Source organism: Panthera leo, chromosome C1 (assembly GCF_018350215.1).
Source record: "Panthera leo isolate Ple1 chromosome C1, P.leo_Ple1_pat1.1, whole genome shotgun sequence".
NCBI classification, from domain to species: domain Eukaryota; kingdom Metazoa; phylum Chordata; class Mammalia; order Carnivora; family Felidae; genus Panthera; species Panthera leo.
Window position 1 is genome coordinate 188,427,692 of NC_056686.1, and position 72,089 is coordinate 188,499,780.

Here is a 72,089-nt window from a genome sequence, read left to right on the forward strand (position 1 = left end):
CTGTCCATTCCCTGCCCCACCCTTTACCTCCTTTCTTTCTGCCTTTGCACAGAAGTTGATGGTGTTCTGTAAGGACAGCCTGGGGAATTGATGGGCCCCTCAAAAGGAGGGCTGCTTTGATCTCTGCTCAACCCTGATCTCTTGGGTCATGTCTCTCTCTCTTTTTTTTGGTCAGGGGAAAGGCCGTGTCTCTTTTTGTGGATTCCCAGTTCATGGTGTGCCTGGATAAGGAAGAAAGGCTGTCCCTGTACTTTCGACTATGCAGTGCTTGGCTGCATGTCCCAGTTCAGATTCCAACACACCCTATATTGAAGAGGAAGCTTTCAAGTCTGGACTTTGGGCAACAGAGAATGAAAGCATTTTCCTTCTGAACTGTCTGTGCTTTACAAACACCTCAAGGGAAATACTTCTAATACTGGGGCCCTAATAAAGAACATAAGAAAAAAAAATTATTTTACCTTTCTGACCCTTTGTCCTTCTCCTGCACTCACCCAACAAATCCTAAACCCTAGATCAATCCAATATCTGACTAGACATTGTTATCATTTTGCTTTAAACATGTGCTACTATGTCTAGGTGTGTTCCTTATAAGATACCCGTGGCTGCATTTTGTTTTGTTTTTAATCCAATCTGAGAATACCTGTTAAAAATTTTTAAAAAATGTTTTATTTATTTTTGAGAGATAGAGAGACAGAGTACGTGTGGGGGAGGGGCAAAGAGAGGAGACACAGAATCCGAAGCAGGCTCCAGGCTCCAAGCTGTCAGTGCAGAGCCCAACTCAGGGCTTGAACTCATGAACCACGGGATCATGACCTGAGGCAGTCTGATGCTTAACACACTGAGCCATACAGGTGCCCTGAGAATACCTATTTAAAAAAAATTTTTTTTTAATGTTTATTATTGAGAGACAGAGAGAGACAGAGCATGAACGTGGGAGGCGCAGAGAGAGGGGGAGACACAGAATCCAAAGCAGGCCCCAGGCTCTGAGCTGTCAACACAGAGCCCGGATGTGGGGCTTGAACTCACAGAGTGCGAGATCATGACCTGAGCTGAAGTCGGACACATAACCGACTGAGCCACCCAGGCACCCCAAGAATACCTATTTTTAAATTGGGGAGTGTAACTTGTTTATGTTTACTGTGATTACTGACCTATTTGAGCATATTTATATCACCTTTTGGGGAGATTTTATAATACTTTTTCCCCCCACTTTTTTAGCATCAATTAATTTTTCTTTAGAAGAATCTATACATATCTATTTTCTTTAGAAGAAACATATATTTCGCATTTTTTAATGGTTACTTTTACATTTTTAACACATCTACGTTAACTCAATGAGGCCTAACATTAATAAACATTTCTATTTTCCCTCAGAACAATATAATATAGCATGTTTAAAATCTGACAACCCATCCCTTATTTCATGTATTGGTTTCTAGGATTTTAGTTCAACTTTGTTTTTATTTCCCACGAAACGATAACTTTACAACTTGATACATTTTCACAAAGGGAATTAACTCATGTCACAACCCCCCAGATCAAGAAAGAGAATATTACTAGAAATCTAGTAGCCTGCTTGTGCCTCTTCTTAGTCACTACCCCTCTGAAAAGTAATTGTTATCCTAATTTCTATCATCATTAGTTAGTTTCATTTGTTTTAAATTTTATACGGACTCTTGGCTTCTTTCTTTGAATATTATTTTTATGAGATTCATCCATGTTATTGGGTGTGGTAGTAGTTTGTTACCATTGCTGTAAAATATTCCATCGTATGAATACACATATCTTATTTGTCTAGTCTTCTATTGGTGGACATTTAGGTTGTCTTTAGTTTGTCTAGTCCACTATGGGGGTGACTGGGTGGCTCGGTTGGTTAGGGGCCCAGCTCTTGAATTCTGCTCAGGTCGTGATCTCACGGTTGGCGAGATCAAACCCTGCGCTGGGCTCCATGCTGACAGCGCGGAGCCTGCTTGGGATTTTCTCTCCCTCTCTCTCTGCCCTTCCCCCCTTCTCAAAATAAATTAAAAAAACTTAAAAAACACACAAATAGTTCACTATGAACATCTTGTATATTTCTTTTACATCTGTTTCTGGCTACATGCTCTGAGTATATGTTCATAGGTGCCCATTTCTGCTGCACACGTGGAGAGATGTCATCAAATATGCAATTCATACTTTCACCAATAATATGTGAGACTTCTAGTTGCTTCACTTTCTCACCAATACTTGGTACTGTTAGTCTTCTAAATTTTAGCCATTCTGGAGTCCGTGCAATTTATTTTCATTTATTAGTTATTTCTTGATGATTAATGAGGTTGATCACCTTTTCTTCCGTTTATTGGTCATTTGGATATATGTTAAAATTCTTTCTAAGGTTTGTACTTGATTATGAGCTCATTTCTAGGTCAGATTTACTTTTTCACTGCGGAGCCCTATGTGATTTAGGTCGTGAATGTGCACTCTAGAGTGTCTTGTGGATGTGTGTTACTGAGATGTTCTGTACTTCATTCCGGTGGGACTCTGTTCGACTTTTGGCTTGGGATTCTAGCACGTGTGGGTAGTACGAATTTGAACCTCTCACCCGGAAGGGGAATATGCTTGGTGTATCAATTTCTTATAAGGAGAGTTTTTCTGTTTGCATCCCAAGATTGAGATAAACAGCACGTTTTATTGCTCCTTCTTCGGAATGCTAGCCAGAGATTTTCTAGATTAGCACTGTCTAAAAGAACATCCAGTGATGATGGAAGTGTTCTATATTCCATGCCTTCCAACATGTTAGCCACTGGCCATAGGCAGTTATTAAGTACTTGAAATGTGTGACCTAGGAATTAAATTTTGAATATTTATTTATTTATTTATTTATTTTTAAATGTTTATTTATTTTTTAGAGAAAGAGGCACAAAGAGAGGGAGATGGAGAATCTGAAGCAGGCTCTGCCCTGTCAGTGCACAGCCTGACTCAGGGCTTGAACCCATGAACTGTGAGATCATGACCTGAACTGAAGTCAGACACTTAACCAACTGAGCCCCCCAGGCACCCCAAGTTTTATTTAATTTAAATTTAATAGTCGCATTCAGTTAATAGCTACCATACCCGATAGTGTGATTCTAGACCAATTTTCATAGACTGAGCCACCCATTAAGGATCTTGGATATATGCATTGTCTCTGTCAACTCCCCTCCGTGTGTGGGCTTTAGACCATGTCTCCTGTTCTCACTCTGCCGAACCTGGTCCCAGCATTTAAGCTCTGAACGCTTGGACTGTAGTGGCATCAGTTGGAGTTGTCTTTACTTTCCTTCTCTGATTAAGCACAACTATGTACAGTATTATGTATTTTTGCAACATTGTATTTGAGTGTTCATAATGGAGAAGGGATAAATGTTAACTCAGACCGAAGCTCTGGTTCTCATGTAACTTCTCAAGCTATTTATCTTCTGTTGCCATCACCCTATGGAAACTTTCACTGCTAATAGCACTCCATAGCATTATATTTAATGGTTTAATCCTATGCTACATGCCCTGAGGAAAGCTTTGGCTTTGTTAACCACTGATTTCTTAAAGCAATCTCTTCTCTGGCTTCTCCCAAAGCACCACAGTTTTCTTTATACCTGTATTGGTTCTCCTTTTCAGGCTCCTAGGATTTCTCTTCTTCTACTTTCTAAATTGAAATATAATTAACATACAGTGTTGTCTTAGTTTCAGGTGTATAAGATAATGATTCAACAATTTTATACATTACTCAGTGTAGGACTTCTCTTCTTATGCTTACCTCCTTCCTATTACCTAGAGGAATCAGTCCCCAGTCTTCTTTTCTTGTCTTTTCTTCTTTCTTTCTTTCTTTCTTTCTTTCTTTCTTTCTTTCTTTCTTTCTTTCTTTCTTTCTTTCCTATATACATCTTCCCATGACGACTTCTTTCAAATTTATGGCTTCAATAATATTTTATAAGCTTATGACTCCCAAATTTGTTGCCATTTTTGAAATATTAGCTGCTGTATCTCAGTTTTTCCTTTTCCCCATTGATTTACCACTCATCCTTGCAAAAACAAAAGCAAATCCAAAATGTAGTAGATTTTTCTAGGCTCACAAGGCCCAAGAGGGAGTGACAAGACTCCAGTGAAGAAATAGCTGCACAGTGTATATAGGCAGACATGACTGGGACCTTTGACTCAGTGCTCCCCTGATTTGTCACCAATATAATTGTAAGGGCTTATAGAATTATGGGAGCCTGGCATTACGAGGAATCATAGAGATCTTCTTTGGTTTATTTTTCAGGTGAGTAGTAAGTGGCACCCAGGTCATCCAGAGATGCTCTACCTGAAGTTATCTTAGGACCAATGAAGTGCGACTCCTTCCCTCAGTTTGAGTAAGTTTAACTTAAGGAAACTAGGAGAAATCCCTGTTTCTAGATGGCGTAATAACCGGTAGGAAGTTCAGCAGATTCTAGTTATATCAGTTGTTACAAATGGTATTGTATAACAATCTTATGTTACAGATAAAATGGCAGAAAACATACTTAAAAATATACACTTATATACTTAAAAATCCTCAATATTTTCTTTTAGTAATCATTTAAGTGTGTGTGTGTGTGTGTGTGTGTGTGTGTGTGTGTGCATGCGTGTGTGTGTGTGTGTGAAAGTTACTACAAAGAGAAACTTTGAAATTTCTTTTCTCTAATCACATGTCTACTTCAGCCAATGTTTACGGCGGCAACATTATTCCTCATTATTCCTCCTCTTTTCCTGTTTCCTCCAAGGGTCATGTGAAAAACTGTATATAATTCAAAAGAGATATTTCTATAGTGAGAAAAAAACCCTCATATTTAAATCAATTCAAGCCTCTTCCTGACATCTAGGCTGTATCTAGGACACATCTGGACATTGAAAACATCCAAATTTGACTGAGTTTTCCAATTTTCAGCAGAACATTTGGTAAATAAAAGAATAAGAAACTTATAATAACATTTAAAAAAAGGCAACAGCATTTCAGTGGGGCTTATTCCCCTATAGTACAGCCTTTATCTCTTGTCCTTTGTCAGACTTGCCCCACATTGGTGGAGAAGGCTCACATTCACAGGGTGTGGTTTTTGAGGTTGCCACATGGCCTTGCCATGACTTAAAATATCTCTCTCTGGTTGCCACATGGCCTAGGGAAGCACCAAACACAAGACTCATTGACCTCAGAACTTGGTGCCTTATGACTGAAGGCTTTTCCAGGATACTCCCTAAGTTTCTATTTCTAAATATCTGGAGCACTTCAAGCCTTAAACCATCATCTTGATCGTCTCTTCCTCCCTTTAGTAAAGCTGAGGGTAAAAATTAATTTGGGGCACAGAAGGTGAATGCTGATGTTCCTTGTTTCCCTGAGAACACTAATCCTTACTCTCCAGAAGAAAGTATCCCTTCTTCAGCCTAATCCTTTGGAAATTATTTGAATAAGAGGTAGGAGAAACCCATGGGGAAGCTATTCTGGGGAAGCTATTCTACATATAGTCCCAGTCCTTGGGGTATCTGCAGTGTACAATTCAGGCCCAATTCTCTACTGTGTGGATGCATAGAGGGCAATTTACTTCAAGTTATTAAATGATATGTATTTAAAATTTTGGAAAAACAATCATCTTGAAGGAAAAGGCAAAGAACATTCTTAAGGGAAAGGAATTGTTTTTTCTCTATATGGAAAGGAAAAATGAGATAAATTGGTTTAAAAAGAGAAAAATAAATATATTGCAAGGGAAACTTTTTTCATCAAACATTTTTGAGCGCCTATTTTGTGCCAGAGATGGTTCTAGGCTCTAGAGATATAGTAGTCAGTGGACTATACAGACATCTACTTTGGCCTCACGGACTTTCTGCTGCAATGGAAGTGTGTGGCAGGAGATGTATCCTAGTGTGTGTGTGTGAAGAGGGGTCAGAGGAGATTTCTCTCAAGACCTGAAGCCAAGACCTGAAAGGAGTTAGATGGACAAAGTCTCCAATTTAGTTTGGTTTCATTTTCAACAATCCTGTTACAAAACAAAACAAAACAAAACAAAACAAAACTTCAGTTCAAATTTATTTTTTTCTACCCTTCATGGTTGCCTGATGGAGATACAATTTTGATTTCAATAGGAGAAATTGGATTGCTACCTCTCTCTCTTCCCCTTTCAGGGATATATATTATTTCTTACATCTCACTGTACTGTATCATTAACTGTTTTACATGTTGGTCTCCCCTTCTGAATTGTGAGTCTCTTAGGGTCAGGGACTATGTCTTAACAGTCTCTGTTTAGGCACAAAAAAGTTCTATGATGAGCAAATAAAGAAATTAAGGGGCACCTGGTTGGCTCCATCGGTTAAGCAGCTGATTTCTTGATTTCGGCTCGGGGCATGATCTCACGGTTTGTGAGTTCAAGCCCTGTGTCCGGCTCTACGCTGACAGCATGAAGCCTGCTTGGGCTTCACTCCCTTTCTCCCTCTCTCTCTGCCTTCCCCCCCACTCAGGCTCACTCTTTCTCAAAAATAAATAAATAAATAAACACTAAAAAAAGCAATCAAGATGGATGAATTAAAAAAACACTAAAAAAAGCAATCAAGATGGATGCTGCTGTGGTTGCAGCATCATTTTGCATGGAAAAAAAATATATCAAAATGTCCTTTGTCCTATCCAATTTGTTCAACCCTCAACAAATTTACTGAACATCTCTATGTGCAGGCCCTATGTTTGTCATAGGAACGTGAGCAAAACAGACGTGGTGTTGGTTCTTGTGGGGTGTACGGTCTGATGGAGGAAAACAGGCTTCATATACATTCTCACTCAAGTATCTAATTCCTAACTCTACCAAAGGGGACAAAGTAGGTAGAAATACTGAAGTAAAAGATTTTAGCACAAAATAGCAGGAAAATTTAAAGTGTTGTTAGAGTTTTGGATATCTGTAAGAAATGTAACTCCTATTTTCTTCCTCTCTCCCCTTCTATATTCCTGTAATAATGAAGTTTGTAAACTCAAGATGCATAATTTCTATATAGGGAAAAGGGCATACATTAATACTTATTCTAGATATTTCAGCTGCTTGGCTTGGTTCCGTTGCCAATGGCAAAAACCAACTTTTGGTAAACACCAGTCTGATTTTCCCCGAAGTTGTTTCCCAATGGTCTTGATATTTAGTGAGTCAGAACCTTGTTTTGCATGGAAGTTTTGGAGCTCAAAAAAGTACCAACCTCTAAATCAGGGTGTACATTCTTCCATATTGAGCTTATGAAAGGATAAATAGTTACAGAGATAGACAAGAAGAGCAGTAGTCATTTGTACTGCTCTCCAAATGTCAGGAAGACTACTCTTAGAAGCTTAAGAAATAATTATACATGACACAGCATATTTTTATTTCTGGCTTCAGATCTAAGAAAATAACTTAAAATAACTTCAGTATTAGAAGGTGAACATTGGAGGAGCAGAGTGACCTCTTTAATATAGTAGGACAACACGCTACTATTAAGTTGATGTTTCATAAATTGTGGATATGAATTAGGGGAAAAAATCAGCACTCTTTTCTTTTCTGTTTTTTTCTCATTTGCCTTTTTTTCTTCCCTTTTCTCCCCCTGAATGCTATCATGTAGACCTCCGAGTTGTGTTGCTAATGTTAATAATGCTTGCACATATGCTTTTGCCAGTAAATAGATATGGAGCTGAAAAGGCACATGTAGTGGTATGATAATACTGGAGAATACTTTTCACAGGTATTTTATTTCTCCCGTAAAGGAAACTGATAATAATTTGAAAAGGAAAGGCTTATTTGATACTGTTGCTTAATATTGTACTATTCTTTTTTAAATGTTTATCTATTTTTGGGAGAGAGAGAGAAAGAGAGTGAGCGAGCAGGGGAAGAGCAGAGAAAGAGGGGGACTGAGGATCTGAAGCAGGCTCTGCATTGACAGCAGCGAGCACAATGTATGGCTCGAACTCACGAACTGCGAGATCATGACCTGAGCCAAAGTTGGATGCCCAACTGATTGGACACTCAACCAGGTGCCCCAATATTATACTACTCTTGATGAAAATACGAACTTTAGTTTAGCCTGGTATCGAATTACTTAGCATTTTAATAAAAATATGAGAGTTGAATTGGTAGAATAAGGATAGCCAATTCAGAAAGATGGAATAAAAGAAAAACATAAAAGCGTGAAACACCACTGACAGCACCACAGCTAAAGCAGTCCACTTCCCCAAACCCATAAGCCCTGTGTTCACCTTGTCAGCCACAGAGAACAGACAATCAAGGATTGTGTAACAGAAGCAGAGAGTAGAATGGGGGTTACCAGGGTGGGGAGGTAGGGGAAGTGGGGAGATGTTGGTCAAAGGATACAAAGTTGCAGTTATGTGGGATGACTAAGTCTAGAGATGCAATGTATAACATTACTACTATAGTTAATAATACTGTATTGGATACTGAAATTTTGCTATGAGAATAGATTACAGGTGCTCTGGAAACACACAAAGAAGGTGGATGATATGTTAATTAGCTTGACAGAAGTGATAATTTCACTATGTGTATGTATGTCAAATCATTATGCTGTACACCTTAAATGTATACAATTTTTATTTAAAAATGTATATATATAGGATGCACTTCATATGTCCTAAATCATGCAGTTTCAACAGTGTGATAACTTTCCCAAGGAGGTGACAACTGGTTCGTGTGTGTGTGTGTGTGTGTGTGTAGAATAGTAGTCTTTAGAGGATAAGCATATGCACAGTATATAAAAAGACATAAAGTATATCTATGATACTAATTCTCATAGGGTAGGGAGTAAATAGAAAAAATGTCTAAAAATGTTCCGTAGGGGGAGGATGATAATGAGAATAAATGGTTGAGAAATTGCCCTTAATGTTATCTTCATGATGTGTAGAGGAGATAATTTACTTCTATGTGAAACTACTTAAAGAATTTGATATTTATGTTAGTGCATTAACTAGGAAATGGCCACGATGGGATGAAGCCCGAATGGTAGCATGTTTAATAAATGATGGAAGAGCCTGAGGCAAACTGATAGGCTTCTCAATAGCCTTATTATAAATCTAACAAACCTGGGCTCAAATATACTCTGTTTTGGAAATAATGAAGTGGTAGGAAGTAAATCCCTTTTTGCTTATTTATAGAATCTTATGGACAGAATCTATAGTTTCCACATGTACTTGTACAGTAGACATTGTCTTATCTGACCTCCACTAAATTTACTTGCCAGATTAACAGAGGTTCTCCATACTCTCTGTAATAATCTCTGGCTAAGGTCCATGGCCCAGGATAAAAGGCTACTCACTATTATATCCCACACTTCTGTTCTCCCCAGATGATTATATGCTCATTAAGAGTCAGCTTGGTTCATTCCCAAACCTGCTAATACCACTTGCGTTTATTACTATATTTAGTTTTTATTTAATGAAATAGCAGGTAAGCCTATGAAAGCAAAAAGAAAGAGGATTATTGTTTGCACAAACACCAAGTTGAATTCTTTAGAAAGAGCCAATAAAGGGAGTCTCAAATTTAAATTGAGCACAGTCAAAATGGTTGTGTGCTTGATCCCAGCCATGTTCAAGTACAAGTACAGAAAATGTAGAGCTTTGGATTGAATTAGACTTGGGGTTTTTCCAGAGGAATATAAAGGAGGGAGAGAAGGCAGGTCTAGGGAGTTAGTGAGTTAGTGAGTATAGTAATGGATCTTGTCTTTAAGATGGATAAGGAGGAAAATGAGAACACAGAAGGGAGGAGAAAAAGGATGGCAGTCCTGGTCGACTGGAGGGGTTTGAGATAATGGAATCATCTGAAATATTGGAGATTGTAATTGATTGGAGAGTATAATGCTTGAAGTTGAGATCACGAGGGATGCAGTCAATGGTAATGACAAGATAGCCTTGTCATTGGTGGATTGGTGGATGAAGTGTTGTAGAGGGCAACTCAATAGGAGTGAATAAAAAGCTTATGAGATATCACATTATATTGGAAGGATGTTGAAATCACCAAGAATGACTTCAGGAATAAGGCTGGGGAGAGACAGTGAAATGGCTCAAGCAATAAAGAAGAAACATGCAATTCAGTAAGCGGCAAGTCAATAAGTGCCAGAGGTGCTCAGAGAACAGAGAACACTGTGGTCTGCTATGCTGGGCAAAGTGTTGTGGAGCAATGGGGTTAACCTGGGTGTTGACGGTTGAAAAGTCAGGTTGGGATAGACAGAGAGGACCAGAAGGTCTTTCAGATGTGGGTCATAGAATGAGCAAAGGACAAATGGCAGGAAAGAGCCTGGTGTATTTTTGAGGTCAGTGAGTTTACTGGGTGTGGTGGCTTCGGATTCAGAAAGTTTGGAATGCCGGACTGAGGATTTTTGTTTTTGTGCTTTTTGCTTTTTCTGCAGAAAAGTAATTATTGTTGGCTATTGTCTTCCCTCTGAGTTCTGATCTTGACTGATGCTATCTTGTGAGCCAGAATTCATTCTTGCATTGAAGTTTAAGGTGGTGAGAAATTGCCTACGCTTGTAAACACAGGTGAATAGGCAAACATATTGAAACATAAAAGGGCAAATGGAAATAAGTTAGAGAGTTAGAAAACAAAAATTGAGCCTATGCCCAAGTTTACGTAGACGCTACATTTGCAGAAGCTTATGCCTTGTAAACCTCAGATTCTTTATCTTTGAACCCTGATCTTAGAGTTCTTTATCTTACAATGTCACTTCTTCACTTTTGTGATTTTTTTCCATAGAACTAAAAGTAAACTAAGTTAATTCTACCACCCCCACTTCCCTTTGACTTTCCATTCACTATTTTTATGAAGCACAATAACAATCTACTGATTTGAGAGGAGATATTATACCATACAGAGAATGTGTATGTGGAGACCTGACCAGGGTCTTCTCTTCCTTTAGCTAGAACAACATTTAAGCTAAGTTAAAGAAAGTTTCTAGGTGATATAAAATCAGAATAAGGTAATTTTTTTAGTGACATCAGGTTATGCCATGCCCAATGATTTCTGTTACTCTTCATCACTTATTCCAATCGGGGTCCTGGGGGCAAAGAGATCGTGTACTCAAAGGTTTCGTTGAAGAGACTTTAACGAAGGGATTCTTTACAGGGGTGCAGGCAGCGTAAAGGGTACTAACAAAGATGATGAGGCACCCAGGGAACTAGCAATGTTGGGGTTCTGTTACTGTTCCTAGGCCTGAAGGGACACAGAGAGCAAGTGGTATTAGAGAACCCAGCACAAGTGTAGCCACAGGAAGGGTGGCCAACAAGAGCTGTGGCCACAAGCAGAGGATTGCAGCCCCTGCCCAAACCTCACCATTTGGGGAAAGAGCAGACAGAATAAACACTCTGGTCTCACTTTCTGCACCCTCAGGCTTCTCCAATATCTGTAACCCAACTGGAATCCAGAAGGCAAGGGAGTCCAGATGATGCAGCCAAAGTGGCTAGCCTCTCAAGGTCCAGCAAAGAAGAGAAAAGTCAAGACTAGATCTAGAGAGGAAAAAAGAAGAACAACCAGCACTCTACTCTTTCAACTCTTCAATTCCCCAGGGTTTCATGTGTTTTCAGTTTCTCCCAAGAGCAAAACTTTAAGATTCTGAAAAATTAGGGGCACCTGGGTGGCTTAGTCGGTTGAGCATCAGGCTCTTGACTTCAGCTCAGGTCATGATCTCACAGTTTGTGAATTCGAGCCCTGCATTGGGCTCTGCACTGACAGTGCAGAGCCTGCTTGGGATTCTCTCTCCCTCTCTTTCTGTCCCTTCCCTGCTTTCATACTTTCTGTAAATAAATACACTAAAAAAAAGATTCTGAAAAATTAAAAATATGAAAAAATTATTTTTGTCATTAAACTAGGTTTAGGGTTTTAAAGAAGGATCAGTAAATAGAACATATTAGGAAATAGTCCAAGTGAATGGCAGGTGGAAGCCAAAATACCATGTTTGTGATAGCTTAAGTTATGTTGGAGGGAACAGCTTAGTGTGAGGACCCGTGAATCTACCAACTGAGCCCAAAATTCATTGGTCTTCTCTGGCACCAAACCCTGTGGGGGAAAACCTGTTTCTGGAGGAAAGCAGAGAATGCCAGCTTCCTGTGGGCAATCTGCCTCCCTTTCCCAAAGAAGAGGAGGAAAGAGTAGGTCTACCCACCAGGGCAGCTGGAGGCTTCAAGTCCAGCATGTGCCTCTTGAGGCCAGCTCCTTCTCAAGAGGAAGATGGATGAGACTAGGCTGCACATGCCTACTTATTGTCCCCAAATTTACCAGGCAGAGAATTTTCTCCACTGCCTGCCAGCAGGGTGAGTTAAGAATGTTGGAGGGAACTGTCTTTTGTTGACCACATTTTCTCATTAACCAGTTCATTCAACTTACACACAACTTTCAGGAACTGGGCACCCTAGAGATGCTGAGAATGCAAAGATGAATAGGATGTGATTTATCCCTGGATGGTAATCAGAAGAGCAGCTAGCAGTTATTGAAGATGTACCTTAAGGCGGGATGTATTTTTCATTCATTTGTCGTGAAAGATTCATGGCCATCGTATCAGACTGATACCATTGCTAAATTTATTTTATAGATGAAGAAACGGAGGCATGGCAAGTTTCAGGGACTTGTTCCAAGTCACAGAAATTAGTAGAAGAGCTGGGATTCAAATATAGGCCATTTGGTCCCAGAGCTAGTGTTCTTAACCCCTTTCCATGTCACAGGCCAGTGCTGGAGACAGGCCTGTGCACAACTAGTCACAGTGTCACGAATGAGGTAAGTGCTACTGGAGGGATGTACAATGTGCTAAGAGAGCAGAGGAAGGAGTGACTAAACAGGCCTGAGTGCATGACACCTGTGCAGTTTCCCTTGTCCATTGCCAGAAATTGACATAGTGGAGTCTTTTTAGGGCATGCTTTATTATTACTATCCATGGATTCAGATACAGAGCTCAATTTATGTTGTCCTTCTGCTTCTCCCAAGCACAACAGCACTTAAAATAATTTCTTCCTGACATCTTGGATCCCTTCCAAGGTTCTGTTCCAACTTTTGGACAAGGCAGAAACAGGAAGAGGATGTCCTAATGTTCCCTGACTAGAGATTTGAGTTGGAATTTGGAATAGTTTTGTGATTAAAATCATTGCTAAGACTCTATTGTCCTGCACTATACATATGTGTGTATCAACTATATTATATATAGTTTATAAATCACTAAAATCTTCTGTAAGTGTGAATTTCTATACCTTTGTGTGTATCAACTATATTATATACATTTTATAAATCACTAAAATCTTCTGTAAGTTTTAATTTCTATACCTTTCTACTTTATAAGTCTTATGTTACATGATGATGATTTTTTTTTTTTTTTTATAACGTGGGATTTTGTCACCTCAAAGACTTTTTTTGGCTATGGCTTTATCATAAGTTAGTAGTAACATATCACAAACTCTCCTAACAACACAAAACAAATTCACTTTTCTATATCATCACTCTAGGTAGGAATTATTTCAATTTGGCCCCCTTTAATGAATCATTTCACAGATTATCTTTAAGATATTGAACATCCATATCTTTGGTTTTTTAATCATTTGATACTAGAGTAAATATCATTAAGTTTATATGACCAGACTGCACACTATAAACTGGTGCTGTTGTCTGCCTCTAAGAGACGGTCCATTCATGTCAGGATATTAAGTACATCCTGAATTTTGGTGTAAACACCAGGTGGGATTAGAATCCATTCAGCACAGAGCCCCTCACTCTTTCCTTCTTGATGAATGAAAATCTCTGGGAAGTCCCTGCTCAGGAATTCTCTATACCTTTTGAAGTCCATAATCTCACTCCAAAATGACTCAAGAAGAGGGCTGGGTCAATTCCTCCCAAGCCTCCTTTATTCACAGCCTATTTCTTGGGGCAACCTCAGAAACTCACAGAAAAAAGCCCAGGTTAACATGTATCCCTTCTTGTACTAGGTTACTCTTTCAGGGTTGCAAGGTAGGAGAAATCCTCCCTCCTGTCCAAAGTTAAAATCGCCTGGGAGCTTTGTGCCCCTGACTCATTCCTACCTTATTTTCCTTCTAGGGCCGTCGAGAAGCCATTGTGAGACTAAGTGATCCTCACAACCATGGGATAACCTTTGGGTGAAAGTAGTCTTTGGTTTATAGAATAAATGATGACAATACTCAGAACCGACTAGAGCACAGGAGTTTCCCAGGTCGGGGTACAGCCCTGCTTTCTGATCTGGCCAGACATCACCACACAAAGCGCACAGGTGCTGGGGCTCTACTCTCATGGCCTTTCCTTCCTTACTACTGGTGTACCATGCTGGCATGGGTGGTCTGACAAATGCGCCAGTTCTGGAGGGGGGCACAGTACAGTAGCTTTGCAGAAAAAGAGGCTGTGTCTTCTGATGATTTAACCATCACCAAAGGAGTAATATGAAAATTGACAATTGTAGAAAACCACAGGCTGCCTGTTGGTATTGATTCTTCCCTCCCCCCCCCCCCCCCATAGTAACAGAATCCCTAACACTGGGATTCTGGGAACAGCCTTGAAAGCTCTGCTGCTCATATGACTAAGTTTTGGCCAATGGGATATAAGTGGAAGTGATGTTATTTCTGGGTTATGCCAATTATGGGGAGGGGCAGGCCCTGTCTTTCTTCGACCTACTTTCTGGTTGGCTGGGATGTTGGTGTGAAGGTATCCATCCTGGACCACGTGGGTTCAAGGATGCAGAACTACACAATAGAAGGCATCTGGGCCTCTGAGCTTTGAGCTGCCATACCAGTCCTGGACTGCTTACTCCCAGACCATTAGCTGAGAGAGGAAAAACCATCGATTATGTTTAAACCACTATTATTTTGTGTCTCTGTCAAAGCAGTCAAGACTTGATCCTAAATCAGTGTGACTTTGGATTTCAGTAGAATAGAGTCAGTTTTAGTTGAGAACATTGCTTTGTTATTGCAATTCATCTGTTTCAACAGGTAGCGTGACTCTTCTCAGAGCTCTATAGCTTTCATGCAGGGTGTTGCCTTTTGGGGTGTACATAGAAAAAGAAAGCCCTGTGAAATTGGGCCTCTGCTAAAATAGAGTAGAGATGTGGAATTTTTATTTAGACTCAGAAATCCTGCCCAGAACTGTCACTTACTCCAAACGCTGCCATATTTCTCTGGCACTCCCCATGATTGATGTCTATAAGAGCAGGAGTACTTTCTCAGACACAACTATAGTGTTTAAATTTGTTGCTAGGACATCCATGGAATTTCCATATTCTATCCCAGGAAAGAAATCTAATTTTTCTTTGATGCTACATTCTTCTTTAGCCAGAAATACAAGGCAACCGCTGTTTGCTGTAGCGTTTTGGCAGAACTCTGAAGCGTGGCCTGGATCTGGGAACCCACGATCCAAGAATAAGGCACCATTTACGTACAAAATTATTGAATTTGGGTAGAAACTAGGCTCAGCTATGCTTGTGAAGCCACTGTCTTGCAGGGTCAAAAAGAGCTTATTTTTCAAGTAAGTGTGTTTCACTGTTTACTGGCGACTACCAAAATAATTATTTCCTGTGTGGGTCACTGGGAGTGAGGTAATTCCAAAGAAAATGTTCCATTGTGCTTACTGGGCTGGGCAGTGCTACAACTCCAGACATTCCCTTAAAGCAGCAGTAACCATGTTGAATGATAAAGTCTTGTTCATATACCCCTAGGAGGGAGATTCATTTTCTAATTAATATTTGCAGGACCTTGAAAGAGATGGCAAGTATAAATGTACACACACACACACACACACACACACACAAAGAACATATCTCTGGTGCCCTTATGCTGATTCATTTAAGTAGTTTTATAGATGTTTTACAAAGAGAATGTCTATATGAACCAAGATAATGCTCTCTACTCCTTTCTTTTTTTAAAATTTATTTTTTATTTTTGAGAGAGAGAGAGCATAAGTAGGGGAGGGGAAGAGAGAGAGGGACAGAGGATCGATCCCAAGTAGGCTCCACTGATAGCAGAGAGCCTGACACGGGGCTTGACCCCGTGAACCATGAGATCATGACCTGAGCCGAAGTCAGATGCTCAACTGACAGAGCCACCCATGTGGCCCATCTGCTCCTTTCTATGTAAAAGTTGAAACTTACTTTGTAAAGTAGTTAATGGTTTACCTGTCTTGAGGGCATGCTTCATTTGCCTGTGTCTTCCTAGCCCACATTAACAGGCCCATCACTGAGTGCAATGCTCATTAGTCATCTGTGGATGAACGTATGGCTTGTAAAGGAAGTGAATTTCAGGGAGGGGACTACTATTCCAAAACTGATGTCCCTGGAACTATGACACTGAGATAAGAGAGTTTTTCAGAAGGAGGTCCTGGCCAGCTAGAATTGGCGTATTCCTAAGGCACCAAAATCTATGGTTCCAGAGATTAAACAATTCTGTACTTCCTACTACCATATTCCCTGGGTTGAGAGAAGTAAGGCACGGAATTATCCACACCAGTTGTTATATACTGGCATAGCAGGTACAGTGAACTGTGGCAGCCAGATCAATAGGTGATAGACAATTGAACTAGGCTGGATGGACTACTACTAAATTTTTTGTTGAGTTCCTATTATGTGCTGAGATACAGAGGTGAAGAAGCCAGATGTGGTCCTTGCCCTTAAGAAGTTTAGCTTCTAATGGAAGAGATGGACAATAGTACAAATATATAAAATAACTATAAACTGTGGGCATTTAAAAAAGTAAGCTGGATATTGAGGTAGGGAATAAAAGAAGTATGGCAGCCAGAAATGACTGTCAGGAGGAGAAGCAAGCCTCCAGAAGAGCCAAGGGGAAGAAGATTCCAGGAGAAAGCTCAAGTGAAGTCCTGCTGCCTAGAAGAAACTGGTGTTTCAGAGGATTAAATACAACACTCATGGGTCTGCAGCAGAAGGAGGGAAGGAGGGAGTGTGCTCTAACAGAAATTCTCCAAGAATTTTTTGATTTACTGTCAAGGACAGACTATCAAATGGAGGATGTGGAGTGCTTGCAGTGGTCAGGGGGCTTGATGTTATCATGCAGAGCAGGAGGTCTGAGCCTGAGTGTGGTCCTTTCACTGTATATTGAAAGTCTCGGGGCGCCTGGGTGGCTCAGTCGGTTAAGCCTCCGACTTCAGCTCAGGTCACGATCTCGCGGTCCGTGAGTTCGAGCCCCGCGTGGGGCTCTGGGCTGATGGCTCAGAGCCTGGGGCCTGCTTCCGATTCTGTGTCTCCCTCTCTCTCTGCCCCTCCCCCGTTCATGCTCTGTCTCTCTCTGTCTCAAAAATAAATAAACGTTAAAAAAAAAAAAAAAGAAAGTCTCAGCACTGTATGTCTCACCCTGTTGAGGGACAGTGAGTAGAATGGAATGTTGGAATTCATCTAAAATGCAGGAGAAAAACAAGCACAGGTGGAACGGTCGAGCTTGTGATTCTGGCCCAGTATCAGGCCCACATGAGAAAACCATGGTTGGGAGTGGCCATCTGTGCCTGGTCAGGCATGGAATTGGAGGCTGAAGAGCATACTGATATTGAGGTCTCTAATGTTATTCACACTTTCTGCTCCTTGACCTTTCAGGATATAAGACATCTGGGATGTGTCCTTTATGAATGTCATTAAGATGCTGCCAGATTCCAGCTGAGGCTGAAGAGCATGTGTGTGTGTGTGTGTGTGTGCGCACTTGTGTGCACCCCACAGGTTGGTGGATGGGCTGCTGACGGCAGCCAGATGCACTGGCTTGTTCTGGGATTGTTAACCAGGAGTCTGATGTAATCTCGGGCAGGAGAGAAATTACATCTTCATTTTCACTAACCCCTGAAACTTAGCATTGCAACAATATACTTAGGCCACAAATCACAGTAATTTTAGCAGTACTCATGACTTTGTTATCAGTAGAAATCACATGATTATGAGAGGGGTTTTTAGGCTTTCGGACCACCAATGGGTCCTTGACACAAAAAAGTTAAGAACTGTCAGATGTCATGGACACAGTCTCGACAGTTGGATGTAATAGGAATGTTGGGGACAGAATGTCCACACGTCCTCTTGCATATCAAGCCATGTGAAGTAAGTACTGAGGCAAGACTTACTCATCAACCCCATGTTTGTGCAAATGCATACATATTTTTATTCAGCTTGTGGATCAATTCAGAGACTGAGTTTTTGAGAAATAAAAAGAGAGGGATTGATCAAGGGAGACTTAGAGAGAGAGAAAACGAGAGAGGAGGGAAAGTGCCCACAATCTTGGGTACAAAGACTGCATTTCCATCAACGTTTCTTAAGTAGACGGCTGGAAAAAAGCACACATAATCTTGCAACTCCGACCTCCTGGAGGAAGGCCATTCAGTCAGCCTGAGTCTTCCCCATTTCCTCAGGCTGTAGACCCAGGGTCCTCAGAGGTGACACCGCAACAGTGCACAATGCAGATTGTTAGCCAGTCTGCCACCTTCCCCGGCTTAGCCACCCAACAGGTGCTATTTTTAGGAAGTCTAATTTCTCAGCAGGGACATAACACCAAAAGCCCTGAGAAGTCAGCCTGGTTTCCCAGAAGTCTGAGGTGGCACCCAGAGAGAAGAAATCCTTTCATGCCCCTCTGCTGAAATTAAAATATTTCTTTTTTTTTTTTAAATTTTAATTTCTTTTTCTAACGTTTATTTATTTTTGGGACAGAGAGAGACAGAGCATGAACGGGGGAGGGGCAGAGAGAGAGGGAGACACAGAATCGGAAGCAGGCTCCAGGCTCTGAGCGATCAGCCCAGAGCCCGACGCAGGGCTCGAACTCACGGACCGCGAGATCATGACCTGAGCCGAAGTCGGACGCTTAACCGACTGAGCCACCCAGGCGCCCCAAAATTAAAATATTTCTATTTCTGCACCCTGAGGCGATGGAGACAAAAAGGAAAAGGAGATGTTTGTTCACTTTTTCAGAGACTTCAGAAACCGGATTTAAAGCTTAGGAGGCCATTCACTCGCTCCCAGCCTCCGCCCTCCACCCCACAAACTGAATGATGGTTTCTAAACGTGCCTCTTCTGTTGATTCGTGGTCTAGTGGAAGCTCTTTCTAAAGGGACGGTTTAATGAGATGATGGTTTAATTGTGAAGAGCAAGGAATCAGAGAATTCAACTCTCCCAGGATCAGTCTCAGAGCAGCAACAGAGCGGTTCGGTTCTTTTCTGCTACTAGTAGTCTTCTCATCTGTAAAATGAACCAGTAGCCAGGGCCCCTCCCCATGGCTTCTATGAGATAATGTGTGTGAATTGAAAGGTGCCTGGTCAATGGTCGTTAATCTGGAACTGCTTTCACTTCCGTTTCCCCAGATGAATGTGCCAATCTCAAAGAAGTGCCCTCCTTTTTAATTAATGCTAGGTGTTAGATTATGATCTAGGCCTATTTCTTATCACCTCTTTCCTTTTCCCCCTACAAATTATCCCATCTTACCTCTTCAGTCTTTCTGCAGTATCTTCCTTGCTGGATCATGAAAACATGCTTACCTCTCTGTATCTTCTACCTTAAACAGACCCTCCTCCTGACCTCACATCTCCCTCTGGCTCCTGCTGCCTCCTGTCCGCATGATTGGGACCCATCTGCCTGCAGAGAACAGTGTTCTGCTCTGGCCCCAGTGGTAGCTTAGTGGTAAAGACTCTGCTCCTGTAGGTGGGGCCTCTGGTTTTCTAGCAATGACCTAACTTGGCGGGGTGGGGGAGGGGTAAGTCTGCCTAATTCTGGGGAGCCTGTTGTGGCTGCCCATCTTAGCCACATTCTTACCAGTGATATTTGCATCTTCACCAAAGCCTGACTCCTTTGTCTTTTTCAGTCTTACTTGATTTAAAACTGTATTAGCAAGTAGAAGGGAATAATTTGTTAACCTCCTCCAACCCCAACAATGTAAAAATGCCAAGATTTAAGAGACAGATGGGGGAAGAGTAGCCTGCAATCTGATCTGTGTTCATGGCTTTACTATAATCCCAGTCAGGGAGCCACAGAGAGCCATTCCTATCCTTCCCCTGGCCCTTCCCATGCTCCTACTGAAATCCTGGTCACCACCGTGATTCAGGCAGCTGATATCAATCAGTTGGAACTGATGTAAGAAATTAAACCTATCTGACAGCCTGGATCTAGCATGCTTATGTTCCTAAGAACACTGAGCTTCTTATGGTTCCTTAAACAAGCCATGAACTTTCAGGGTTTTTCCTAGAAGGAAGTTCCCATTCTTCCCCATTGCTGATTGGGCCAATTTTGCTTATCCTCCAAACTGTAGCATCCCTGCCCAGAGAAGTTTCTCTAAGCAAGTTAGGGGCTTCTTCTTCAGTGTTTCTTCCAGACTTGAGTCTTGCCTGGACTCTCAGCACGTAGAACAAGGCCTTCTCTATTGTGGGCACCAAACATGGGTTTATTGGGTGAACACGTGCCTTTTCAAGGTCACTACAGACTTCCTAGTGTTGTTTGTTCTGTTTTGAAGCCCACTAAATAATTCCCATATCTCTACAAAAGTCCTACTTGGCATAGCAAAGGTGGATAAACTTCACACAATGAACAGCAGCATGAGAAATCAGAATCGTTTAGGTTCTTTACATGGATGAGATTTCCCTGTGTTTCCAATATTGATTCTGGCTCCTCAATGAAGAGAATGATGAGTTAGCTTTTAGTCACTTCAAATCTGAGCAGCCTAATATATCTATGTATCTATATCATCTATATCTATATCTAATCACCTATCATATAACAGAAACTAAACAAACCAGTTTAGTCTGAAATTTTCCTCAAGACCGTGTATGAAAGACATACACACTATGGTGTAAATAGATGTTTCTGGATGGATTCTTCCTTTTTTTTTTTAAGTTTATTTATTTATTTATTTTGAGAGAGAGAAAGTGTGAGTTGGGGAGGGGCAGGGAGAGAGAATCCCAAGCGGGCTCTGCACTCAGTGGGGCTTGAATTCCTGAACTGTGAGATCATGACCCAAGTTGAAGTCGGACGCTTAACTGACTGAGCCACCCAGGTGACTTGGATGGATTCATAAATACTACATTTGTCTGGACCTTGTCTCAGACCATAGCCTTGCTCTCAACAATTCTATATATTACTCAGTGCTACCAAGAGAAGTGTAGTCACCATCTGTCACCATATAACATTCTTGATCCCTTACTGTTGGGCTTCTTGTTATAGTCTTTTCTTCTCATGTTTCCTTTTTTCCCTTCCATAATTTCCAAGAGAAAACATAAAATCTTCATTCTTATCATCAGTACATATGGAAGGTTAGTAAATGTGTGTGAGTGTATAAGATGTGGGGGTATAGTGACTTAGAAGGGAAAATCCTGCTTTTTCTAAAACTTAAAGGAAAAAATAGAACTTAAAAACTTGGAGTTCTTTTAGCTTATTTCTATATCTGGCACATAGGAAATACTTAATAAACATTTGCTACAATTGTTCTTTTAATTTTAATATTATTAGTATAATAGGATCCAGTACTTGAAAGCAGGTTGTTTTTACACCAAAGCATGTGTAGGGAATATACTCTCCTGGCCCTACACTCTCCATAGGAAGTAGAGATTGTATATATTCTCTGGAGTTCATCCAAGCTACTTTTGGGACAAACAGGATCATGTATTTGGAACAGAGGTCAACAGCTGCTACTCCTCTGTGGCATTCCGGAGATGTGGACAGATGTATTCAGATTGACCTTCCCTATTCTGTGAGTGTGGGAACCAGTGGGAAGGGGTAGGGGGAGGGGAGATACTGTAGCAGGGAGGGTGGGAAGGTTCCCTTGGGGCCCAGTAATATGAGAGACCACTGAAAATAATGTTGAAGTGAATAGCTCTATTTCCTGGAGGTTCTGGGCTAAAAACATGTTAGGGGGATGAAGGCCCTTAAATTTTTTCTAAAATGAGGAAAACCAGGCATGACAGTTTTCCCAAGGCCAGGACAAGAGTGCACTTCCTGAAGAGGTCAGAGGTTTCCTCCTTACCATTCCACTGATTGCACAGTAGGGAATAGAAGAGGGTCAAAACAGGTTTAATACAAGATGTGGAGTAAAATACATTCCTTACTTTGCTCTCCCAACCCCAGTCATATTTAATTAACATTCCAAATATCCAAATATCCCAGTGGCTTCAAAAACTTAAAAATTCAGCCTGACTCAAGGTCCTTGGTACCTTTGTGTAATGCCAGAAATAAGGCAGACAGCTGGTCTTCTATAAGACTGAAAGAATGTGGCTCCATGAGGCTGTTAGATTTTCTGAATAATAGGATTTGAGAAAAGCACAGTAGACTTCCCTCCTAATAATACCTTTAGGTCCTAAAACCTGTAAATTTACATGGTCGTAATGGGTTAGCCAGAATCTGGTTGTTGGTAATCTTTCTCAATCTTTCATGATGGTGATCGATATTTTCTGTACTCGCCACTCTTCTTTTTCCCCCAGATTACCAAGTGAATGAACCTGTTTTCATGAAAACACCTTTTCCTCAAGCTGAGATTAGCATTGCCTAAGCTCACCATGTATCTTTGCTGATGGGACACAGATTCCTGGTCTCGTCAGGATGGATTCCTTTACTGACGATGTCAAAACTCTACACATATTATTTCTTCCTCTCGACTGGGTCAGCAGAAAAGTAATGAGAACCACATACTCCTGATTGAAGAAAGACTTTGCAAGTCACAGAGAATTGTCACTGAATCTTTTTTTTTTTAAGGTATAATTAACATACAATGTTATATTAGTTTCAGGTGTACAATATACTGATTCAACAATTTTATGTATTAGTGCTACCAAGATAAGTGTAGTCACCATTGTCACCATATAACATCATTATTGTACTATTGACTATATTCTTTATGCTGTGCTTTTCATCTCTGTGACTTATTTATTTTATAACTGGATGTTGGTACGTCTTAATCTCCTTTATCTATTCATTCATCTCCACTCACCTCCCTTTGGGCAATTACCAGTTTGTTCTTCCTGTTTAAGAGTCTTTTTGTCTGTTTCTTTGCTTCTTTATGAAGTTGGTGCTAAAGGTCAGATGTGCCTATAAAAAGATACATTTCTCTCTAAAATCCTTGCTCCTAAACACTGCACTATCAATTACATATTCAAGCTGCTGTTGACCAGGGTTATGTCTGCTTCTACCATGATGTATGGATCCAGACCAAATGGAGCTTATCCCTGGTTTGCTACTTACTGTGTGATTGTGGGTAAATTACTTAAATTCTCTAAGTTTCTGCTTCCTTATCTATAAAATGGAGATATTAATAGTACCCACCTACTAGGGTTGTTGTGGAGATTAGATGAGATAACGTATGTGTAATGCTTAGCTACTAGCAGGAAGTCTCCAGGAAATGTTAGCTCCAGCTTTTTTTATTTTTTGTATTTTTTTAAATGTTTATTTATTTTTGAAAGAGAGAGAGAGAGAGAAAGAGAGAGAGAGAGGGAGAGAGAGAGAAAGCTGGTGAGGGGCAGAGAGAGGGAAACAAGGAATCCAAAGCAGGCTCCAGGCTCTGAGCTGTCAGCACAGAGCCCGACGCAGGGCTTCAACTCACGGACCATGAGATCATGACCTGAACTGAAATTGGATGCTCAACTGACTGAGTCACCCAGGCACCCCTGTTAGCTCCAGCTTTTACCACTTGGAGTGGTAGACCTGCCTCTCTAAGTGCTCAAAAGGTTTTTAGATAGTTGTTTTTGGCTATTTTTTTTACCATATTTTCATGTAATCCTTGATAAAACCTCCTAGATGGTTCTTGCAAAAAGATCTTTTTGTAATAGCTGTTTACTCAGTGGGATGAGTCAACAAATATGGCAGTTATTTTTTTGTTTTTCCTTTTTTTAGGCATAATGTTTTTCAAGATTTGGTCCTGCTGGCTTGTGCTAACATGCATGACTTTCTTAATGTCATTGTTGTCTTTTTTTTTTTTTTTTTTTTTTAAGTTTTTCGTGCCAACAGCTGAGGTGATAGTACACAGATCAGGGAGAAAATCTCAGGCTTCATTATTTTCCCACAATCACCATGTGAGCATTTGAACCTCTGTAAGTCAGAGTTTTGGGGAGAATTAGAAACTAAAATGAAAGGCAAGTTTCTTGCTGGAATTTAGATCAAAGAAGATAATATCCTGGTAGGCTTGCTCTATATGAGTTAGAGAGAGCCGCAGGGCTTCTCATCGTTGTTTGGGTTGACAACTATGATTCTTTATATTCTTCAGTAATACTTTGTAGTTTATACGGGTGTATGTTACTATTAAAGCATTGTGCATCAAGGAGGAATACTATGCTAATTTCTTTTTTTAAACATTATTATTTTTTTAATGTTTTTTTTTTTTTTTATTTTTGAGAGAGAGAGAGAGAGACGATGAGAGAGAGAGAGAGAGAGAGAGAGAGGGAAGGGGAGACAAAGGATCTGAAGCACTGGCCCTACGCTGAGAGCATAGAGCCTGATGTGGGGCTTGGGCTCATGAACCCTGAGATTATGACCTAATTGTGACCAAATCGTGACCTGAGCTGGAATCGGAGGCTTAACGACTGAACCACCCAGGCGCCCCTATGCTAATTTCTAAAATAAGAGTTCTGGTGGTGCTCACGCTATGAAGTATGTGAAATCAATCCACATAAATATACCGAACATACATTCAATGATCCATTTTGGTTGATCCAACAAACATCTATTCAGCCTATTATAAATGTGGTGAAATGGAGATTCATGAAATCTGATTTCTATCCTGATGGTGGGAAGAGTTACACATTATGTGAGATATAACAGCTTATTGAGTGAGGTATTTTCATCTCCATTTTACACATGAGGAATTCAGACTGTGAATTTCTAGGATCATGTAGCTACAAAGTGGCCCAACTGAGGTATTTGACCCCTAAACTCACAGGACTTCAAATCTTAGCCATTGGAATTCAAGATGTGTGATTTTCTCCCTATTCCTACCATTTCTCCAATACCAGCTGGATGTCCTACAGTTCAATTCAGTTCTGACACTGTTTAGTTAGTGTCAGATCCTACAAATTAAGGATTCAGTCCCAGGAGACTTCCTTCACTTCAGATGCCAATTCCAAGTCTCAAGTTGTCCATTTGTACTTCTGTCTGGCTTGCCTATAAACTGGGTTTCTACGACTCCTTACTTAGGGTCAATAATTTGCTAGAACAGCTCACAGAACTCAGGAAAACACTTACTTACCAGTTTATTATGTAATTAAGGATATGACAGAGGCTGCTAATGAATAGCCAGATGAAGAGAGATATAAGGTGAGGCCTGGATTCTAAATTCTGGAGATTCTGTCTCTGTGGATTTAGGGTGCACCACCCTCCTTGCTTGTGATATGTTTACCAGCTCAGAAGCTCCTTGAACCCTGAATTTCAGGGATATTTACAAAGGCTTCATCATATATGCATAACCAACCATTAACTCAATCTCTAACTGTTCTTCCCTCCCCAGAGGATAGGGGCTAAGCTTCTAATCATAGCTTGATCTTTCTGGTGAACTGCCCGCATCCTAAAACTATCCAGGAACCTACCAAAAGTTGCCTCCTTAGAATATAAGATGCTCCTATCACCCAGGAAATTCCACAGGATTTAGGAGTTGTGTGTCAGAAACTAGGGTCAATGACCCAAATATTAAAACAGAAGATGCTCCTAGCAACTTCATTGATTAGGAAATCACAAGAGTTTTAGGAGCTATTGCCAGGAGCCAAGGACAAAGACCAAAATATATATTACATCACAATCTTACATGCTCTGAGATTCTTTTCTTCCCCCCAGGCTCTTACCCCTAGCCTTATTTCCTATTAGGTTTCAAATAGCCTATAGAATTTGGACACTTGTATTATATTTTTTTCTGACAAGCCATGTAGTTGGGACTTCAGTATACTTGTTGATTGAGTAAGGTCATTTGTTTCATCATGTTGCATATGTCCTTGCATTTCAAGAGCATGTGCGGATTTAAGGAATCTGGAGTTTCTCCAGAAAAGTACATGTGCTGTTTTATGAAACACAGTTGGATTTATATATCCCCAGTGCTGTCTTGGCCCACTAGCTCCTTTCCTCTCCATACTCCAGTCACACAGGCTCTAATAAGACATCTTCTTAAATATGCCTTGCAATGGAAACGTAACACACATTCCCTATTCTTTGGTCCTGAAGGAATTTACAACACTGGGGAGGGTTGAAAGCAGGGAGTCAGTAAAGTGCTGTGGTTAAGGAATAGCGGTTCAAGTTTGAAAGATCTAGGTTTGAATCCTGGCTGCACTGCTTCCTGCACTTCCTAACCCTCTCTCAGGGTCAGTCTTCTCATCTGTGTAATGGGGATAATAATAGCCTCTTCCCTATAGTTTGTGTGAGTATTGAATGAGATCAGGCATGTAAGCTGCTTGGTACATTAGCGCTTGCTACTATTATTGGAAATGCACTAGAGTCTCAGTACTGTACCCATGTACTGAAATGGTGTCCCTTATTTGACCTCTATCATTTCTACTTCTTAGTATATGTGAATGCTTTTGAATTTCAGGAGGAAATGTGAAAGGATTCTAATAAAATGATTTACTTTTTTTGTGTGATACATGTTGAAAACAAGAAGTCAAAGTTTGTGTTTCTTTTTACTCTAAAGAATGAAAACCAAATAAAGTTGGTCAAGTAATAAAATCAAGTACATTTAATTACTTGATTAAGTCATCTATCCTCTCTGGGCTTTAGTCTCCTTTGCAAGATAAAGGCATTAGACCAGATAACTGCACTATTTCTTTCTACTTAATTTGATTCTATTAAACACTACCGTAGATACAATATTAACTAGATGCTATACCGTCATCCTTGGTATACTTGAAGATAGTTATTAACTCACATCTTAGCCTTTGTTATCAGTCATTGGAAAGTTTGGGTGGTCTTCGTTTCTACTATACATATTTTTAACCCTGGTAATGAGTTTCAGAGCCTCAAATTCTAGATCTGTGTAGTCTGGTGGCTCCAGAATAGGGGTTATCTTTTAGAGAAGGGTACCCTTGCCTTCTATCACTGCTCCTGGAAAGACATCAGGCCCTAGGTAAGATCTAGAGGGTCAGAGCCAGGAATACTGGGTCAAATTCTGGAAGTGAATTTTCTCCAGGACTGGGGACATGACTTCCTCATTTACTTTTAGTTCAGAAGTGTAAGTGAACCACTGCCAAATTGCTCCAAAGTGCAGAGAAATATGTCAGTACAAAAGGGTCACCAAGATCTGTTTGTGAGAAAATTGAAATGAGGACAAAGAGGGTCTGTCCAGAGACAAAATACTTTTGATCTGTCATTTACCAGATGGGGAGGAAGAGACATGAAGACTTTTTCCACTTGTAGCTAAATCATCAAAGATGTTCACAGTAGCATTTCAAAATAGCAAAAAGTTGGTAAGAACATTAAGGGATTTTTTTTAATGTTCATTTATTTTTGAGAGACTGAAAGAGACAGAGCCTGAGCAGGGGAGGGGCAGAGAAAGAAGGAGACACAGAATCTGAAGCAGGCTCCAGGCCCTGAGCTGTCAGCACAGAGCCTGATGCAGGGCTTGAACCCACGAACGGTGAGATCATGACCTGAGCAGAAGTTGGACACTTAACCGACGGAGCCACCCAGGCATCCTGAACGTTAAGGGATTTTTAAATAATTTATGATATAATTATAGGACAGGATATTATATCTCAATTAAAAATGATGTTTATAAAGAATACTTACATGTCATGGGAAAATGATTACGGTATAACAGATAATAGTATATATCTGTTGAAAATATAAATAAAACATAATATTAAATACATAAAACTCTTAATAGAAAAACCTATGGAAGGCAGTGGACCAGAATATTAACAGTGTTTATATCAGGGTGGTAAGATTATGGATGAGTTTTGTTTTAATAATTATTTTTAATAATTAAAAAGGTAAAATGAATCTTTTAATAAATTTTATATATGAAATATGTCCTTTCACAGTCAGAATAAAAAGCAGGACAGGTTATCTTAAAAAAATACATAACACCCCAAATTAGGGTAGTCATATAAAGCTTAGATTATCAGGAAAGGAGGAGAAAAATTATGAGAAAGGTCTTGAGAAAGCCAGTGAGTGCAAGATCTTGACCTGGATGGCCAGATGAGGAGAGCAGTGTTGGCTCCACCAGTGGGCTGGCCGTATATGCAGAAGGCCTGGCCAGCAGCAGAGGGTTGTGAGAGCATGGTGACTGGTCTTGGGGAGCCTTCTAGAGAGCCTGTGTTCATGCCTCTTACTTAACCTTGAATGGTTCCTTGAGGAACCTAGGGAGATACAAAGGGGCTTTTGGTTACACTAATGTCATATGTGAAACTTTTTGACTTCCCCACTGCTCAGGGAACCCTTTCCAGATATTCACTGGGCTGGCACCTGCGTGTGGGGTGTGTTCCTCAAAGTTCCTGGAAGGGAGTTGGGGGAGGCTTGGTATAAACTAAGGCTTGTGTGCTGAATGCTCCACAGAGCTACCTATGTCTAACACAAAAGTTCAATTCCTAATATTTATAACTCCTCCCAACACTGATAGGGATGTTTCCCAAACCCTGTAATTATTGTTGTTGTCTTTTGGACACAATCTCTACTCATGCTATAAAAAAATCTCTCTGCTGTGGTTGGTTCTCTTCTTCTTTTGAGAATACTTTGTTTGTCTTCCTTTCAATTCTTGGTGGATTTCAAGCACCTATTCCACAAGCTCTGATACCTGTGTACAGAAAATAATTCTCATCAGCCCATCATAGAGTAACTGACATTCTTTTTCAATGACAAGAAAAGCTTGTCTTTAAAAGAAGAGGAAAAGTCTAAAGTCATCAAAACAATGTAATATCCTGTGTGAAATGTTGCAGTCATGATGCCTTGTGGTTTAAGTCCCTTGATCATGTGCCCTGAGTTGGTGGTGGCTGTGGATGACGGAGACACTCAGACTCTGGCAGGTGCATCTTCAGCTGCCCTCACACTTTGGGCTCCTCGGGGAGGAGGGGCTGGAGCCCTGGCCCACCGTTAGCACAATGATCCTCAGGCTGCTTCTGGCTCTCAACTTCTTCCCCTCAATTCAAGTAACAGGTAAAGAATTTTGATTTCTTTCCTCCTCTCAGTTTTTCTTTTGAAGTTTTCGATTGGCTTGGCTCATCTTAAATTTCAGACAACTTATGAAATGTAGTTTTTCAACTATTTGAAATGTAGTTTTGCTCTAATATGGCAACCTGTTATTTAGGAACTCATTGATTCTCAGTCTACAGTATGATATTTTAAGAAACATTCTTTGGAATTAAGTAAGATTTATTTAGCTAGTAGTTGACAATGTTTCAGGGAGCTCTAAAAATTATGCTTTGAAAAAAATTAAGACAATTACTATAAGAGGGTTGGTTCTGAAAGCTCTGGATTTAGACCACTAGGGTTCATATCACAGATCCATTTCTTACTAGCTGAGCTTAGGCTAGTATGTAAACTGTATGAGTCTCAGTTTTCATGTCTATAAAATGGGGATACTAGTAACCTCATCTCAAGGTCACTGTGGGGATAAAATGAAAAAAATCTGTGTGAAATGCTTAGCACAGTCAGTGCTTGGCTTGCAAGATGAATGTTAGTCGTAGTTCCTATGTCTACTCAAATTGAATTCAGTGTGTCAGAATGAATTCTGGCGTCATTGCAGAAGGTGGCACAATCCAAAATCCAAATGCTAATGGAGAATTAGTTTCTTTTACAATTGGCTGAAATCTGTTACCTTAGATTAAAATCCTTTAAATTCCCAATGGTGATGATGAAGATGATACACTTAGTGCTATTATAATGGAACTCCTTTTCAGATGAAGAGATCAAGGGGTAGGGATGTTAATTTGTCCGAGTATATACAGATATGAGTTGTTGGTTCAGGGTCTGAACCACCTTAATCTGACTCTTCAGCTCTTGACGATTATACTATTCTGCCTGATGTGATGTGGTTTACGATTTCATAGCTCCAGATATATCCAGGGTTAAATTATCTTTGAAAATCACAATTCCAAACAGAAAGAGCTTGTTGCTTTGGTGGGCCGGGGACGGGTATTCGAATCGTTCTCAGAATTTGAAAAATGTCCCGCTTGGCTCAGGATTTGTACTGATTAGTGAGCACATCTAAATAGGATAATTATTTTTCCTTTAAGGTATGTTGACTAGCCAGTATCTTCAATGTTCTTTCTCATTTATTTTGGTGGTGTGGAGACTGCATTATTTGATGTTGTTCTTAACATCATGTGCATGAACTCCAAAGGGTATAATTTCCCAACCTGCACAAGTGAAATAGTTACATATACACCCATCTATTCCATTGCCTTTTGTGCCAGTGAGCACATTTACAAACTGTGTGTATTTATAAAACGTGCCGATACAATGAAAGACATAAGCTGGTGATGAGCTAGGTTATGCCCTAGTATCTGGTGCCAAGCATTTAAAACTACCAAATATATTTTAAAAGAATTTAAAAAATTTCTTTTAGAAAAAGCTCTTTAAACTATTTTTAAGGGATCTTTAAAATTTATTTTTTAAAGATATTTAAAATTTCTCAATTTGTTACACAGTCAAGGATAGACAGAAAGGAAAGACAAGCCTCATTCTCACCGAAACTATTCAAGTATTTGTACACAAAATACTCTCCTGATGTGCTTTGTGGACAACCATCTGTCATCAACTCACTGAATCTCTTTTGAAGATATTTTTTTGTAAGATGCAAAGCTTTATATTTTTCCTTTAGAACATTTATTGAAAGAGGAGTAGCTAAAACTGTCATTAAGGATATACACATGTGGGACCTCTGTTTTCTACTTGGAGATATATCTGCATTTCAAATGCTAACTCACCCCCATAATGACTTTTAAGATTTGATACTGAGTGGCCGTCTAATGAAGTAGGGGTAGAAATGCTTTGAAATGCTTCTTCCAGTAAGAAAACTTATGAGAAAAAATAACTACAACATAAAAAGATGCATGATCCATTCTAATCAATGATTCAAAACCTGCCATATGCTTTTTGCCTCTCTGTATTTGCCTTCCATAAAGAAATTATAGATAAAATAATTCTCTTGTCACACTGTAACTGTCCTCCCTAGGATTGAGAGAGATTACTGGTATGTCTGTGTTGAAGGGTGTGTGTGTGTGTGTGTGTGTGTGTGTGTGTGTGTGTGTGTGTAGAACTGTTCTTTTCCACTATTTAAAAAATTTGAACTCACTGGCTCACAGCATAGCTTAAAATGTTTATTCTATGAAGGTTAAACCTAACCTGATTCTTCATGATTTTAATGACACTGTAGAAAGATCTTTACAGCTAACTTAAAAAAATATATAATTTAGGAAGCATGAGGAAACCTTAACTTAGACAAATCCTTTAAGAAAGTTACATGTTTCCTACCAGATTTGGGCAACTGTGCAGTTGAGATCTACAAATTGAGAGGATTTTGTTGGACTTTCAAATAGAGTCCAACTTAGAATTGCAGTCCTTGAAAGGGAACCAAGTTGTGGTTGATGGTAGAAGGAATGTGCATATCGTAGATGGCATTGATCATAGATTTTTCAGCCAGTATTGGTTATTTTTCACCAAGGCTAATCATCCAGCATGAAGATAAAAATCAGGAAAACACCATTTATTTTTCTATCTGAGGATTTCTTTTCATCTTTCCCCAAACCTCCACAAATAAACTGTCCAAATGTCCAGTTTGAACACAGTGGATTTCCCCAATGCTTTTGCATTTCCCTTGGCACTTCTTTTTATGAGAGAGGCATAGAAGGCAGGAGGAAGATGATTTAAAAAAAAATCATCAGTGAAGCAAGGTAATTAAAGATTTCATTTTTAGTTCAGCAAATGACCCCTCTGAGGTCGTTGTCCACAACAAGAAGTAATTGACCTCTCACAGGAAAGTGTTGCTGTGAGGCTGGGCTTAGGAAAGATAAGATAGAGAGATGAGCATTGAAAATGCTATATAATCGGCAGATTGCTGTATCTCATGACATCCACTATACTGTAGCCCGTTTTTCTGACTGTTAAAGAATCTACTGGGTGTTTTGTCATCTCAAGTAAATTTGATGGACATTTCAAATGTACAGACATTGCTTAAGAATTTATTTTACTCTACTCCCACACATACGATAGGATTATTACTTTTTATTTTTTTAAAGACAACCATCCAGACAGGACTTTTATAGCAAGGACCATAAAATCAATATCAATATATCAATACCAAGGAATAGAATGAGTCATTTTCACAGACTGATTAGAAAGAGAAATTGATCTGTGATTGTAACTCTGAAGCTCTCACATTAAAACCCTTTTTATGGATGGGAGGTGGGGATCTTGCTCTCTCTTCTTTAGACTTAGACTGTCTTCCCTTTTAATGTCTTCATTTTATTTTCCTGAGTGGAGAAATGCCACACGATTACCATTCAGCTTTTACAACATGTGGTTATTTTCCTCCAAGTAGTTCCTGTATGCAGTGTGCTGACGTTTACAAAATGAAAATTTTTATGCCACCAATATCCTAGAAGACAATTCCATTGTGGTTTATCATCTCTAAAACAATAGCTCTTTATTAACTAGTACGGGCATTGATAAGGATACACGATTGCAAACTTTCTCATCTACAAATTGGAGGGCGGGCAATCTTTCAAAGCAGTTATTTTACAGCAGGTCACTTAAAAGGATAAAACCTTTCATTTTTCCCTTTCATCTTGGTTAAAGTTTTGCTTGCCTTTTTCTTCAAGAAATTTGTTACTTATGTAACTTCATAGAGGCTGGTACTTTTCTCCTTAGTAGATGGTTTAGCTGAACTCTTGGAAAAAATGACATCTGGGTGGTTTTGTGACTAACTGAAGGGGTCTCTGGTTTTTGAAGACATGTTTAGGAATCTATGTCTCTTTTATGGTCATTTCTTGACTCTTTTGGTCTTAACATGGTGTTGTCATAAAAAAAAGAAAAAAAAAGGTACCCAGAGCTTTCAGTCTGAGAATCGTTGCATAAGAATTGGTCCGTGAAGCCGGAGAGAAGGCATTCCAGGCCCCAGGGAGAAGTGATTGCAAAGTAGGGGTCAAACTTCTTGCTTGCCACTCTCATTTTGATGATTCTGAACATTAGAAGAGAGGAACACTGAATGGAGTCAAGGGCTCGTTGGTCACTTGTTAGAGGATGTGAAAAAGAGAGTTTAGACTTCTTTGGCCTAGTATTTCAATACTCACGTCACAGGCATCTTGATTTAGTCTGTGTGTCACCATACATGTTACGTGTGTTTATATTTTCATTGCTGGATGGAAACCTGCACTGTGGTGGAGAATTTCTTAACTATGAGCTGCAACTTTATCTGTGCATCGCCATTACCGTCATCTTGTTCATTTGTCATCATCTTCATTATCTGTGGGACTTCAGCTGTCAAGGTAACTGGGTTAATGGTTCCTGATGGTGTCATAAATGTCACCCACTCATAATTCACTCTGACCTCTGATCTAATCAGGACCCCTTTTCTGCAGTATCTAAGTCAACTTTGTGGCTCATGATTCACCATGTAATGTATTGATTATAGCAGGAATTCCTGTTCACCCACTCATTCACACAAGAATCTGAATTATTGACATATCTTGCATTTTAACAGTGACATAGATTCCCTTGTTAGGAACTGAGGTGGGTGGGTCTTTTCTTTTCTTTTCTTTCTTTTTTTGTTGTTTTTATTTGCTGAGATGGTAGAGGTTGTAGTCTTCATTGTTTAATTAAGAACACTTGTCAGATGCTGAAGTGGCAGAATATCACTGTCGCTAGATCTGCAGCTTTCATGTGATGTGATGACTTTCTTTGATATTGAACACTACTAAAAAAGAGGGTACACAAGACCAGCTTTAGGAACATCGGGTCCAGGAGGGTTCCGTTTCTGATCCACAGACTCTGTCCCATAGAAACTGGGAGAGAATGGGCATGTATAAGAAGACTGTTTCCTTTCACGTTGGAGCTCCTGGGAGGACTAAAACCAGGCTGTTACTAGGTTTCTGTTCTGTAAAGTGCCTGCTTTTTCTTGTGCTTTAGCAAGACAGGTCTTCATTCATGTACTCATTCTATAGGTATTTATTAATATCTTCTATGTGCTATTCTAGGTTCTGTGACTGATATAAAAATCCAGTTTGAGTTTCAATGAAGTACAAATGAGAATTGTGAAATCTTTCTAGAATTTTTTTCTTTCAATTTAGTATCATTGAGAATAATTTTCTGTTCACAGTAATTTATTTTATGCCAAACAGTTACAAACAGAATTCTCCATGCAAGTGGTGGATTCAACCACAGATACTTAGAGATGGGCAAGAACTTGGACATCTCTCCAGCTATAGAAAAGCAAGTTGTGTTGATGGTTCCTAGATCATGCTCATAGAAAGGTGACTTTGCAACGTGTCCTGGCATTTTTGGATGATCTTAGACTGGATCCATCTCACTTATCCAATCTACTTTCTTTCATTCCCTAATATAGGATCCTCAAACCCAATATTGCAGCTTTCTTCATAGTCGCACCTACCTGAACTCTGTGTTTATGCCCTTTCTGATGCTGCATCCCTCCTGGAACTCTCTCTCTCTCTTTCCATCCATCCAAATCCTACTCATCTTTCACTTTAGAATATAGTGCAAGATTCTCCTCCTTTGAGGAAGTTCTCCTTGGGCATCCAGCCTGTGTTATGGACTTGTAAGAAGAGTCCCAATGGGAATGTAACTCAATCTAACAAATATTTAGTAAACCTCTGTTATTTTTTTAATCTCTGTTGGAGTCTGAAGGAATATAAAAAGAGGAAAAGCACTATAAAGACTTACTTAGCACACAAGAGCTGCTTGTGTAATTAACCAAGTTCTCTCTGACTTTATGATCCAGTTGAGAAGACTATACATGACAGGATATGGCAGCTGGAAACAGATAACTAACTCGGTGCAACTTCCTCATGCTGTTTGGTGCCTTAATGATTTTGCATATATTATTCTTGTAATCTGAAGTGTCCCTTACACCTCTCACCTGAAGAAGCCTTCTCTGAGACCCTAAATGGCAAAGTGAGGGACTTCTTTCCTTCTCAGGTTTCCCAAAATTGTTATTATGCATTTATACATCTTTTTATCTGTTTTTTTCCCCTAGACTGTGAGCTCTTTGCAGGAAGAATCATGTCTTATTCATCCTGATAACTTAACAACACACTGAAGTTATAACTTATTTCAGCACAGTGCTGGAAGCATTATAGGTGTTCAACAAATACCTGAAGAAGGAAATGAATGAGTTACTACTAAAATGAAGAAGCATAACATAAATCTGCTAGTAAGATTAATGCAGAATATAAGCATTTATGGAGAGGTGGGAATTGAAGTAGATATTAAAAAATAGGATTTGAATGGATGATGTTATTAATAATAATTGCTAGCTAACACTTATTTAGCACTTATAATGTGCCAGACACTGCTCTACCCGGTTTTCCCTATATTAGATCACTTATTCTTCCCTGAAATCCTTTGGAACAATTACTATGATTATCTTATCTATAAGATGGGGACACTGAAGCATGGAGCAAATAGAGTGACTTGCCTGTGCTCACACAGCTAATAAGTGAGTAAATCCAGACACTCTTGCTCCAGGCTTCATATTCTTACCAATCCCATGTTACTTCAGGAGGGAGAAGCAATACAAATAAAGAAATTAAACAAGGCATACTGTTCCGTGTTCTTGGAACAAAGGGCCAGTCTGAATGTGTGGAGGCTTGAAAAGTTAGGGTAGAATCAGGTCAAACCAAGGATTGAATACTGATAACCCAAGTTCAGACTTCATTTTCAAGGCCTTGTGAAGCAGCTGGAAAGTTTTTGGAAGCAGGATGGTCTAGAATGCCTAGAGATTAATGGTAAGGAGATCATGTTGTAACACTCTGCACTTTGCCAGGAGAAGGGGTAGACTAGAATTTGGGTAGCAAAGGTGGGAACAGAAAGAAACAACTATTCTGCAAAATGACTGAAAAGTAGAAATTCCAGGATTTAGTGCCTGAAAGAGAGGGAGGGATTAAGAATGATGCCAAGGTTTTTGGCTTAACAGGGGAATGGTGGTATCACCACCTGAGATGAAGGTGTTGCTGTGCAGCTGAGTTTGGGAGCCAAATTGTGTTTAGTTTTAGACACACTGAGTTTGAAGTAAGGGCCTGAGATGGCAGAAAAGTGTCCAGTACAAACCTGAAGCTATGGGAGTTGGGTAAGAAGAAAACATCTAGGAATCCTCATCTTTGGAGTAAAGCTGATGTCATGAGAATGGATGGCCACTAGAAAGGAGAGAGCGGGGAGCCTGGGTGGCTTGGTCGGTTAAGCGTCCGACTTCAGCTCAGGTCATGATCTCACCGTCCGTGAGTTCAAGCCCCGCATCGGGCTCTGTGCTGACAGCTCAGAGCCTGGAGCCTGCTTCCGATTCTGTGTCTCCCTCTCTCTCTGCCCCTCCCCTGTTCATGCTCTGTCTCTCTCTGTCTCAAAAATAAATAAACGTTAAAAAAAAATTAAAAATAAATAAAAAATAAAAAAAAGAAAAAGAAAGGAGAGAGTATAACTATAGAAAAGCAGAGTTGAATCTTACCTGGAAAACAGCTCTGGTTAGGAGTTGGCTAACAAAGATGACGAGCCAGTGAAGGAGACATAGAATGTGTTTGGAGAAATAAGAAAAGAATAAGGCTCGATAGAACACCACTAAAGCCAAAGGAGGAAAGAATTTCAAAAAGAGATAGTGCTTAATAGCATTAATTGTATAAGGGGAGAAGTGAATAGTGACTTGGGGAGGTATTGGTTTTGGCTCAAAGGAGGCCAGTTGGAATTTTGGAGCTTAGACAGAATGGTGGGGAAGCGAGGTAACACTTCAAAAGGTCAAGAAAAAGTGGAGGGGAACAAAATAGAGATAGTGGAAAGAGAGGAAATTGCTAGATTAGAGACAATTGGGAGCTTATATCACCTATAATGTCTACCATTTTTTCATATATGGTAGGTATGTAATAAATGTTTGCAAACTGAATGACTTCATTACGTTTGACCTGTGGAAGAAGCCAAATGCTGTTCTTGAGGGAGGGAGTGAATAAGTGAATGTGCAGTGTTGAAGGGGTGGAGGGGAAAGAAGACCATTGGGAAATAAAAGAGGAAGAGGGAGAAAAATAAAGGAGAATGGAAGCAGTTTTCTCCAGGAGATGGGGAGGGAGATTTGGGGCACAGAGGATGGGAGTATTAGAGAAAGGAGGATAAATGTCTAAGAGGAATGAGGAAGAAAAGAAGAGATTTATAGGGGCAGAGATATGTATGTTAGTATGGAGCTAGGGTAGATGGATGATTCCATGCTGGCATACCTGACATTAAAAACTTTTATTAAATATGTGTGTGTGTGTGTATATATATATATACATATATGTGTGTGTGTATATATATATATATATATATATATATATATATATACATAATTCTTTCAGAACAGACCTTGGTGTTAAACCTATATCAACAAGAGCTACTGGATAATACATACCTTGACTTTGAAGGCTTAGCCCATTTGTATTTTAAATTTGCTTGAACCTTCAAAAATGAACAATATGGCTAGACTTGGCCTCAGCTCATGCCTGAGATAAGAGGGTCACAAGGTTCAGAACAATCTTGCCCAACATCATGGGCAGAGCTCCAATTTCCAGTCAGGGAAGTTAATCTCAGAATCTCCATGTGTTTTTCAGAACAAGGATGTAGCTGCTTGCCCTTGGCTTTGTGGAGGACATGTCTGTTATTCTACAACCCCCCTCCCCCCTTATTTTCCCCAAACTTAAAAGCTAAAGTCACTGATTTCTCAAGGAAAGGGGATGTGATTAGAAGTTTTAGTCTGTTGAATTGTGACAAAACTTTTCTAGGCCCTCATTTCCTTGTCTGATATGTGAGGAGGTTGGATTTGAAGACATCTCAGGTCTATTTCTGGTTTAAAAATGCTTCTTACATGGAATAAGAAATGCTGGCTTTTATCTGCTCTCATGAGGCAACTCAGCCACCCGCCCCTTTGTGGATGCTCTAGAGAAAATACAAAGAGTTGCAGAGCAGACATCTCTGAAATTGCTTGGAGAGACTGCAAGCTAGGACATTAAGTACTAAGATGCTTAGAAATTATGGCAGGACTTGGTCTTTGCTCCCTCTCTTCCACCTTCCTGTGTAATGTTAAGGTTCAACTTAGTAATTATTTTCAAACTTCCAGGTCATGACATTTGCCTAGAAGATTGTGTATGTGCCAAGGTGGCCTTGAGGAGGCTCTTTGGAGATGTAAGATTGAATTATCATCATACTGTTTATGTAGAAAGCTGTGAAGTACTGGTTACCTACCATTTGGACTATAGGTAACTACTGTAGTAGTAGTAGTAGGTAATTACTACTAGGGTAATAAAACTGGATATTTGGGAGTGGTCTGGCAGCGTGTGTATAAGTTAAGGTGCTCTTCCTGGTTGGCCTCTTAGATTTTCCTTGTAGCATTTGGAGCTGAGAGGACAATTGAGGACTTCTGAATTGTAGGGCTGGGTCACATCACACTCATTTCCGTCACTTTGTGCTTAGGGAGCTTCAGTCCTGGAGCGCTCACACTCTGCACTCCCGGGCAGCGTCCGAATGGGGATGGATGATAGGGATGGCTACGACAGTGCAGGCAATGGCTTTCGGCAGCCTTAACATTAGCTGTTATCTTCATACAGAGGACATCCTGATGTATGTGTTTATCTCCGACTTTCTTGAGCTCTGGTCCGGCACATCTGATTCCTGGACCTTTCCTTCAGGATGCCTTACCCACCTCTCAAATCCAGTGTATCTAAAACTGAACCCTACGGCTTTTTTTTTCCAAACAAATTTCCGCTCTTCACTTACCAAATTTTGTTAACAATGCCTCCACTGCCACCCTCCCCCTCCCCACAAACTCTGTGTCGTTTCTGATTCTTGTTCACCGTCAGTGAGCACGACCAAGCACCAACTCCACGTCCGTCCGTCCTTTCCATCCCAGCCCCCTCCTCAGCTCTGGCCCTACGAGCTCACATCAGAGCTACTGCAACAGCCTCCTGATTGGTCTCTGCCTCCCCTCCACCCTCCTCCAGCTAGTGCACCCCTCACGGCAGCACTTACCACACCGTTCTCAACTCAGCTGTCTTCAATACCTCCCGTTGCCTTTCTAATAAAATCCAGGTGTCTTTTCTTGGCATTGAAACCTCTCTATGATTGCTATCAGCCATCTTTACCTATTTCCCCTTTATGTAAAAGGAATGCGCTGCTGGTCACCAATGAACCTTTATGCTAAAAGTCATTCCCTTGATCTTAGTCTGTCTAAATTTGCCCCAGACTTCATGGCCCGGCTAAAGGTCAGTCTGTCTGCACAGAAGCCTCCAGAATCATCTCATCTGGAAATAAGGCCTTTTTCACGCGACTGTCCATGACAGGGCTCCTGCACCGTACGTGGCTTTGGAGTATAGCTAATTGCGCATTTGCCTTAGGATTTCACCTAGAAGAAAGAGGCTGAGTCTTTTACATCTCCCAGGAACCTAGGACATTTTGTTCTATTACTTATTTGCTGAATAAATGCATGACTTTGTCATGGCAGAAGTCAGAATACCAAAGAACAATTTTCTGACACATTGAAATTTCTTTTCAGAAAGTACTCATTGATCGTTTTGATAATTTTTCTCTCTTCAGAATTAATGACTAGGTGCTCAGATGGGACTTTTTGCTACTGAACTATTTGACCTCTGAGTTACTTTCCGACAATTGCATGGAGCACAATAGTTTTTTAAAAGGACAAGAACAAATGTCCTCTATGCTAGAGTGTCCAGCCTGTGTATAAAAAGATGAGGGTGAAACATGAAGCTTAGATTGGTGCTGGTTAACAGCAGCTTGTTGAGTAAATTTATTAATTAGGTTTCTATTTCTATTTTTATTGCTACCTGTAATCATTGTACTTGTTTGAACTAAGGAATCTGGATTTTGTATACAAATCATCCTTTTGATACGAGTAAATATGCTTGACAGAACTGATGGTTGTACACACACAGTCTTGGGCAGGGCTGGTCCCGTGGCCGGTTTCTCTGAAAAAAGTCATTGCGTCTGTCATGGTGGCCTCCTCTTCATGATTCTCTTTCCTTCTGGTTCTGGTAGGCTTACCCTGCCCATGCCCTTTTAGACCTAAGGGTGGTCATAATTGCTGCCGTGAACCAGTTTCTAGCATTTGCCTTGTGGTTCCACACTTTTGACAACAGTCCTTTTATAAATAAGCCTTCCTCCTATTGCCCAATTTTGATCGTGCCATTTGTTTTCCGCAGGGATCCTGAATGAGACTCACTCTCTCTCTCTCTCTCTCTCTCTCTCTCTCTCTCTCTCTCTCTCTCTATATATATATATATATATACACACACATACATACATATGGCTGGCTTTGAAAATACAACATGCTTTTTCAAAGCTCTTTTTTTGGAGGAGCTTTCCTTAGATCTTTATTCCTTGGGAAAATGGGGAAACTTTCAAGACAACAGTCATTAGAAAACTAGATGGAACAACCACAACGTGATTTTGAAAATGTAATGTGTATTTTTGTTTTCATTTTAACATGAATTTCAGAGAGTCTGGAGCCATTCAAGGTATGCTAGGTCATTCCTAGCTTTGTTTTTAGCTCAAAGAAGATGGCAAAATTCTGACAAGTGTTTTGTAGTCCTCTTTCTCACATTTGTATGAGGCAAAGCCACCAGACAGAGGAAAGAGCCACTTTCCTCCCAGAAAGCACAGTTTGTCTTACAGTTCCCTGAGCAAACACTGGATTGGCCTGTGAGCAAGCCTGCCCTTAATGGAGCCTAAAGTGGAGCAAGTGGTCAGATGGCCACGTGTTAAAGAGTATCCTAGGCCTGAAGAGGAAATATACTCAGAGGAAAGTTACAGTAACTTCACCAGCTCTGTGGTCGGGAGGGAGGTGCCATACCCCAAGGAAATCAGCGTCACCTTCATACTGCGTTCGCAAACACCACAGAGCAAGATAGTTGAAAATAGAAAGCTTTAATTTTCTTGGGTTCCTGCCTGACACGTTAAATTCTGTTCAGTCAGAATTTTAAAAAAGGAAACGACGTGATTAGGATCTTACGATCTGATTTTTAAGCTGCAAAAAAAAAAAAAAAAAAACAAAAAAAAAAAAGCCTCTGATTGTGATGTGCAGAGATGGAATCCAATAAAGTTCTTGAGAGGTTCTGAAAGAAAATCACATTGCCAATTAAAGATGTATTATATTTCTACCTACTGCTTCCTTAACGTCTCAATGCAAATACCAGTCTTGAGTGCTGTCTACTCTATTCTCTAGTTCACTAGCCCTAGGTGCTATTCTGTTTCTCTGTGGTGCTATGATAAGGAAAAGGAAAGATGGCATATCATAAATTAAACATGATACATATATGTAATTCACAGGTGTCCTGAAGAATTTTCCCAGTGAGGTTTGAATGAAAAGTGACTATGTTTCAACTAATGTTCATGTTCAAAGTGTTTTGTGCAAGTGCATTACAGGTAAAGAAAGTTTGAAAACACACTTTTTCTACGGGTGCCTGGGTGACTCAGTCAGTTAAGTGCCTGGCTTCAGCTCAGGTCATGATCTCACAGTCTGTGAGTTTGAGCTTCCATTAGGGCTCTGTGTTGACAGGTAAGTCTGGAGCCTGCTTTGGATTCTGTGTTTCCCTTTCTTTTTGCCCCTTCTCCACTCATGCTTTGTCTCTGTCTCTGAAAAAAGAATAAACCTTAAAAAAAAACCCAAAAAACCAAACACATTTTTTCTAAATATGACCATGAATCACCAGAAATCACGTGAATCTGCTGAATGCACAAAGTTAGTTTTCTATTCATTCATGATTTAAAGCATTATTTCTAGAAACGTAAATAAATAATCTTAGCTGTTCCACTATTTGTGTGACCTTGTTTAAAAAGTCACTTACTTTTTTCATTTTCAGTTATCTCTTCTATAAAATAAAGGGTTGGCTTGGATTATTTCCAACATTCCTTCCAGCTGAGCACTTTTTGCATGATGGTACTCCAGCAAAATGGTGGAGAAAATTGAATTTAATTTGGTTTTATCTTGATCTCACTCCATTTATTCCCCTACTCAATTGTGTTTTCCTCCCTAATTCTCACTTCTAGTACCATCCAACTATCCAGTCCTGCTTTCAGATAATCTAGGATCACTCACCGAAATTGTGTTGAAAATTTTACACAATGCAACCCAGAGGGAAAAGAACAATACATTACAAGTCATGAAGCATGAGCCACGTCCTTAAGGTCACTTGTCCTAAAACTTGGGCAACTTATTTGGCCTCTTTAACCTCAGTTTCCCTATCTATAAAATGGGCATAAAAATGGCTGTCCTATATGTTTACTTCAGAGGTTTATATGGAGTTCATATGAGATAAAATAGGAAAAAGCATTTTGTAGTCCTATGACTGTAGGCCACAATTACTAATTGAAGTCAATATATTCCCTACATGGCATTTTAGGATTCATCTTCTTTTGAAATCTAAGCATTAACTGAGCTGGTGAGAAGGGTCCTTCCAGGGTCAGGGTTCCTTCTCTGGTGCTTAGAACCACACCTTAGAGATGGTTATCCGGTTCACCTGTGCAAAGAGTTGACAGCTATTAATGTAGTAATTGACCCATTTAAAATAGGGAAAAAGGGAAAGTTTTTTGTTTTTGCTTTTGTTTTGTTTTTTTGTAACCAGTTCTCATGGAAGCACATGTAACTTCCAATTTTCCAAAAGTCAACTGTATCACAAGATTCACAGATTATCTATGGGAAATCTTTTAGTTCTCACTGCCTTGCTTATAAGGAACAGATAAGTACATTTTCGCCTCCAATCTTATTCTTCATGTTGCCTGTTGTTAAGGAGGAGTTGTGAGGGAGAGAGGTTTGAGGTTATAGCTTCCTGTCCCCACACCTTTAGCTGATTTAGCTGCTAGGAAAGGCTTTGAAAGCAAAGCACTAAATTCATCATCAAAACAACTTGTCAATTCAGTTAGAGAAATGTCAGTCAAGCGAATCTTTTGAAACCAGAAGCAAATACAATTGTTGAATTTACAGTATTTTTCTTTTAATGTAGTAGGTTTGACCTAGGTGGACCTTGCCTAAGCACTCGCAAGAAGGAAACCAAATATCCACAGGGAAAGGCTTGGTCTGCTAAGACCAAATTAACCTGAGAAGGATGTTTTTCACTCCTAGCATGAACTAAAGAGCAAAAAGGAATCAAATAAATGTTAGTATGGGGAAGCTAGATATTTCTCTAGTTTTTTTGTGAGTCTAGGTATGTTCTTAAATTTTACAATGCGTTCTTAAATTATTTGAAGTACTGTGTGGATTCCCTGAAACTCAGAGAACCGAAATACGTATCAAAGTCCAATGTCATTTGTTGTTTCCGTTATTGGTTGCTATGACTTATCCATGTTATTGCCCCACTCCCCTAGAGTAAGGGGTGTGGATTTTTACAGTGCTCCATTTTAAGAAAAAATAAGAGGAATCAGAATTAAGGCGTCTACTGTAAGTTATAATGATCACATATATTCAATATCACTTAGAGGAATTGGTTATCTTTTTCTACCACCAAAAGTGAATTTCCTTCATTGAGTGTCTCTTTAAAGCAGATGTAGATTTTGAAGTCCTATGAGATGGTTTCACACTTAGGCTTCTCTGAATGATTGACATGAACCAAGGTGGAACCAAGGGCTATCAGGATATAAATGTTGAAAACAAGAAGTTCTGTCAGCCAATCCTTAACTTGGGTTGAACCTTAAGCTAGAAACCATAGCCACATGCTCACACATATTTGGCAAACCACTTGAAGCATAGCACCTAATTTTAATATTATGTGTTGACATGGAAGACAGAGAAAAGTAAACATTGACAAATACATTGGACGTCTCTTTCATCAAATGGCCATGTAATCAATATTTTTCAAGCTTTTTCCTGACAAAGTATTGGTACAGGGAGTCACACACAAAAGGATTATTCCTTCCCTCTTGCAGTTGTTGGATGTGCCATCAACCGAGAGAATACCGAATATGTAACAGCCAGCCAAGACACTGGGATCTTGGATTGCTTTTCCCTGAGAAATTTCTCAATTTGTAGTGCTGAGGTAGAATATGTTCAGGAGATATCCCAGCAGTCTTAAACATGCTGAGGTTTGACTTTGGAGGCTCCACGATAAACAGAAGGAAAATATTATCACTATATTATGCTTTGTGAAGGAAAATCAGTTTCAGGAGAGGAAGACTACCACTTCTCCTTTGTGAAAACAGAAAACACCGAACAAAGTTCCAGGCAGTCAACTGTGTTCCCAGGAACCTTGGAGGTAACTCACATTTTCTTTGCAGTGATCTCTTAGGCTGGAAGAACGTCTTTTCATAGCCCAGATGTATAAACTTTACCTCAGTTTCTGAGCATAATGAGTGAAGAAGAGATGTAGGCAAAACAGTATTACTTACTTGGTTGGTCTGTGGGCCTGAGGACAATCATTTTTAACTCCTCCTTCTCCCTCACTCACCACATCTAAGCCAATGCTGAGTTCTGCCAATTTTTTTTTAACTGTTCCATCTTTATTAGAAAAGAAACCAGAAAAAGGGAGTGGGGCAAGCCCAACCCTAAATGACCCCTCCACTATGACACAGGCAAAGCCCAGCTCATCCGGGCATCAAGGTGTGGACATGGCCACCTAAACTGGGCGTGGACATGGTTATACAAAGTCAACGTCTCATAGAAAAGGTTGAGTTCTGCCAATTTTAACTTGTAAATATTTCTTGAGTTCATCCACTTCTTTGTAATTGTAGTTCAGGCCCTTATCACCTCTTGCCTAGACTACTATGATTGTATCCTAATGGTCTCCATGTTTTCTTACTTATGCCCTTCAAATTTACCTTCCATTAATTTTTTTTATTTATTTTTGAGACAGAGAGAGACAGAGCATGAACGGGGGAGGGTCAGAGAGAGAGGGAGACACAGAATCCGAAACAGGCTCCAGGCTCTGAGTGGTCAGCACAGAGCCCCACGCGGGGCTCGAACTCACGGACCACGAGATCGTGATCTGAGCCGAAGTCGGCCGCTTAACCGACTGAGCCACCCAGGCGCCCCTCCATATTTTTTATAAAATGAAATCACCTTTCTGCTTACAATGCTTCAATAGGTCCTCGTCACCTGCAAGAGAGAGCCCAAGCTATGAACTCTACTTGTTTGCCAATCTTGTCTTTTATAAGTCATGGTCCAGCAAAATTGAGGTAGCTATAATTCTCTACCTCTGTCATACTCTTTCTCACCTCCTTATCTCCTCTGCCTAGACTCTTCTTTTTCTCTCTTTGTCTTATATTCCCTGCAGTCCACTACTTCATGCCCCATGTCCTACCACACAGTCTCCTACTTCACCCCATCCCTGACACAAAGGCTCATCTTAGCTAGGCTTTTACTTAATAAATTTGTTGAATAAGTGTATGCATACGTCAACACTTAGGTCAGCACTCACTTTCAGAAATCCTGAGCTGGTTGTCCAGTCACACCTAGAAACACTGTGCAGATCACTGTGCCAGTATTTTAAAAGTAGCCGTTTGTTTACGTATCTTTCTTTCCCATCAGGCTGTAAGCTGCCCAAGGATAGAAACTGCGCCCTATTCATCTTTGGGAAATGAAATTTTCTCTTCTGTGTGCATCTTGGGAAGGTGTCATATTCTGAGTTACACAAGAATATTAAGCAAACTACTGGAGTATAAATGCTAGAGCTTCTCTTCCTTCTTCCGTCTCCCTTCCTCTCTCACTGTGGGTGCTGGGAGAAGGAAGCCAAAGTGGCTAACCTTCCAGGCTTTCTCTCTAGATTTTCTTGGTTTATCTGCTTATTCTCCCTTTTATTACCTTGGCAAAGAAGTCCTGTTGTCATCTTTTTCCTTATAGCAGCTCTTGAAGGCAGAGCAGGAAGAATTTGACTGTCTCTTAAAACAGAATCCAAATAATTAGTAAGAGAAACAACCCCTGGAGGGCTCAGTAAGCGGAAATACCAATAGCTAACCTGTACTCCTTGAAAAGGAGGGGAGATGCTGGCATTTCTTGCTGGGTTTGGTTCTTCTGGTCAGAAATGATTCTTTCTAGGTAAGCAAAGTATAAAACCAAACAAAATAAAACAAAACAAAACACAAGTTGCATTTCCCTATCATAACAGGTTGAACTTTTTGATTCCTTACATGTGCTTTTCAGTGCTTTTAGGGAGTGTTTGAATGAATCATAAATGAAGCTCAGTTGTTGAGACACACATTTTGAATAAGGATTTAGTGAGATGGTAATCAGACCTAGCTGCTGATAACAATGATACAGTCAGATTACCATCTTTCACTTATTGATTATTTAATGAGATCCTATTATTCACATGGTACCATACAAAGAAACATAAAAGGTTGTCCTTGCTCAAAGAAGACATGGAAACTAGAAGTCTAGACGAAATACACACAAGTCAAAAGCTTGAAGCATATGAAACAGGAGGTGCTCAAAATGTAGAACCTGACCAAGTGATACAGATAGTAATTGTTTTGAGACCTGAGAAGGGAGATATTCTAGGCCATGAAATTAGTTAACAAAGTATGGAGAGAGTAATGCTCACACAGTACGTTGCTGAGATGTTGACTTAAATAGTCTGGCTAATGGAGGCTTGGGTTTGAGGAAATGAGGTTGGAAAAGCCCGTGGAGGCCTATGAGTTGAGGATAAGAAATGAGTTTTCAACTGTAAGGTTCTGTAACCACTGAAAATTAGAATCTCCTGAGAAACTGAAAGTACTGATGTTTGGATCCTGTACACAGAGATTCTGATTGAACAGGCCTGGGAATCAAGGGTTTTTAAATTTTCAGGTGATTCTAATATGCTGTCAGCTCAAGAAATCTGTTACACGATAGTGATTTTCAGCCCTAACTAAATATTAGAATCAAAGGGGGGAATTTTTGTGGCAATACTAAAGATGATCCATAGAATGGGAAAAATATTTGCAAATCACATATCTGATAAGGAACTTGCATCAAAAATATGTAAAGAACTCTGATGATTCAACAATAAAAAGGCAACCCAGTTAAGTAGGCAAATAATCTGAATAAACATTTCTCTAAAAAGGATATACAAATGCTAATAAGCACGTAAAAATGCTCAACGTCATAGTCATTTGAGAAATGCATATCAAACCACAATAAGATATGGTTTCATATCCACTAGAATGGCTATAATAAAAAAGATGAACAATAACAAATGTTGGCAAGAATGTGGAGAAATCAGAGCCCTCATACACTGCTGGTAGATAATGTAAAATACTGCAGTTGCTTTGGAAAATATTTTGTCAGTTCCTCATAAAGTTAAACAGAGTTAAACCATATGACCTAGCAATTCCCCTCCTAGTATACACCCAAGAGAACTGAAAACATGTCCACACAAAAATGTGCACACGAACATTCATAGCAGCATTATTCATAATAACAAAGAAGTGAAAGCAAATGATGAATAGAAAAAAATTTGGTATATCCATACAGCAGGATATTATTTGGCCATGAAAAGGAATAAAGTTCTGATACATTTTACAGCATAGATGAACCTTGAAAACATTATGCTAAATGAAAGAAGCCAGACAAAAAAGGCCACATATTGTATGATTCCATATATGTGAAATGCTCAGAATAAGCACATCCATGGAGATCGAAAACAGTTTAGTGATTGCCAGGGGCTAGAGGGAAGGAAGAATGGAGAGTCATTGCTAATGAGCATGGGATTTCTTTTTTGGGGTAAGAAAAATACAATATTCTGGAATCAGATTGTGGCAATCCATTCATAATTTGTGAGTATAGTAAAAAAAAACCACTGCCAAAGGGAAAGGAGGTGGGGGTGGTGGGCAAAATGGGTGAAAGGGACTGGGAGATATGGCTTCCAACTGTGGAATGAGTAAGTCATGGGAATAAATGGTACAGCACAGGGAATACAGTCAATGATATTTTAATATGGTTGTATGGTGACAAGATAATAGCTACACTTGTAGTGAGCATAGCATAAAGTATAAACTCGTTGAATCACTATGTTGTATAACTGAAACTAATGTAACGTTGTGTGTCAACTATAAACAAAGAAAACAAAATGAAACACAACCACTGAATTGTATACATTATATACTTTATTATAAAGTATAATTATAATATACTTTATAAGTATAATTGTATACTTTTTTTTTATAAAAAAAAGAGTGGCTTTATGGTACATGACTTGTATCCCAATAAGTTGTTTTAAAAAATGAAAATAGATGATACAAATCCCTTCTCCCATCCAGCATAGACAAATTTCATCAGAATTTCTGGAAATGGGACCTGGATAGGTTTTTGTTTTTGTTTTTTAAGTTCTTGGTGTACAACTAGTGGTTAGAACTATATAGGTGATGAAAAGCTTTTAGTGATTTAGTTCTATGCATCTTCCTTCTTCCCAAAGCAAAAACAAAACACCTGAGCACTTGAATTCAAATCCAGGCTAAATTGTAGGTTTTATTTTAATAGATTTTTATTCTATTTGGCTCTTCAGTATGGGTGTGTGGGATGTTGCTTCAAATAACCTTAAAAAATATTTTTTAATGTTTGTTTATTTTTGAGAGAGAGAACGAGCATGAACAGCAGAGGGGCAGAGAGAGAGAGAGGGAAACACAGAATCCAAAGCAGGCTTCAGGTTCTGGGCTATCAGCACAGACCCTGATGTCAGCCTTGAACTCATGGACCATGAGATCATGACCTGAGCCAAAGTCGGACATTTAACCAACTGAGCCACCCAGGCACCCCTAACATTTTTTTTTAAAGAAAATGAAAATAGGTAGACAATTATTAGCATACCCCAAAATAATGGCAAAAATGTTTGGTTCTTATTAAAGTTTGAGTCAGAGACACAAAGCAATTCATTGTTTTAGAATAATGGAAAATTTAGAGAACTTTGCAAAGTTGATTCTTAATGCTTAAGTGGTCTATTTCTCAGGTTATTGTAGTTTACTTGGGTTTTTTAGTCTTAGCTTTGCTCATCATCTGTTTAGTGATTTAGACAAATCATCTATTATTTCTAGCCCTTAAACAGTCATTATATATATATATATATATATATATATATATATATATATATAGTTGTGTTCCAGGCAATGGGGATATAGTGGGAAGTAAGATGGGATGGATATGCTCTCTTCTACATGTAGGTTATAACACCTAGCTTCAGGTTCTTTGCTTTAAAAGTGAAAAGATTGAACTAGATGGTCTCCATATTCTTTGATCATTTACTGGAATAGCATAAAGGTAGAAAAATGGCAAAGAGGGGGAACTCTTGTATATCTCTTCTATCTTCTGTGATTTAAGGGAACAAATATGTGAAGTTCTTGAGAAGGCTTCTCTCAGAATATGCTATGGAAGGTAAGTTAAACTCCTTGGGTTATGTTTTCTCTTACTCTTCATCCTACTTTTTCTCTTACTCTTCATCCTACTTCATCCTTCTTACTCTTCATCCCAATAAAGTCAAATGGCTCAAAAGATTTTAATTCCTTCACAAAAACCTGCATCATAACTTAAAGACAAATCTATTTGTGTATCTATGTCAGGTGTTACAAGCCATTTCTAAGTATCCCACTCTATCAGGAAAATAACAAAATTAAACATGATTAACATCTTTGGAATCTTAGTCAAGATTCAAAAATTCCAAACGCATAGCTGTGGTGCTCAATGCCAAAAGGAGGCCACATTCTGCCCTCCAAGTGAAAACATTCTCCATTGTCCCATTCTAAGAAGGATGGAAATAATATAAAAATGTAAACTTTTAAACTCTCAGTGTATTGTCTTCCAAAGAGTTCCTGCATCTGCTTCTGCCAAGAGAAAGCCTTTGCTGGAGATCTGTTTATTTTGTTCATTAATATATCTTGATTTCAGGGGGATAAAAAAGTCCTCATGACCTTGTTCTAAGCAAATGATTTTTCCTCCTTCAGAAAACAAGATTTTGGTGAAGCAGTTGCCCAGGCTTGTGGTGTACAACAATGAGGTCAACCTTAGCTGCAAGTATACTCACAACCTCTTCTCAAAGGAGTTCCGGGCATCCCTTTATAAGGGAGTAGATAGTGCTGTGGAAGTCTGCGTTGTGAACGGAAATTACTCCCATCAGCCTCAGTTCTACTCAAGTACAGGATTCGACTGTGATGGGAAATTGGGCAATGAAACAGTGACATTCTACCTCCGAAATTTGTTTGTTAACCAAACGGATATTTACTTCTGCAAAATTGAAGTCATGTATCCACCTCCTTACATAGACAATGAGAAGAGCAATGGGACCATTATCCACGTGAAAGGTAACATGCAACTCTACCAGTGCACCACTCTAAAGTAATGGTTTTCAATGGCAGTCTTGAAAACTAGGTCATGATCAGTGACTTCCCAAAGAGGAAGTCTGCACATTCTAAGCTAGTGATATTTTGCATATTTTGATTCATCTCCCATTCTTCCACAATGTTCAGAAGGAAGGAAATGTACTCAAGTGCCATTCCCATGTCGTTTAACCCACTCTATTCTATTTTTCAGAGAAACATCTTTGTCCAGCTCAGCTGTCTCCTGAATCTTCCAAGCCATTTTGGGCACTGGTGGTGGTTGGTGGAATCCTAGGTTTCTATAGCTTGCTAGCAACATTGGCCCTTTGTGCTTGCTGGGTAAGAGAAGCAGCGCTGCTTTTGTGTACCTTTTCCACTACACATGTAATCTGAACATGTTCAAGAACTGTGCCTGTATGGTTTATTCTCTGTTTAACATGTGATTGTTACTATTATTGCTATTATTTCCCTGCTAGGTTTGAGTAGGCTCTCTTTTAGCTTTCAACTGTATTGGAGATGAAAACCTAATGTGAATTCTAGTTTTTAGAAGGCATTAATTAGGTGGCCAGGCAGAATAAGAAGCTAAACGGGTACATTGCGGGTGATGGTTGGGAGTCTTAGGGCCAGGTACTTTTCTTCTCCCCATTTTGCAATATCATTATGACACGTAAAATAGCTTTAATATACATATATGTATAAGAATCTAAGCAACTTGGGAATCTAGGCAATGAAACCAATGAACAATTTTGGTTCAGGGTCAAAAATTGTGAGAAATTTGGCTACTGAAATTATGCATTCTGCATTCAAACCTAGCAAAGAAACTAGGTCTGTTTATCTGAGTCATATTTTTATCTCCTCTGAAGCAGTTGAATTTTGTGAGGCCAAGTATGGTTGCTGTCATTATGAAACTATAATGGGAGTTAGACTTTTCTGAGCTCTCAGCACTGAATTAGAGTTTACCAACTTGTGCAAATGTTCAAGTAACAAACTTGGCATATTTTTCTTTACCTTCTTCAAAATTGAAGTTTTGAACATATCTTGATGACTGTATCTACTGTTAAATTGGGACTCCCTTACCAAAGGGTCTTTCCCCTTACTCAGAAACCTCCCATTCTCATGTACATGGTGTGGGACAGAGTATCTCCTGCTTTGATTCCATGTTGTCTTTGAATTTTTTTTTATAAGTCAGATGCATGTATGAGTCATGTCTTCAATAAGAAATGTTACTCCTCAAGGACAAAGGACTATTTCTCTTGATATTCACCATCCATCTGGTATTAAGCATATTTAATGCTTAATGAGTGCTTGTCAGATTGTTGAATTGATAACCCCCATAAGGGTCTTTAAGGCATATTCCACACATTTAACTAATCTACACATGGGTCAGTGAAAACCATGACAAGTGGAATCATCCTATTTACTATAGCATTGTTATAGTGCTGGGGTGGTGGTGGTAGGTGGAGGTGAGGAGGGCATCCCGGGTTCATGGTCATGTCAATGATAGATGCAGCCTGAGATCCTTTTAAACTTCGTTGGCCTATTACCAAAGTTTGCCTCTCCATCCTTCCCATTCCCCACATGAATTGTGAGAGATTCTAAGGGCAGATGGATATTTGCTAAGCTGCCTGTTGCCTAATCTGTACCTTCTGCAGGGTAGGGAACAAAGTGGCTACTTTTTCCTGGAAATCCTTTATACTAGATATCAAGTTGATATTTACCTGTCTTGCCTTCTCTAAGTTGCCCAACCCTGAGAGCTTTTTATGTAGAGAAAATTGCCTAAATTCTTCCTCTGATGTCAGTTGAGTCCCTCATCTTTCTGGATCTTGGTGTTTTCATACAAGGTACCTTCCCACTTTTGAACCTCTGTGGTACTTGCCAATGATTTAGAATGTAGAACCTTAGTCCTTATTTTCATCCCTTAGGAATTTCAATGTCTTAATCTAAAATATAGGTGCAGAGGCTTTTTGGGTACATCTCCAAGACAGGTGCTCCCCTGTAATATGCTGACTTAGGTCAATGTAATTTACCAGCTTCCCAGGAAGTAGTTTTGAGAATTACTTTAACTTTCAGTGGTCAGAAGGGTGCTTCTCATCATTTAAAACTTATTGTAAATACACATTAGAATATCAGTTACTATTATCAGGCACTAATTCCAGGCTCAGTGACTGGGACTGCCCAGAGGAACAAAGCCTGCTTCTCCTTTTCAGTGAATTTAAACAGTTTACTTTCAAATTGGAAACATCATAGATGCTATGGGCTTTTCTTTAGTAGCACTACTTGCTTTGTCTTGATAAAACTTATTTTAGTCTTATTCTAGTTCATAGGTTCCCCGTGAATTAGGAAGAGCCAGTTGTTGGCATAATCTTATCTTCTGTGGTCTCTTGTAGTCAGGTTGTCCAATAAGAACTCTTTATTTGCATCTCAACCTAGATCTTTATACTCTCTGACCAAAAGGGTGTGAAATAAATATATGTGTATATTTTGTAGAATAATACAGCATTTTTACCTTTGGCTCATCTTTCTTGCTGCTGTTACTATCTAAGCAACCACCAACTTGCTAAGCTAGACAGGGCATTAGGGATCCCTAGAGTTCAGCCATTTCCTGGGTCCTATTCTGGGATCCTATTTTTGACTGGTCTACATTGTGCCTTGGTGTAGCTGCTGTTTTCCCGGAACTTCCTGAGTGCTTGTGATGTGCTACTGTAGGCAGTTGTAGGTTGAGTGGGTTTCTGGGAGCAGCTGCACATTCTATCTCTGTTCTTGACCTGTTGCTGACATTTGAATAAATAAAGAGCTATCCTCTGCCAGGCTGCTGCAGAACAGCACCTGTTACTGTCACTCAATCCACCATTCACTCAGCTGAATGGTAAAACCTATTCTCTTTCTTAAAGGAGCCTTTTAAAAAACATGGTCTTCTCCACTATCAATCACAATGTAGGGAATGTAGATAGTATGTGGATAGGTAGTATCTGCCTTTAAATTCAGTGTGTTCTTGAAGACTGTGTCTTTAAGCGAACTGTCTTTTGTCTTGCTGCTGTTTTGAGGAAATAAGGAGGTAAGAGTGGGAGTGGAGGAAGGGCAAGGGAAGATAGATTGTGAAGTCCCACATCTTTAGCAGACACAGAGGATTGGTGAAGGGGCAGAATAGATGACCCAGTCACACAGACACATAAGGCAAATACTCCCCACACATATAGGCATGTGCTAGATGCAGCTGGACACTACGGGTTCTGTATGGTGTTCCCAGCCATGCACGTGTCATTTCCATCCCACTTTTATGTTTATGGCTAAGTGGACTAAGTCCACTATATGATAACAGCATGAGGATAAGCATGGGAGCCAATTGAGCACATCTTTCATAGTCTTTGTGCAACCTGGAGAGCCTCAGACTCAAGACATCTTCATTATTGGGGCCAGCTATAGTTTTATTTGGGGGTCTGAAGGCAAAGGCTGTCATTGGGAGTCTGGCAAGGGAAGTCCTCAGAGCTGTAGTAAGAGCTAAAATTCTTGCCAGGGTATCATTAGCAGCCTTCCACATTTATTTGGGGGCAGACATTTCCTTGCTCTTACTCCTGCCGTGTCATAACCTTGTGCCCAAGAGAACTCTAGTCTTTCATTTATAGAAAGGATGTAGAGTCAAGATGTTTAAAGAGCAACTTCCCTCACCCACTTGGTTTCCATGGCTACTTCTCTTGAATGAATCTCCCAATTATGTCTGTTTAATGTTATGGTCTTCTTAGTTTCAGCTGGATCATTCATCCATCATTCAAATCCCAAATGACCAAAGCTGAATTTGTAACCTTCTCTTACAAATCTACTTCTCCTACTGTCTTGTCTTATATCTATGGATGGAGCAGCATCCTTCCAGGCTCCCAGGCTCAAATCATCAGTCATCTCTGGGTATGAGCAAAAAGGAAGGGACAAGCAATCCAATAATATTCATGCTAAATTTGGTCACATATTTTGTATCCATTACTTCCCTTTCACTCCATTCATTTTCATGATCAGACTCCTTCGATCATGATTTATCAGTCTTGGCACTATTGACATTTTGGGCTGGATAATTCTTTGTTGTAGGGGGCTGCCCTGTGCATCAGAGGGTATTCAGCAGCATCTCTGGCTTCTACCCACTAGGTGCCATAGCATTCTTCCTAGATGTGACAACCCAAAATATCTTCAGACATTGTCAAATGTCCCCTGGAACAGCGGATAGGGAGCTGATTGTGTCAAGAATGAGGCTTAGGTCGTCTGGTTTGGGCAACCGCTGACCGTTTCTGACCCGCTGAGATCAGAAACAATGAAAGAGGACCAGACTTTAGGGGAGGCTCTTGAGTTTCCTTTTGGACATGTTGAGTTTTAAGTGCCTTTGAGGTCTAGGTCAGAGATATAAATTTGGGTGAATAGTTGTAAATGGGGATGAGATTGCCTAGAGAGAGAGAGGAAGGAGTGAGTAGAAGTCTATGGGGAACTCACATTGAATGACTACTTAAAGAAGGATGAGCTTGCAAGGGAGGCAGGCAAGGAGTAGCCAGACAGGTAGGATGAAAACCAGGATGGTACCATCTCACAGAAGGCAAATGGAAGAGTGCTTCAAAAAGGAGAGAATAATCATTAGTGTAGAATGTGGCTGAGAATTCAAATGAGGACAACTGAAAACATGTTAGCTGTATTTGGTAATGTGGGAGTAAGTATTTTTCCAACCTTCAACACTTGCTCCTGCCCATTTGACAACGAAGGTATGAATGGTTCATGGAGGAGTGCATGGAAATAGGCCAGGGCAGAAGTCACTTGCTTACGTATTTATTCAAGTGTTCATTCCATTCACATGCAACATATCTACTTATGCACCAGGCCTAGGTGCCAAGAAATAGACATTTTTTTTTCATAATAGAGAATTCTGCATTCAGAAATCTGGGTAGCTTTCTATTTCTAGAATTTTTATGGGACTTTTATCAAATATGTAGATTTTACCATCATGTTGGTTCAGAAAAGATGCTCCTAATGCTCAGTCAAAACTTTGCTAAGATTTATGGCAAGTATGCTCTTGCTCTGGGTTTAGGATTGCCCCTACTTTCTTCCCTTACCCCTGATAGAAAGGGGAAGAAGGAGCAGAGTCTGAGGAACAGAGATGAAGGACACTATTGTCTTTACAGAAATGTATGTGCATATAAAAGAATAGGAATGTAAGTAGTTGTCTAGAACCATAACTCTCCACTAATTTGGACTCCACTGCTATGAATTTTATGATCATTTCAGAATCTAAGGTCCTCTTGGATTACCTGTGGAAAAACAGCTTGTTAACCAAATGACTAACATAAGAAGATTGCAGTGGAGAAGCTCAACCTTTTCACAGGAGGAAGGGCCTTAAAGAGTACTTACATATCAACAAAGGATACGTTAATTAGATATGCTTTTGGAATTCAGATCAAATGATTGTATTAAGAGTAACATGGGTACATTTATCTAAAATACGTTGTTTGATTCCGATTTCGCAGGTTAATTTGGAAGAGTCCAAAGTAATTAGGTTTGATTAGTCACTATCCAGGTCCAAGGCGCTCAATGAAGTCAGGTGTATTCAGCTTCATTTGACAGTCTATGTTCTGAATAGTTGCTCCCAAGTCTTAGAGCTCCTCCCATGACGTCTCTTTCTGTGCCCCTGCCCCCTTCACAGTGATGTTTCTCTTTTCTGCAGATGAAGACCAAGAGGAGTAGGATCCTTCAGAGTGACTATATGAACATGACCCCCCGGAGGCCAGGGCCCACCCGAAGGCACTACCAACCCTATGCCCCAGCACGCGACTTTGCGGCATACCGTTCCTGACATGGACGCCTATCCAGATGCAAGCCGGCTGGCAGCGCTTCACCTGCTCAACACAACTGCTCTGGATAGGAAAAAACTGCCTCGTCTTCAGCCGGCCACCAGCTCCCATTAGGGGCTCCTATTAGGCCAACGATGCCAATGTTTCTTGAATGACTAGACCAAATAACATTATTTTGAGGCTCTGAAATGAAGTTAAAGAATATTGCTGTGGCAGGCTCTATCTTGTAGTGCCATGACCCAAATTTCAACTTACCATGTATTTATTGACTTGATCAAGAGGTTACAGTAGAGAACAAAAAGCCAGTGGATTCTGTTAGCCTTGAAATCTGTTTTCCATTTCACTTCTCTTTCATCTCACTCACCTGAACACTGTGGCCAAGTGGAGTGTGATATGGAAGGACTTTTTAGATGGAGAAGAAAGGTTACAAAACCATTCCTTTTGGTTAAAGGGGGGTTTAGGGTGGGGGTAGGTAAGGGTGGGGGAGGGGGGAGACTTCATATTTTTAAAATCATTAAAACACTGTCTCTCATTCATGAAATGAGCCACTAGTTCCTATTTAATACTTTTGGTTAAGAAAGATATAGACATTGTGTTTTTTGTTTTTTGTTTTTTTGTTTTTTTTTTTAATTCTGGTCATATTTAGTCCTTTGGACCAGTGGAATACCTTCAAAGCAATTTGAAGCAGTCTTGCTCTTCTTACTCCCTGCAATGGGAATTCAATGTAGTATTGACCATATGATTTGAAAAGAATAAAGTAGTCCCCCCAAACCACAGAAGAATGTGTCAGGAAATGAAACCACCTGATGTCAAAATTATTTGAATACTATGAAGTGTTATTTCTTTAGCAGATCATTCCAGTCACATCATAGAGGGGGCTTTTCTGTTCCATATATTTCAGATTTGCTGGGTTGGTCTCTTTGTTATCTGTGCAGAAATCTAAAGTGGGATGCTGAAAGCGTATCCAGAGCAGCAATGATACTGTGAAAAAGGGGTGTTAGTACTCCTTAGGGTATATGGAGGATGAGTCCCAAGATGCTTCTTCTAAAGGAGGAGAATAGAAGGGAATGATGGGACTCTTGCCAGTGTGCTCAGGGAGTGGCTGGCATCTGGTGGAAGATTTCCAGAAGACAACAGGCAAAAGGAAATGTGGCAAGAACTCCTTTACAGAGACTTTATGTGCTTTAGGGCTCTGTGCTCCAGAACTCTGTGGGTTCAGCTGTGTGTTTGCCCTGGAGGTCCAATGACATGGAAAAGTATTTTGGAGTATGTCTTTTGAGTCCACATCAAAGTTCTCAAGATACTCAACAAAGCCTGACCCTGTAAAGCCTGACCTTGTAATGAGCACAGATATTTTTCTGCCTCCGGTTTGGGTCAAATGGAGTATGCCTGGGGACCTTGAAGAAGAGCTTTACTGCTGCCTTTACAATTTGTTCAGTGCCTCGATTTATTCAGATGTTAGAGGAGTCTAGGTTGTAGAAGCAGATGAAATAGATCTTGTCCAAGTCCCATTACTAGTTGGCCTCAGGAAAGTTGCTGACTTTCTAAGACTCTGGCTTTTCAACTATAAAATGGAGGTAATGATCATAATGTACTGTACCAGTGATGTACTGCTCTGTCCCTATACTATAATCTCCATCAGGGCATGGCCCAAATTTGTCCTTTTTTCATGCTTGTCCCTGATGCTTAGTACCATACCTGACAAATAATGTTAGCTATTATTATTATTGCCATTTAAATTATGTATAAAGATTAAACTGGGAAATGCCCTGAGAAGGGGAAGAATATTGTAACACAAATTTAAACCCACTACCCAGGGATAAGGTGCTATAAAATTTGAGAATCTCTTAACTTCTGCCATTTTCCTGTTTTGGAATCTTTTAGCTTGTAATGAAATGTACAGCATTCTGCCCCCCACTTTTATGTATAGAAAGAAGTCTTCTTTAATTTTATTTTTTGTGTGTGTGATGTGGGGAGGGATAGGAATCCTATGATTCCAGACAGAAAATATTGTACTTCAGTTGACTTTGAAATGGGCTTCCATTCCATGAATACAATTAACCCAAAGAAGGTCAAACTCGCTAGTACTTGGGTGACAAAAACTCCTGAATTTTTACTGGCACGCGTGCTGCATTGCCAGCCTCTTGGCACACAGAGTTCTTTAATCCAAGTGACTGGATTGGATTTGAAAATGATAGAGCTAGAGAATTTTTAGAAAGGGCAATGTCAAAACATAAATTTCAAAAATGGAAAGATTTGATCTTTGGTAAAAAAAATGGTTTTATTTTCTGATGGGAAAAATAGGTCTACTATAGATGAATCACACTTTAGATTTCTCTTACTCACTCTGAACAGAGCCAAAGTAGAAATGTTAACAGGGAAGTCCATTTTCATTATTAGTATGAGCCAAGAAATGGTTTAAAAACAGTGGTTGGAGCAATGCTTTTACAGTTTCACATAAGGTAATTATGAAGAAAATAATGTCATTTGCTGCTATTATTGTAAGAGTCTCATAGTTAATAGTATTTCTATAATTTTTGATTGTGAACTCACTATTGTTGGACCAAGCATGCCAGTTTAAAGAGACCAAGTGTACATTATGTTCTGTGTACTCAGTGGTAAAATTACTGAACTATCACGTACCTGTTTTTAAATTTATGCTTTAGTATTTGTCTTTCAAAGCAGGTATGCTTCAGTTTTGGCCATGAATCTGGAGAAAACTTGCTATTTAAAAATGGTGTGGGATAAATCTTTTAAAGTAAATCTCCAGTTTAGCTTTTTAAAAAAAACCCAAACTTTCAGATAGTAGTTTTATTTCAAGCAAGGTACACTCCTGGTTTGTTTACTTGGCTTTAGTCACAATTTCTCATCAGACCAATGGTTTAGATCTTTGAGATGTCAGGCTGTGCATTTTGTGTGATGTGAATGTTCTACGAGAGACATCAAACTTTAGTCTTGACCCCATCAGTCCCTTGGGTTAACTAACGGATCCACTAGTTATCATGGCTAATTTAATGGGGATGTTGATGGTTAAATGGATGTTAGATCCCTCATTTCAGGTTTTTGCTCTGCTGGATAAGAGCCACAGCCCACCTAGGGACTGACCTCAAAGTGTTAAATTCAAATACATTCTGGAGGTTAGAGATGGTGGCAGTGATGGACCCAGAACTAGGGTCATCACTGCTGTAGACCTGTAATTGACCCAAGTCAAGGACAGTGGCAAGGATTTTCTCAAGTCCTGGGCTGAGTAACTTCTTGGGATCTGTAAGCACATTTGAGGCTCAGGAAATCTCTCCTAGAGGTATATGCATACTTTCCAACATATTTCTCCTCAAACATCACAGGTATGTTTCCATCTCAGGGCTTTTACACATACTGTTTCCTTTGTCTGGAATGTTCTCTTCTGGGTATCTATCTGGCTTGCTCCCTCATTTCCTTCAGGCCTCTGCTTAAATGTTACTTTCTGCCCTAGTTAATACCCCCACTTGCCCCACCAACCCTATATACTTTCCTTGCTTGCCTTGTTACCATAGCATTTCACCATCTCTTATGCAAGATTTTTTTTTATTTTTTTTATTATTTTTTAAAATTTTTTTTTTCAACGTTTTTAATTTATTTTTTTTTGGGACAGAGAGAGACAGAGCATGAACGGGTGAGGGGCAGAGAGAGTCTTATGCAAGATTTTTAAAAACTTATTTATTTGTTTATTGTTTGTTTCCCCAAAGTAGAATGTAAGCTTCATGAGGGATGGAACTTTGTCTGCTTTGTTTATTGCCATATCCCCAGTGCCTAGAATAGTACCTGGCATGAAATGTATATTTATTGATTAAATGAATGAACTGCATACACCTTATGTATTAATGGTCAGCTTAAATGTACTAATCATACTCTGAGAAGGAGAGAGTCAGCTCTGTTTTCTACTTTTCTATTAATAAGTTCAAAAATCCATTTTATCAGTGAAACAGGAGGTAAAACATATGTAATACACAGCCGAACCTGATGAAAGAAAACCTGATAGATAGAAGTTCATTCACATTTTAGAAATTTTTGTGCAGTGATGAAAACCAATACTGTTAGAATCATCTTAAAAGGTCATGCTAAATAAGCCACAGACAAGAGTAAGTTGCTTTTCCATTGAAGTTCCCAAATTTACTCTTAACAGAGTATTGACCATGTTTTAAACATGACTTTAGACTGAGACTTCTAACACTGTTGCCTTGGTAGTTAAAATCCCATCTCACTATGAACTGCTACTCATTTCTCTCTCTCTTTTTTTTTTGACCCCAGCAAATTCTATAAATGCCTTGCCTGGCTATGATTCAAAAAGAGCTCACAGATGAGAATGCTGGGGATAGATAATTTCAGCTTCTTTATCTGTCATGCTCATAACTGAACACTCTAATGGCTTGTAAGAGTTTAAAAATAAAAGACCAACAACAAACAAAATTGTGGCACTTTTAGTAAATTGAAAATTCAAATCAGATATGTTAATCACCACACACACACACACGTACACACACACACGGCTATCATCTTGCAGGTAGGGGAAGGCCCTTGAAAAAGAGACACAGAGCTTGTCTGATAATTTACATAGTGGCTCCTATTTATTTCATTGCAAACTCTTCTTTGAAGGTGGCCTGAAGTCAGATAGGTGTACCATGAGTTCTTCTCCAAAGTGACTCTTCTTTGTTGAAATGGAGCTCATTAAATTTAATAAAGGTAAACTTGAAAAAGATGAGTTTATATGCATCCTCCTACTCCAAAAAACCCTGAAGTTAGCTAATCACTCATGAATTCAATTGGACAAACCAATTCAATCAGAAAGGGACAAGACTGGTAAAAATCAGCCATTAAATGAATCTGCTCAATAAGTGCTCCTTTATTGGGCTAATAAAAATAGTGTAACCTAGTTATGTAAAAAGGTTCTAGCACCTTGAAACCCAAGTTCAAAGTGAAATCAAGTGCAAACTTAATAACTTTACCTAACAGATCTCCCACCATGTTCTAACTACATAACTATTGAATGATATAATTGCTCACAGCCCTGAATTACCTTTTTTTCTCTAGTCTGATAAAAAATATGGATTTTTTTTAAGCAGTACCCTTTCTCCTCTCTCATCTTGCCTGTAACAGAGATAATGGATGAGTGAGAAAAATCAAAGAAACTTCTAAATCCATCATAATGGAGGCCAAACCACCACACCAGCAGCAGCAACTGGAATGGTCTGAGAGTCATTACCAGACCCTTGTTTGGTAACTTATTTGTGTCTCCTAAATTGAGGCACTGCCTCACTCTTGACTTTTTGTCAGTGGTACTCAGAAGTTTGGTTCTTAAGGAACAAATCTGCATGGGTGGATCTCTCCACTTTCTCTGGTGGCATCCCAAATGAATGGATGCTTTCCCTTCGAAGATTCACAGGCTCTCAGAACTTAGAAACCCAGACCACTGTCCAGAGCAGAATGTAGTACACTTTCGCAGTATTTCTTTTGTTCTTTTCAGGGTGTGTGGACACTTGGGCTCCATACTTGAAAAATGCTCGGGATGAAATACAGGTGATCCAAGAATATTTTGTCTTTTCTAAGCTGACCTCATTATTGAGGCTACTCAAAAGGCCAGAATATATGCTTTCCAAAGACCAGCTTCGTATCCTGTTTGCTTGATTAAATTTTGAAAGGTGTTGGAGTGCCAGGAATTCAGGGGACGAAAAGTCACAGAAGGGTGAATTTATCCTAGAGTAGGGGTGGACTAGATTCTCCTTACATTGCATCTTGATAGTGCTGTCTTGATGACAGATTTAAACACTCCTCTGGCTCCAAAGAACAAGTTGTGAGAGCTGGGTGGAAATGTCAGTTGAAACAGAAGAGCAGCAAACAGCTTTGTTTTCCTATAGTTGTGGTTTTACTTGGTGATGATGACACATGAAGATGAAAATGTGCAGCATGAACTCCAGTTGTTATCTGAGTGAGCATCTCTGCCAACACTGAAGGATATGTGTGGGTGTCACCTGCAAGCAAAGAGAGAGAGAAAGAAAAAGAGGCCCTGTTTCGGAAAGAAGAGCCAGTTAATCAAAGATCAACAAGTGGTGATGTTTATTTCATGAGCTTTATCTTTGATTTCCTTCCCCTCGTTAATCTTCAAGTCTCAGTTTTGTCTCTGGACTAAATATATAAGTGTCTGGTGATTGAGGAAGGGTGGAAAGGTGGGCTTGAATGGGGATCATGGCCATTACTATAGTCATTCGGTCATTTTTTTCGTCTCCTGGGCACAGATTAACAATTGATATGTTAGCTTCTAAATGGTATGTTAGCTTCTAACTTTTGAGAACCTGTGGCATATTATGCAAGGATAGACAAACTTGAGATTGCTGTTGGGGACCCTTTTTCACTCCCAACCCTGTGCAACTCTTGTTTCACTTGTTTTATGCTTCTTCCTCCTTCCTTCCTATTCATTCGTTCAATAACTATTCAACGAGTACCTGCTCAGCTCTAAGAAATGGGGTAGATACTGGGTATGTGGCAGTGAGCAACACGGACATTATTATCTCCACACTTACTAAATGTAAAAGGTAGACTTTATGTAGCCCTTTTCCTTCTTCTTTAAATACGCTCCTCCTCTTGGTAACCATTTAGTCTTAATTATGGGCTCAGACCTTCATGTGGCTCTTTGATAACCTCTGTTCTGTTGGTTTGCCTGAAATCTATTTCTTTGAGGTGTTTTTATTTAACATTTCTAGCACCTTTAATGTCTTAGATGAGGTATTGATAAACTTTTTCTGGAAAGGGCCAGATAGTAAATATTTTAGGCTTTGCAACCACATGGTCTCTTGCAGCTATTCAACTCTGCCAGTGTAGTGCAAAAGCAGCCATAGACAATATGTAAACAAATGAGCATGTCTGCATTCCAATAAACCTTTATTTGTAGATATTGATACTTGAATATCATGTAACTTTGATATGTTACACAATATGAGTATTCTTTTGATTTTTTTTCCCAACCACTTATACATGTAAAATCCATTCTTAGCTCATGGGCTGTTCAAAAGCAGGCTGTGGGCTGCATTTGGCCTGCAGGCTGCAGTTTGCTGACTTAGACCCACGCCACAATTTTAGTTACAATTATGTCTTTGAGTTCCAGTCACCATCTGCATTTTTAGGGCTGGAAGCAATCAGTTTGGATGTGTAAAAAGGCTTCTTGGAAGTGGTGAATGTTAAGCATCTGTTTTGAAAGAAGGACATGGATCATGCAAGAAGGAAGAAGAAACTTCGTCTGAGGGAAAGTCATTTTAGGTAGAAGAAATGGGAAATTAAAAGTAAAGATGAGGAGAAGCTGTTTGAATGATGATGCAGTCCCCTGTACATTATTGCTAAAAGCCTAAAAATCTTGGGAATTGTGGTTACTCTTCTCTCAAGTCCAGTTTGCCTTTTCTCCTCTTTTCTAAGCATCAAATCCTTTTAGTCTCCAAAGAAACAAAGCAAATTTTGAGTCACAGCAGGTAGGGGCCAAAAAATATGGCCTTGTTTAGTGTAATGAACAGGACCACTTTCACGGTGAACTCTTCCACACGTAGCACAATCCAATCCAACATGGGGTAGGTGCAGCAGAGATCAGAAGCAGCTGTCTCAGAATTGGCTCCCTACTTTCTGCCCATCATCCATGATTTCAATCTGCACTTGGCTGCCATTTTATAGGTGACCAAGAGTGACCACCCCCTGGAATCCAAACTTTCACAGGGAAGTGGTAAAATCAGTTTTACTTACATAAGAAGGACACTGACCTGGCTCTTACCATTCTCTCATCTCCATTCATGTCTCTTGTCTACAGCTGCTGGTTACACCCAAGGTACGAACAGTCTCTGGAAGCAGTCCAGCATATGTGGGCACCCCAAGTCATACACCCATCTGGGCAATTTAAAAATAGAGCCAAATGTAGCATTTAGTCCGATCTGTCCAGCCAAGATGAGGAAATTGCCTCTAAAAGGTCAGATGATTAAGATCATTGTGCCAATAGTCTAGGATGTCAGTAATGAATAAAGATTCTGGCAGAATGAATTTATCCTGACTTTGTATATGGCATTCAAGTTCTGGGTCTACATGAACAGCCTCAGGAATTCCAAGATTTTTCTTTTCCGTCATGTAGGCCCACTGTGTATATTTATGTGTTGCGTGCCCTGCACAGGGCCCCTAGCCAAAGGGGGTGGAGGGGGCTGAAATCCCTTTGGATCCCCTTAAGCTACTCACCTGCAAGAGCTATGTCCACCTGCAGAGAGTGCCTTTCTCTACTGCCCACACATATGGACTGCTGAGGTCCTGACAGAATGCTTGCCTTTCTGCTACTTGGTGACTGAACTCCTTATAGAATAAATTAGGTCCTCATTCTCAAAACAGGAATTATCTAGGATGAGCAAGAGTTAAAAATCAACCAAAAAAGTGGAATTGTTCTTAATACCATAAAAATTTCTCTCTTGGGTCCCTTCTGTATTCTTTTCCACACTATTTATTTATTTATTTATTTATTTATTTATTTATTTATTTTTCTGCACAATTTAATTCAGTTGGGTGGTTTTCTCTGAAATACTTCTTGGTGGGGGGAGGGTGGTTTAGGAGTAATGTGAGAAGAAACTTCCTGGCTCAGATCTCAGAGGAAAAAACCTGTGCCCTGGAGAACACCAGGTTTGGAGTTCTTTCCTGGGCTGTCCTTGGAACTTTTCTGTTAATGGCAGAATGTATTCTTATTTTGTAGTTCTCAGTACATGAGGGGCTTGGACTAAATAACTTCAAGTCTGATATCTATAATAGGTATGGTAAAATCATATTCCTGATTATAACTCTGCCAAAATAATCATCCCCAAATAAATTCATTGCTTTGGGTTTTTGCCCATCACCACATTCCTATTTTATAGCTATAAATATTTTATGTTTGATATTTTTCAGTAAGGATTATTTGAATAAATCTATAATTTCCTATAACTCTTAAATTCAATAATTGATCATAAAGGCTTCCATTACTTTCTCTAAAGAAAATCATGAATTTTATTCATACATTTTAGGTCAGAAATCTTGAAAACTTTTTGGAACTTATGGATTTCTTGTGTGAATTTAATCTTAAAAGCACCTTCATGTTATAGCACAAGAAACTATTACATCATTTTTAGAGTTTATCACTTTCCAAATAATAAACTTCTTGATGACATAAACTTTACATTATTTAGTCTTCCATGGTGAACTATTATCTTGAATATGATACGTGCTCAGCACATCTTTTTTTGTTGTTGTTAACATTTTGTTTTAATTTAATTTGATTTAATTTAATTTAATTTAATTTTAAAGAGAGAGAGAGAGAGAGAGCGAGAGCGAGTGAGAGCATGCCTGTGCAGCAGATGGCTGGGTAGGGTGGGTGGGGGGGAGAGAGAGAGAGAGAGAGAGAGAGAGAGAGAGAGAATCCCAAGTAGGCTCAGCGCTATCAGCACAGAGCCCAATGTGGGGCTTAAACTCACAAACCATGAAATCATGACCTGAGCCAAAAGCAAGAGTCAGATGCTTAACTGACTGAACCACATAGGTACCCCACTCAGCACATCTTAATTGGATGAATAAATGGATGGATGAATGAACATCTGTCATTTGATAAATATCTGCAAGCTGTTTTGGCCTTTGACAGATTAGATGAACTAGCTACTGTGAAAAGACTTGGGAAAATTGAGGACCACTGATAAAGATTTAGAGTTTCATAAATTGTCGAAATGTATTCTATTAATATATACATTTTCAGACATTGTTTAGACATTCAGAAGCAAAACCCATTTCCCCTTCCTTGGCAACAAACAGAACTCTAATTGTGTTCATGTATCTACCCCCATTGTGCTTCTGGGGCGTTCCAGAGAGTGGGTAATAATTGGTTTAAGCCGGAATAGTGGTCCTATCTTCTCATTAGTGACTGTTTTAAGCATGGACATGTGACAACATTCTGAACTAGAGCCAAGGCAGTGTGTTCTAAGAGGTCTCTGGGAAATTTTTTCCTGGCTCTTTAAAAGAGGTCGGTGGAAATAAACAGTCTCTTTCCTGCTACAGAGTGTTGTGTCTGTAAGTGGCATCTGGAACAGTCATTTTAGGACTGTGAGGAGAGGAGAGTTAACCCAAAAAGAACACGCTGAGATACACAGAGCGGGAAGAGAGGAGGAACCTGTGTTCTGATGACATCGTTGAGCTGTAGAATGAACCAACACTGAAGCTGTTCTTCCTTCAACTTCTTGTCATGTGAAACAATAAATAACTTTATCATTTAAGGCATTTGAGTTGGCTTTTCTGTTGCATGAAGCTTAAAGCATTTAACTAGTAACTCGTTTATGCTTATTGATGTTCATAAACACTCAGATTATATTACTTGGTATACACAGAACTTGACTCACTAGTATCTTGTCTTGTTGACATGCTCAGTAATTAGTCTCTGGTAACTGTGAATAACTAAATGTTATGCTAGATGTATACTTACGACAGTATTCATACCTGCTGACATGGGAAACTTGGGAAACTTGCTGCCTTGAACACACTGCCTATTGGGGTGTTGTAGATTGCAGAATAGCTGAAGATACAAGAACCTCACAAGAGATCAGTAAGACTTAACTGATAAGAAGGAGCACCTCCTACAAGGAGTCTGGGGAACTTATAGTCATATATATTTATTTTATTTTATTTTATTTTATTTTATTTTATTTTATTTTATTTTACTTTTTTAATCTACACCCAAATTAGTTAGCATATAGTGCAACAATGATTTCAGGAGTAGATTCCTTAATGCCCCTTACTCATTTAGCCCATCACCCCTCCCACAACCCCTCCAGTAACCCTGTGTGTTCTCCATATTTAAGAGTCTCTTATATTTTGTCCCCCTCCCTGTTTTTATATTATTTTTGCTTGAATTAAATATATATGTGAGATACAAGAACACTGGTTTGCTTCCTTATAGTGTAGGACACTACACACCAGTAAAATCTAGCTGAGTGGTCTCTTCTTATCCCTGCGTTTGTTTGTTTCTCTTTTTTACCTGTTTATGCCTTTATTGTCAATAATTGTTTTCTGTTACATAAACATGCCAAAAACTGAAGTTTTTGACACTTTCTCTTTTTTAATTTTTTTAACATTTATTCATTTTTGAGAGACAGAGCATGAGCGAGGGAGGGGCAGAGAGAGAGGGAGACACAGAATCCAAAGCAGGCTCCAGGCTCCGAGGTGTAAGCACAGAGCCCGGTAGGGGACTCAAACTCACGGACCGGAAGATCATGACCTGAGCTGAAGTCAGATGTTTAACCGACTGAGCCACCCAGGTACCCCTACACTTTCTTCTTTCTTTCTTTCTTTCTTTCTTTCTTTTCTTTCTTTCTTTCTTTCTTTCTTTCTTTCTTTCTTTCTTTCTTTCTATAATTTATTGTCAAGTTAGCTAACATACAGTGTATACAGTGTGCTCTTGGCTTCGCGAATAGATTCCTATGATTCATCACTTATATACAATACCCAGTGCTCATCCCAACAGGTGCCCTCCTCAATGCCCATCACCCATTTTCTCCTCCTCCCCACCCCCATCAATCCTCAGTTGGTTCTCTTTATCTAAGAGTCTCTTATGTTTTGTCTCCCTCTCTGTTTGAAACTATTTTTAATGCTCCTTAAACTCCGGGGAACCAATAAGAGAGAGAGGTCATAGTAGGTGTAAAACAATAAATATTTTAAAATATCTTAAATTTAAAAATTCAAAATGTACTTTGTTAAAAATATAAGTAAAAAATTACATTGTTGATTTAGACCAGCAGCTTAAAATTAAAAAACAAAACAAAACAAAAACCTCTCCCATTTTTCTTCTACTGAAATCCTACCAAAAGGTCAAAGTAGGTTTGTTTAGTAGGCTTAGCCCCGATTACTTCAGTATCTCTTAGTTTCTGCAGTGGCTACTCAGGTAACACCAATCTTCCTTGGGATGACACATTAACTTCTAGAGTAGCTTTGGGATTTTCTGGAGGAAGCCTTGTGTCATGTGAAGAAAATGCAAACTGAGCACACATATGTTCAGTATAGTGACAGACACTGAGAAGGACAGAGAGGTTTAACACATAGTCCTGATCTCAGAAATTTACTATCTGGTTGGGTAAATAGAAGAGATTTACATAAACAGTATATGCTAAGCTCCAACTAAATGTTATACAATTCAAATTCAGAGGTGAAAGATCATGGTGGACTGGAATTTCAGATCTGGCTCTGGACTGGAATGAATGTTACTGTATATATATCTTTTAAAACTTGTGTGAAGTAGAATTGCTTTGAGGGGGAGTATTTGCACTTTCAATTTTCAGAAATATTGTCAATTTGCTTTGCATAGAGATCATACTGATATATATTCCCATCAGCCTTGTACGAGAGAGACTGTTATCCTATTTATTACCAATAACACAGTTTTATCACAGTTTGATCTTTGCCAATTTGGTAGCTTAAAATGGTATCTCATCATTGAGTTAATTTGCATTTCCTTTTTTGTGAATCATATTCAGTATCTTTTCATATGGTTAAGAGTCATTCATATCTCATTTTTTGTGAACTATCTACTCACATTTTTTGTCCATTTTGTTTTCAGCTGTACTATTGCCTTTTAATGTAGGACCTCTTTAAGGAAACTAGCTTTTTGCTTGTAACTCCTTCATTTTAGTGATGAGCAGATGCAAGCTCCTCATCAATATCTGTGAAATACTCATTCTGCGCCTGCACTGAACTTGGCACCGAAGTTAGATATAGCCCCTGTCCTCAGGAAGCTTCCGGGTTGTGGGAGACACGGTACCAGTCCCATGTTTTTTTGGTCTATTATAAATAAGGCATAGGGAGTTATTGGAGCTCAAGGGTGTGGCACCACCTACGCATGGGAGGAGTTGGGGAGACTCAGGGAAGCATTCGTGGAACACGTGACACCAGCTGAATCTTAAAGGACAAGGGAGACTTAACCAGATCACAGAGAAGAGATTTACATTTCAGGTAGAGAGACCAGCTTGTGCAAAAACACAAGCATGGTGCCTTTGAGGAGTTCAGCATATGATTTCAGAGTGGCTGGAGAGCAGGTTGATACGGGAGAATGTAAGAGATGAGACTAGCAGTGTGGCTGACTTCATATTATGATAGACCCATGCCAAGAAATTTGGAGTTTATTCCAAGGGCATTGGAAAGCTAATAAAATTTATATATATTTTAAATCTTCATTTTAAATTATTATAATTTATGATTAATAACCTTACCTTATGGAAAGCCACACAATAAACACTAAAAGTCTTCCTCATCCTTGTTCCCTCTGCTACAGTACTAGTCTTCATTTTTTTACAGTTTCTATTTATTTTCATAACCCTAAGTATGTGTATATTCATATTTCTTGATTTATTAAACTTAACAGTACTTAAATACTTTCCACAGTGAAAGATGAAGATCTAGCTCATTTACACTAACTCCTACCCTCCCAACTTTCTGGAAGAGTTTTAAGCACAGGGGACCCAATTAGATTTGCATTTTAGGAAGGTAATTTTGCTAGTGTGTGAAGGGTGGTTTGGTAGCTGCTATAGTAACTGGAACAAGAATGTGGGACGGAGGGAGGGGTTAGTGGAAGGTGCTTGGGAAGGTTAAGATGGTGGCTGACTAGGAGTTTTTGGAGGGAGGGAGAGAGTTGCTCTCTGGGTGCTGACTGGTGTTACAGCAGGTGGTACTTGCAATCTAAGACACGGATGTAGGAGGAGACAGTGATTTTTAGCAGGGAAGGAAGATGATGAATTTCACTTTGGATATGTTGAGTTGGACATGTTTCTGGGAATCCAGGAAGAGATGCCTTCTGAGGCAGCTGGCCATAGAATTGTGGCACTCAAGAGTCAGACCTGGGCTAGTAGATAGATTTTTGAGTCAGGCATCAATCCACAGTTTATTCATTTTCTCATTTGTTCCTTCAACACATGTTTGTTGAGTGTCTTCTATGAGCTACACGCTGGGTATAAAATAATGACAGCAGACAAATTTCCTCCTCCTGGAACTTTCAAAAAGGTGGAAGATAAACAGTAACACATAAACTTACAAAAATGTGCATACAGTCTGAGGTAGACACTATGAAGAAAAGAATAAGGCTTATGAGCTAGAATGACAGCATAAAACAAATTTAGACTGGGGGACAAGGGGAGAAATTATGCATAGGTAAGTCATCTCTATACCTAGACCTGGAGAGTGCCAAGCATTAAGGAGGTCTTGAACAGAGGGCCTTTTAAAGTTGAAGTCATGGGCAGGCCAAGCCCTAATCTTCGTGGAGCTCAAGATGAAGTACTAAATACCTAAACATCATAAATCAAGGCAACAAAGTGTCAATAAATATGTTCTATTCCCCGACTGAGATGAATTTCATGATGACAAAATATAAAAATAAGTGTGAAGACAGAGCAAACTATGGACTACAGCTGAATTCTGCTATTATAACATATGGCTGGTCTTCCATTAGTGGGTTGAGGTGTCTGAATGAGCAATAAAATTAAGACACATATCATGCTCTGTTTTTTGAACTAGGTGCTGGTTATTTGCTCTGAAAACTCACTGAGCTGTACATGTATGATTTGTGTACTTTCTGTTTTGTTACACCGTAGCAAAGAGTTTTAAGAATTTGTCATATACTTATGTCATAATTCTATTTTTCTTGTTTTTATTTCAGCACAAATCATATGTGTTATAATCAAGACTTTAAACACAATTTGTGTATCACTGACTGTAATGTTGAATGAGACAACTTATCTGTGTTCACTGTAATTCTTTGTCTCAGTTGAGATGATGCCTTGATCTCAGATGGTCAGAATATAGTCTGTAGAGAAATTTGTTATAGGATTACTTATAGGTGAATCTTCTTCATATCCATTTCTTTATATTTTATTAAAATGCCACTTTTGTTGTATTTTGCACATGTAGTTTCTCTTCATTTGGAAAAATAATTTACTCTAAAATAAAAAGTGCTTTCAATTTATTTTAAAAAGAAAATATCCATGTTATATCTATTTATTTTTTATAATAAATAACAAGGAATAGTCCATAACAAATAACTGTAGCCAGAACAAGTACAGAAGTAACTTCATTTTCTAACAAAACCACAATTTGTTTTTTATTTGAGGATCTTCTGTTATTTCACTTCATTCTTCTAATGGATTCTCTGTCTTGTCTAAGCTAAGTCTAATTGCTTTAACAGTATTTAGTTGACATTCCCATCATGTACTCAAAAGCAGTTGTAAGGTCAAATTTGCTATCTGTTCCATGAGGATTTCTGTTTTTTGACAGGTCCATAAAATATTGTGTATAATCTTTGAATTTTTTCAAAGAAAGTTCACTCTCAGCATATTTGAAGCCATATCTCATATAGTGCCAAATACAAACAATGAATCATATGTGACCTCTGTGTTTTGGGCCAAAAATTCTGGCTTATCTACATTTTTCTTTCCAACCATGTTAGTGTCATTCTCATAGGCTTTCTTTTGACAATTGGAAAAATTTATTAAAATAAAATTGTTTTAGGGTCTCCTGGGTGGCACAGTCAGTTGGGCGTCCATCTCTTGATTTCAGCTCGGGTCATGACCCCAGGGTCATGGGATCAAGCCCCCCATCAGACTCCACGCTGTCAGCATGGATTCTCTCGCTCTTCCTCTGCCTCTCTCTTGTTAGCCTGTGTGCACAAACACACATGCACACGTGCCTGTGCACTCCCTCCCTCCAAAAAATAAAATAAAATAAAATAAAATAAAATAAAATAAAATAAAATAAAATAAAATAGTTTTATTAATTTCTTTTGAAGATTTGAGTAAATGGTATTAATACTTTTATAAAGGTTACATACTTTGCAATTCTACCATGTAATGCCCATTTAGTTGCCCTTGTAAATGTGGTGGATACGAA

The 72,089-nt window shown here is 39.3% G+C and overlaps 1 protein-coding gene across 1 annotated transcript; it reads left to right on the plus strand.

Annotated features, from left to right (window-relative positions):
- Nucleotides 1-28,867: 28,867 nt before the first annotated feature.
- Nucleotides 28,868-56,324, plus strand: CD28 (CD28 molecule). The gene is made up of 4 exons (XM_042949832.1): nucleotides 28,868-29,025; nucleotides 49,969-50,325; nucleotides 50,555-50,679; nucleotides 56,033-56,324. The coding sequence occupies exons 1-4, from the start codon at nucleotides 28,869-28,871 to the stop codon at nucleotides 56,159-56,161; spliced, it is 768 nt and encodes a 255-aa protein (XP_042805766.1). The 5' UTR covers nucleotide 28,868; the 3' UTR covers nucleotides 56,162-56,324.
- The last annotated feature ends 15,765 nt before the right edge of the window (nucleotides 56,325-72,089 follow it).

Excerpts from the sequence above, each read along its gene's own strand:
- CD28 (XM_042949832.1), top strand. The coding sequence starts at position 28,869 with ATGACGGAGACACTCAGACTCTGGCAGGTGCATCTTCAGCTGCCCTCA. Across the intron at positions 29,026-49,968 it reads CCCCTCAATTCAAGTAACAG|AAAACAAGATTTTGGTGAAG; the intron begins GTAAAGAATTTT and ends TTCCTCCTTCAG. Across the intron at positions 50,680-56,032 it reads TGGCCCTTTGTGCTTGCTGG|ATGAAGACCAAGAGGAGTAG; the intron begins GTAAGAGAAGCA and ends TCTTTTCTGCAG.